The sequence below is a fragment of the Carex rostrata genome, chromosome 19, assembly GCF_964058835.1.
Source record: "Carex rostrata chromosome 19, lpCarRost1.2, whole genome shotgun sequence".
Classification (NCBI taxonomy): Eukaryota; Viridiplantae; Streptophyta; class Magnoliopsida; order Poales; family Cyperaceae; genus Carex; species Carex rostrata.
The window spans coordinates 3,159,440-3,231,528 of record NC_135936.1 but is presented as its reverse complement, the minus strand read 5'-3'; the positions used below and the strand labels follow the sequence as shown (position 1 = coordinate 3,231,528).

Below are 72,089 nucleotides of genomic sequence, written 5' to 3'. Positions count from 1 at the left end.
GGGTACTTTGTTTGGAGTACAATTATCAGCTTCCTAAAAATAAATATTTATTTTATAGAAAATGATGTTTTTTTTTTTGAGTTAAAAGAGAAAATGATGTTTGATAGAAACTTTTATGAAACAACTTGAGAACTTAAAAATTACCTAGGAAAAAGTAGTGCAGCACGCACTTGCAAATCCAGCAAACATAGAATTAGAAAAGAGGAGAGGGATTACATATTCTCGTGAAATAATTGATAAATCTGACAAAATGATCTTGGTTTAAATATAAGAGGGTTAATTTCCTACATACCTTCAAGACATCTCTAATTTCTTATTTACCACTCAAGCCTTTAATATATCTTAGTTGTCCCTTTTTAGCCTATGAAACCATTCTCACCTCCAAATCCCAACCCAACTCACTGATAATTGGAAATGAAAAGCTCGAGGTGCTTCTGTTCAATCTTGGTGGGCTCGTAACAGATGACGTAGAAAAAAAAGAAAAGAAGAAGGACAATTTTGTCTTTTAATTTTTTAATCAAGATTTTTTATAATTCAATTGGAGATAATTTTGAAATGATTAAGTGATGGATAAATAAGAAATTGTTACAAGAGTTAAGGAACAAATAAGATAAATTAAAGACTTGAGAGGTAAATAAGAATTTAGAGATGTCTTGAAAAATATGTAGGAAATTAACTCAAATATAAAATTATTACGTTTTCTCAGGAATTTTTTTTTTTTTTATTATGAGCATGATATATTGTTAAACTGTTAAACATATCATTAAATTAGCAAGAAATCGGAGGCCAACCAGAATAAAAGCCAATAGAGAGGATACGGAAATCTTTTGTTGCGATATTAAATTTATTTAATTTTGCCATAGTCCATGGAGATGCTTGTCACATTGCTTATTTGTTATTGCTCAACTACATGATCTTTCGGATTCTCTGTGTACATAAAAACACCATAATATAGAGAAATCTACTGACTACGGGACCCACTTGGAATTATAAGCTTCTAAGTTGTGGGATCCACCAGATTTTCTTAACCACACGGTTTGGTATATTGACCGACTCAGGAAATCCTACACGATCATTAATGATAGGACCCACCTGTTAAGCAATTTAGCAGTGTTTCTGCCAGCGAGAGCACAGAGAGAAGGAGAAGTAGAGCGCCTAAAAAGAGGCACGAGAGTGCGAAAGAGAGAGAGAGAGAGAAGAGAGAGAGATGGGAGAGATAGTAAAGAAGGGATGGAGCCAGTACATGCTCCAACTCCAGCTTCATCCATTAAGAACAAAGGTAACAATATTTAAGCAGAAAATTCGCTCTCTTTGTTCATTTTCGATCTTTTCATTATTTAATTTCAAATTGATGTTTGATTGTACTAATTTTGCGGTTTAATTTTCCTGATTTGGGGGAGAATTGAATAGATGATTACGGCGGGGATATTAGCTGGGATCAGCGACTCAACTGCGCAGAAACTCTCTGGTATAAAGAAGATTGAGTTGAGGCGCCTTCTCCTCAAAATGGTACTATCCCTTTTCTATCTTCTTGTGTGGTGATTTCTGATCCTTGTACCGGGTTATTGATTTGGGGATGAGATCACGTACCGTTTTTTAATTTGAGTATGCAGTTGTAAACAAGAAATTGCCACAAAAGATCGATGCTGTGAATTAGGATCAGTTATGGTGGATTAGTAAGAAGTTTTGGCCACAGGCAATTGTTTAAGGCAGGCATGATTGCATTTGATATCTTTAAACAAACAAGATAAAATAAAATAAGTAATGCTCACATACTGTGCATCAATTTGCCAATTTAAAAATGAATTATTTCTTTGGGCTAATTGGCCATTCCATGAAGTTTTGAGTGTGAAATGCTTTCTTATGGAAATAAATCTGCTACGATCCTGAGGAATTGTAGGGTCCTATGATTCTAAATCCAACCTTTTATTTTTTGAGTTGTATGAATCTCCATAGAAGTTGTTTTTAATGAACGAATCTCAAAACAAATGAAAGGTTAGATTTAGAATCGTAGCAGATTTATTTCCGTTTTCTTATATATTACTGACCAAATATAAAGACAATTTGATGTAAGGCCGCTATGTTGTGATTTTTATTATTTGGGGGTGCGGGTGTTGGGGGTCCTTTTCGTCACCAATCCTAGTATAATTACAACTTTTGATGTTCTTACAAATATAGAAGTTGCTTAGTTTCCTTTTTCTTAATCTTTTCTTTTCACAAAAACAGCTTTTTGGATTTGCATATGGAGGGCCTTTTGGTCATGTAGTACACAAGGCGCTGGATTCCATTTTCAAAGGAAAGAGAGACAAAAAAACTGTTGCTAAGAAGGTACAGATGAAGGAATATAAGGCTTTTTTTGGGCAATCTAACAATAACAAACAAATTTATTAGTATCAATAATTAATAGAAATAATATATAATGATGTTGATGATACAAATAGCAATAGTAATGATATTTAAGGGAAATAGTATAATAATTATGGTAGCAACAGTAGTAGTAATAATAATAACACTAAATAGTAGTAGTAATAATAAATGTAAGGGAAAATTGGTTATTTGCCACTCCAAAACCTTCAAATTTGAAAAATGCCATTCTGAAATTTGAAATTGTAATAATGTCATTCTAAACTTCATTAATTTTTAATTTTGCCACTCCAAATAATTAATGACTAAAATACCATCCCTTCTTATCCTCTACTTCTTCTCCTGCTTTCTCTTCTTCTTTATATTCTCCTCCCATGGCCATGACCATGACCATGTTGAAAATGGAAAGCTTCTTTTTCAATTTTTGGCTTTATAATTTGAGAGCTTCTTTTTCCCATTTTTCAATTTGAGAGCTTCTTTATAATTTGTGGATACGTACTTGTCTTGATAAATACTGAACACATTATGAGCGTGAATCAAGTCATAGGTTCTTGGGTATGTTGAGAATGCCTCGCACCAATCCTGGTACGTGACTATGAACCCTCTCTCAAAAATGACACCTAGCGTGTTCTTGTCAGAGTGTGCGGGAACCACGTTCATAACCAACACATTGAACTTATCCACAGCTGCGGCAAATCCACCAAGGTTCGCATTCATGTCCACGACGTTGCAGTACCGGCCTTGAGGTAGAGGTGGTATCATCTTTTTTTTAGTGTGATATGCGCTCGATTCACATCTTGTTGTCAATTTTCGACATTGCTTGGCCATGGGAGGAGAACATAAAGAAGAAAAGAAAGTAGGAGAAGAAGAAGAAGAGAAGAAGGGAGGGTATTTTAGTTATCAATTATTTGGAGTGAAAAAAAAAAATTAATGAAGTTTAGAGTGGCATTATTACAATTTCAAATTTCGGGATGACATTTTTCAAATTTGAAGGTTTTGGAGTGGCAAATAACCAATTTCCCCTAAATGTAATAGTATTAAAATAGTTTTCTTTGAGAAAAAATAGTATTGACATAGTTGTAATAGCAAAAATAATAGTAGTATTAACAACAGTAATACTAATAATGGTACTACGAATACTATTAGCAGTTATGCTACTTATCACAGTAACGATTATAGTAGTAGGAATGATAATTATAATTCTAATGATTATGCCGGTAATGACGATTGAAGCAATATTGAAATTGTAGAACTAATAATACTACTTGTACTAATACAATAAGAACAACAATAATGATGCTAATAAAACTAATACTACTAATACAAATAGCAATACTAATAACAATAGTATGAACACAGTATTATTATTATTTAATAGTAATTAAATTAATTTACTAGAGTTTCTATTTTTTTTCCAGGTGTTGCTTGAACAAGTGACCTTATCTCCTTGGAACAACTTGGTATTCTTGTTTTACTATGGATTGGTTGTAGAGAGTAAGTTTAATCAACAACTTCTTGAAGTGTCACACTGTACTAGCATTTAAAACTCATCAGATCTGAGTTGTTTGGTATCAAATAATTTAGTTTTCCTTGCATTTGTTTTCTCTATTGGCATGGTACCTACCGATTATGGCTCAATCAATCCAAACCAATTATTCAAATTTTTTGTAAAACATTGTCAACAAGTCAAGAAAGGAAACAAAAAGAAATGTCATTAAAAGGAAATAAAAAAAGGAAGATACTTTTTGTTATTTGAGTGGAAGTTCCAAAATAAATAGACTACTGTTTTACAGGGAGACCTTGGTCGGAGGTGAAAATGAGAGTCAAGAAACAATATCCCTCTGTTCAGCTTGCTGCATGGATGGTATTAATTACTGAAACTCTCCAAGATTTGATAATTGCACATATACCCTTCCTGCTTTAGCTTTAGTGTTGCAAACCTAATAGATATAGTTGATTTTCATGAAGGTTTTTACTCTTACTCTCTTCTTGGGGATACACCTAAATATCTGATTATATATTTTTATTTTCTAAGTAATTTACTTAAATAGGTCAAGTTGGAACTTTTGCACAATTTCCCTGATTTTTACTTGTAATATTTTTATGCAGTTTTGGCCTATAGTGGGATGGATAAACCATCTATACATGCCTCTCCAGCTACGTGTGATCTTTCAAAGTTTTGTTGCGTGCTGCTGGTACATACATCCCTTTGCTCTATCACATATTAATCTCGAAACTTTAATTTAATAAAACATTGATTTATGAATTAATGTGTTTTTTTTTTATTCTTTTATTTTAATTTCTTATTGCAGGGGAATATTTCTTAATCTAAGAGCAAGAACTATGACTCTCAAGAACCAATAATTGCAGAACTCCATCTTTATTTGTAAAATTTAGATTTTCAATTGTTTCCTTTTTAGGTTTTATTTATTTGAAATAATAGGTACTTTCATTACAAGATTCCTCAAAAAAACTTTCATTACAAGAAAATTGGATTTAAAATCGGTATGCATATCTGAATCCAAAAAAGCTATCAAGTTATTCTTATTTAATGATGTAAAATTAAATCCTGTGTTAAATTAGTAATCTTTTGGTATTTCATATGTCCAGTTATGATCCGTCAGTCACTCTAGGTTAATTTGAAATTTATATTTTTGCTGCATCTCACTACTGCTCCTATTTCATGAAATGTACAAGCTCAGATTTTAAAAGAGTTTCCGTTAACTGCACCTGTAAGATCTCTAAGAAAAATAACCGGGTTTTGCTATGATATTTCCAATTGAAATATATAGAACATGAGCGCAAGTAATTTTGACTATTCACTTCACTACAGGGTTGAATCAGTATTTTTTTTTTTTTGAAAACCATATAGCGGCTATCAGATTTTTACAGAAAAATATAAAAATGATCAATTACATCTACTGGCACGCCTTCCTCTGAATCCCTCACTGTACCAGTACTGTACTCAGCACCAACGCAACCACTGAAGTTCCTCTTGTACCGCTCTGTGAGCTAAACACCTTGGTGGACAGCATCTGTTCTAAAAACAATTGCTGTTTCGTTCCTTCCAGAGCGTCCAGCAAGCAGCAGTAAATAGCACTCCCCGTGTCCTAGAAGGCATCCTTCCTTTACTATTCTGCCAAGGCTAATGTATGCTTGCTGTACCGATTGGTAACATTGGTTTGATTCGTGTGAGTGCATGAGTCAGCATCCAATCTGTGAAGCCACGGCCACCCCATCATCCCAAAACTGTACATAAATTAGTGATTTTCTTAAGGTGAAAATCTGGCAAGCAAAAGGTGGAATAGCTCTTAACAAATAGACGATATTTTTATGACAGGTGTGCTTCGTATGGCCAGCCTTTCTTGGTGGTTAATATGTAGATTCTTTTTATTTTTTAAAGTACACCCTCAAGCTGTTTGTAGTTTTGCAATTATTATTCGTAAGAACTATTATTCCTCAAATTATTTTTATAATGAGACCAAATTATAATATTGTTACTAATGCTGTTATTATTATTTTTTATTATCAATTTTTATGAACAAAAATGTATTACTTGTATGTTGTCTGAGGAGGGTTCAAATGCCTCCATTTTCTTTTCCTCTGTTTTTTGTCTCTATTTTTAAAAACTTTAATAATTCAAAATTTAAAATTTAAAAGTCAAAATAAAACAATTGGATATGATATATATCATTTTATCTATGCACGTGTAAAAAATTATGACATTTCAATTTTGTTGATTTTTAAATGTTCACTTGTACAAACTTTTTGCCGCAATTACTCAAAAATCAATTTTCCTATTCGAAATTGTAGGAAAATTTAGAACTAATCTAGAAATTGTAGCGGAGTTTTTCAAATAAATTGTCGCAATATGAATTAGTATTTTTGAAAATCAACTGATATAGAGCTTCACATTAACAAAATTGTTAATTAATATGACCATTATCCCCTCTTTTGATTGCAAAAAATATATTCATGGCTGATGGAATTAAAATGGAATAAAATTGTCGCAATATGAATTAGTATTTTTGAAAATCAACTGATATAGAGCTTCACATTAACAAAATTGTTAATTAATATGACCATTATCCCCTCTTTTGATTGCAAAAAATATATTCATGGCTGATGGAATTAAAATGGAATAAAATTGTCGCAATATGAATTAGTATTTTTGAAAATCAACTGATATAGAGCTTCACATTAACAAAATTGTTAATTAATATGACCATTATCCCCTCTTTTGATTGCAAAAAATATATTCATGGCTGATGGAATTAAAATGGAATAAAATTGTCGCAATATGAATTAGTATTTTTGAAAATCAACTGATATAGAGCTTCACATTAACAAAATTGTTAATTAATATGACCATTATCCCCTCTTTTGATTGCAAAAAATATATTCATGGCTGATGGAATTAAAATGGAATAAAATTGTCTCAATATGAATTAGTATTTTTGAAAATCAACTGATATAGAGCTTCACATTAACAAAATTGTTAATTAATATGACCATTATCCCCTCTTTTGATTGCAAAAAATATATTCATGGCTGATGGAATTAAAATGGAATAAAATTGTCGCAATATGAATTAGTATTTTTGAAAATCAACTGATATAGAGCTTCACATTAACAAAATTGTAAATTAATATGACCATTGCCCCCTCTTTTGATTGCAAAAATATATTCATGATTGTAATGTATTTACTGTCCAGTGCCCACCATTGCTTTACATCTGATAAACCTTTATTTTCTTCGGCAATAAATCAGCAAAATATTATATTTGTAGTTCCTCTTTTATGTTGATAATTTCTTGTTTTCCATTCAGACTTGCTAGCTTCGTACATATACATATAAAAATAACGAATTGGAATTAACTAGCCATGTCCTTTTATATCATATAGTTAAAAAACCAAATTTAGACTTATTTGCAAGACCATTCAATTACATCTCGCTTGTTTTAATTTGTTTTGAGAAAAGCTCGATATCAGATTTCAGTTGCAGGGTTGTTATTTTCTTTTGAAAAGCTAGATATCGTTTGTTTAATTTTGTTTTCAGCAGATGTGTGTGGTCATAGTGATTTAATTAATATATGTTCCTGATTTTAGAAAATATCTCAAATATTATTTTGGATGTTCAGATCGGACGTTTAGTATTATAGCTAGAAAATATCTCAAGCCGCTAGTCCAGTTTTTTTTTTTTTTTTTTTTGATTACCTCATGCCCGTAGGCCTCACATTACAAAGAAAACACCTTGAACTTACATCGCATCAGCTTACCCTATAACCAAAGATAGAGTAAAAACTTAAATTAAAAACATAGGATATGTAAAACCCATGTATGATTCTCCCAGTCTCCTACCCTTGTTTGCCAAAGAATCAGCCTCCCCATTACTGCCTCTCGGGATGAACTGACAGTCAAAACCCTGATTACACTTCAACCTTTTCCAAATTTCATATGCCCCGAATTTTGTATTAATATTCAAATTTTATATTAAATTTAAAAAAATATCCGAATCGGTTGGTTTTTTCAAAATCTACCCATTCCGGAAATTTTTTTTCCGGAATTAAATTCTAAATCCAGAAATTTTTTTTTCCGGAAACTCGGTTCTAACTCCGGAAATTTTTTTTTTTTTTTTTTTTTTCGGATTTAGGATTTTTTTTAGGAAATTTTTTTTTTCCGAAATTTTTTTTAATTAGGAAATTTTTTTTTCAGTTTTTATTTATAATTTATTTATTTTTTTATTGAAGTATTACAAATATTTAATATATTTTTTAAAAAATAGATGAAATACTATATAATTTGATTTATTCGAAAGACTGCTACAAATAATTCGAATCAACATTTTTCATGCCGGATTTTTTACGGCCGTAAAAAAAAAAAATATAATATAATATATGTATATGTATATGTATATATAATATAATATAGAGGTGGGCTACGGTGAGTTGCAAAGTATATATAATATAATAAAATTCAGTTTAAGTTTTCGTTCAACAGTAGGCATTCAACGATCGGTATTTTCAAAGTTTTCAAAGTCCAAACAGATCGTTGAATACCCTTGTTTGATTATGTTTAATTTTCTAAAATTTATATATTTTTAAGTTTTCGTTCAACGGTAGGCATTCAACGATCTGTTTGGACTTTGAAAATACCGATCGTTGAATGCCTACCGTTGAACGAAAACTTAAACTGAATTTTATTATATTATATATACTTCGCAACTCACCGTAGCCCACCTCTATATTATATATACATATACATATACATATACATATACATATACATATACATATACATATACATATACATATACATATACATATACATATACATATACATATACATATACATATACATATACATATACATATACATATACATATATTATATTATATTATTTTTTTTTACAACCGTAAAAAATCCGGCATGAAAAATATTGATCCGGATTATTTGTAGCAGTCTTTCGAATAAATCAAATTATATAGTATTCCATCTATTTTTTTTTAAATATATTAAATATTTGTAATACTTCAATACAAAAAATAAATAAATTATAAATAAAAACTGAAAAACAAATTTCATAAAAAAAAAATTTCGGAAAAAAAAATTTCCTAAAAAAAAAAAAAAAAAAAAGAAATCCTAAATCCGGAAAAAAAATTTCCAGAGTTAGAACCGAGTTTTCGGAAATTTTTTTTCCGGATTTAGAGTTTAATTCCGGAAATTTTTTTTCCGGAATGGGTAGATTTCGAAAAAACCAACCGATTCGGATATTTTTTTAAATTTAATATAAAATTTGGATATTAATAAAAAATTCGGTCATATGCCTCTTTATGCGCTCTCCAGTCAAACTCCGTTGGTGGTTGTTGGGCTTTGGAGGCATTTACTAAAGTTTGACAGTCAGAGAGGAAGGTGCACTGTTGAATCCCCCGTTGAGAGACATGCTCCAAAGCGTTCAAAGCCCCAGTTGCTAGTCCAGTTTCAACTTTTGAGTAAAGATAAATTCCTTGTACTGTTTAGACTCCTTCAACAATCAACATTGAACATTCAATACAACTTATTCAAAGCATACGCTTGTATACTATTCATACATCGATCACAGTCAAAGTATACCGAGTCAAATCAATATCCCAACCAAAATATTCCAACTAACATCACGACTTGCATATATATAAATACACGTTCCCACTCTCCGTTCTCTCCAACCATCATAACACCAAGAAAATCAAGAGAAGAAAGAGAGATCAAAATCACCATTAAACTAAGCTCCAACAAATTATCAAAGAAAGGTTAATCAATTACGAGCAATATGGCAAGTTTGAGAACCCAAGGCCTTTGTTTACCCTCCACATCTTACTCGCGTCAGCGCCGTTCTATTTCTTGCCGTGCGAACCTCCGTATCAGTACCTCTGATCTCAGTCCAAGGAGAACGGCTGCAATTCAAAATCGAGAGCCCATGATCAAGCTAGAGGATCTAACCCTAAACCAACAACAATACACTGTCATCACCGAAATCATTAAAAGAAGGTCACCTCGTAGCCCAAAAGAGAGCGCATTGTCACTTGAGAAGCTACGGGCCATCGCCGAGGCTGTAGCTGACAGAGCAGAAATGCATGATATAATTGGTACACAGAGAAATAATTGGAACCATCTGTTTCTCCACTCTATCAACTCTTTGTCTCTCTCCGCCTCTCTCATGACCGGTGTATATGCGGCCCTACCATCACATGTACTCGCGTTCAAGCTCTCATCTGTGCTTCTTTTTTCAGCCGCAGCCGGCATGATGGTCATAGTTAACAAGATACAACCATCTCAGTTGGCTGAAGAACAACGTAACGCGACTAGGCTGTGGAAGCAACTTGGGCGCGAGATCGGCCAAATGCTAAGTATAAAATCTCGTTTCACAAAAAGAGATGTAAATTTGGCGATGGATAAGGTGCTTGCGCTTGACAAGGCTTATCCACTGCCTTTGCTCCCCGGCATGCTGGAAAAGTTCCCTGAGAAGGTGGAGCCCACATGTTGGTGGCCTCGAAAGGAAAATGAACAGAAACAAAATTTGCAGAATCAGAACAAAATCGATGGAAATGGTTGGAACAAGGAGTTGGAGGAGGCAATGACAGGTCTACTAAATGTGCTAAGGACTAAAGATGAGTCTAATTACCTCGAGATTGGCAAGTTGGTATTGAGCATCAACAAGTGTTTAGCCACGGCAGGACCCGTAATTGCTGCATCAGCTGCGATCGCAGCCGGGCTAGTGGGTTCTCCAATCGGTGGATCGTGGGCCCCAGTGGTCTCAGTCGTCGGGGGAGCTTTAGTACCGGTTGTGAACACATTGGGACATGGTGCACAGTTGGGGATGATCTTTGAGTTGCTTAGGAACTGTGCCGGGTTTTACCGGCGGTTACAAGAGGAGATCGAGCACAACTTGAGTGAGCCGGATGTTAACTCGCGGGAAAATGGAGAAATCTTTGCAACGAAGGTAGCATTGCAACTCGGGAGAAACATGTCTGATCTCAAGGAATTTGCAGCATTTGCTAGTCCCTCCTGTAAAGCCCAGGATTTTAAGGAGTTTGCCGGGAAACTGTTTTAACCTAATTTGTTTTAGTTACTTTTCTTGACCATTAGTAGATCCATTGTAAAGGAAAAAATGACAATTAATTGTAACAACTTGAATTGACCCTCAGTTGATCTTAGATTCTTAGTATGAGAAGTTATGTGTCTTGAAACCAATCATTTTACATTTAAATCTGTATAATTTGGTGTTGTGCACTGATTTTTTATAGTCAAAATCTAAGCCTCCAATTATGAAAATTTAACCATATTACAGTTGTAAAAACCCCTTTTCAATTTTGTTGAAAATATATTCAATTAAAAAAAGCTTTGTTGAAATAGCAACAAAATGGTTCCGAAAATCTTGCTAGTATTAATTAACACGGGTCATTTACTTTTTGAGCAAGAACATACATCGCAAATCTACAATTCAACAATTCCGAGATAATGGTCTTGGTATAACAATTGAATCAATTCAAATACTTTGAATAGTCCATGATTACAGCATAAAAAAAATTTAACGAATAGAATTCATAATTTTGAAAAGAGTGAACGACTTAATTTTTTGAGAAAGAATAAAAGTCATTTTTTTAATAGAACATGACGATTTTTTATTATTTTGAATTTTGAATCGACAATTCATTATAAAAAGTAGTGATTTTATATTGTTTTAATTACTAGCTCAAATATTAGTTCTCGGAAACAACTTAATTGAAAAAAAAATATATGATATTTGCATATATTGTAGAGTCGCGTACTGGCCTCATTCATACATTCTTGAAAATTTCCAAATGAAACACAATTAGCATATAACCACCATACATATTATGCAACTGTATCTTCTCATTAAGAATCAACTAGCTGTCATTTTCCCTAGTGAAATTTAACAAAGGATGAACAGATTATCACTTTATATCTACGAAAGACTAAGATATATTGCTAATAAATTAAACATCATATAAACAAACTAATTAAACCATGGAGATGCGAACACCGCAAAATCATTCAATCTGACACATTTCTTCCGAGTTGCAGTCGGAAGCAGAATTAGAAAATTTAAATAGAAGTGACTAGAACATAATTTTTTAAAAATATATGTAATGTAACAGATGCGATTTGAACTCATGTTTTCCAGAACTATAATGAGCTACAAATAATCATTTTTATATTTTATAAGGAGACGAAGTATATAAAAACTAAAGAAGAAAAAAAATTCAATTATAATATATATAATTAAAAAAATTAAAATTAATAGCGTGGTTAAGCATCTTTTGGAATACACTAAGATCTGCTCTAATGGTGGTGCGAAGGCATCTTCATTTTCTTGCAAATCAACACGCGGCTCCCTCAAATTGCACTCAATCTCCTCTTAAATTTTTTGGTAAGGCCAGCGACAATCCTTAATATCTCAAATATCATTCCCAATTGCGCTCCGAGCTCGACTGTGTTCAAAACCGCCACTAATTAATGCACCTTCAACCATCAATGCCAATGGAGCCCATGAATCGACAATTGAAGAAACCATAAACCCGGTCGCAATAGTTGCTAAATCGACAATAAGACATAGACCTAGGTATGTGGATGATATCCTAAAAACCATGTATCCAATTTATATCGTGTTCGATAATTAGGTGGATATGAGTAGTTTATTTTTTATTAGTTTATCGGATATGTGTATGGATAGGATAAAAAAAAAATTCGTTAAACTTATTAAGGGACTAAGGATATTGGATAAGAGTTATTTTCTATGTATTTTCCTTTAACCAAATTAATAAACAGGGGCAGATCTAAAGCCATCCAAAAGGTGGCTAAGCCGCTGTTAATTAACGAATAGAACTTACAAAATACTCCGTTAATCTTCGTGCGGAAGCGGATCTTGCGAGCGTAGCAGTATCACTGGTTCTGCAAGAAATCACAAACCGAAGCCGGTCGGAAGCCTTGCGTTTTCCACGACCTAAAACCTTCTTATATTAACAGAGTGTTTTTCTCTCTTTCTTAACAGTCTCTATTTTCGGATTTTTTTTTTTATTAGAGATCCAGAGAGAAAATGATATGCATGGTTTATATAAAACCAATGGACCTATTCATAAAGGGTCTGCACCTCTTCATAAAGGGTTGGCATCTATTCATAACGGGTCGGATATTGGATTTGGGTTTCCCATAACGGACGTATTATTTAATAAATCCAACAGCCGCCTCTATGATTTTAAAATTTTAGTTATGTGTATTAAGATTTAATTAAAATTTATATTTTGAGAACATTTTATATAGAGCTGGCCCCCTCATAAATATCACATATTTGCTTGTAGTTAGTTGTTAGAGCTTATTTTGTACTGATGGGGAGAACTTGGATTCAATTCCCACCAATCACAATTTGTACATTTTAAGTTTTAACTCTCTTTATCAAGATTTTTTTGTTCTGCCCCTGTTTAATAAATATGGAATTCTATATAACGATCCGGGTGAGTGCATGAGTCTGCATCCAATCTGTGAAGCCACCCCATCCCAGAACTGTACAGAAATTAGTAATTTTCTTAAGGGGAAAATCTGGCAAGTGAAATTAGGGAGAATAGCTCTTAACTAATAGACGATATTTTTATGGTGTGCTTCGTATAGCCAACCTTTCTTAGTTGCGGCCATGCATGATTAATATGTCGATATTTTTTTTAAAGTGGACCCTCAAATTGTTTGTAGTTTTGCAATTATTATTCGTAAGGACTATCATTCCTCGAATTACTTTTATAATGAGACCAAATTATAATATTTGTTACTAATATTGTTATCATTCTAAATTGTATGCTAAGGTAAAATATTGTCTTCGAGTAAAAACTAAATTTATTTCACCGTACACTTTCTTTTATTATCATTTTTTTATGAACTAAAATGTATTACTTGTATAATGTCGTTTTGCAAATATTAAATTTTTTTTGAAGAATTTTCATTGCACACTCTATCAAATTTAGTGCGGTTCTTTCAATATAATGATGAACTGTTAAATAATTTATGATTGCTAGATTTGTGATGCAGTTATGAAAGTATATATAACAACACCTAATACTACTATTTTCGAGTACAATCCAGTTTTACAAGGAATAACAGTAGAAAATTTTCATTACTACTTAGAGATTACTGAACTCGCCGCCTTATCTAATGTTAATTCAGAAATTACTTAGATGAAGAAAAAAAAATTTAGATTAAATTGGGGATTAAAATAAAAAATGGGAGCTCAACCACTTACTTTTTTTAAGTTACTATTAGAAAGTTACCGTTAGAGATTTTGTATATAAATACACATTATAACCTACCTGTAAAAAAAAAATTAATATACGGCAAATGCTATTTTATCATAAATCACCACAAGAACAGCTGGGTTTTCACGAGGTTAGTTTTCTGGCAATCGCGAGGCTAATTCCTCTCAAAAAACTATTCGCGAGAATAGCTCCTTGCAAAAAGTATCTGCGAGGTTAGCTTCTCGGGAAAAATATGCTTGCCACGTGGCGATGTTTGCAATCTGGAATTGTGTTATACTTTTACCATTGATTAGTCCACGGCAATAATCTGTATTGACATGCATTGTGCTGTACTGATACCATTAAATAGTCCACAGTAATAGTCTGATTATTATCATGGTTAGTTGTACTGATACCATTGAATAATCCACAGTAATAGTCTGATTATTCTCGTTGTTATTCAGTCCACAGTAATAGTCTAATTATTATCGTGGTTACTCAGTTGGACTACTATTAAGACATATTTAAATAGTTCAACATGTGTGATTCAACAGCAAATTAAAAGGCAATAGTTCAACAGCAAATTAAAGGCAATAGTTCAACAACAAAAGTAGTATCCAATTGTAGCCCCATCAGTACCAATCTATGTTACTCCGATACTTCAAACTAGGCCCCGTATCCGTATCGGGAGCATATCGGATACGAATATGGGTACGATACGGGCCTGATACGTACTGGATACGCCAGCTGGCGTATCGGATGATGTGGCGTATCTCTAACTATCTGATACAGCACCGATACGAAACTGAAACGGGTTGATACGGACTGATACAGCCCAAACTCCATCTTGCACCACACATAGACACGGTCTTGTGCACCGCGCAAGGTAAAATTATTTTTGAGCAGCAAACAAGAATCGAACCCAAGATCTACAGAATAAGTGACATGTGACATTCCCGCTGCACCATCTTACTTTTGTTGTATTAACCTACTAAATTTGATATTTATATTATACTTGAGTTTATTTTTTATATTTAATTATATATACAAGTGTTATATCATCAAAATAATTAAAATAAAATATATTTAGTGGCCGTATCGTATCCATGATTTTTGAAAATTCACGTATCGCTGTATCTGTATCGTATCCGATACGATACCCGTCTCCGTATCCATGCAACATAGGTACCAATTGTTTTGGCAGTTACCATAATACCAACTGTTGTTATTAAAGAACTCATTGTTGGCATTATCGGTATTCTAGGCCGGATCAACATGATCGGCCGGATGAGACGTGCTTGCATCCTCCTAAAATATGTAGAAATAAATAAGCGTGGTTTAGGGACGTTGTCATCTATCTAAATATTTGTTACTAATGAACGACTGAGTCATAACATTTAGCATGTACATTGTCATTAATAAACACATTGTAATTAGTGAAAACATAGTACATACCGATAAAGAATTCCGTGGAATGCCCGTTGTCTTACATAATTGATTGATCTCGGTTGCTACTCTATTCATTATCTCTTTATTCATGCTAGCCAACTTCTTGTCGATGTCCATGTTAGAAGCCAAAGTAACAGCTCTAACAATTTCATCAACCTCTTCGCTGCTGTACATTTTTTCCGTATCTCTAGTATTGCTAGAACTATTTGGCCCAACATATATGGTTGATCTACTACGAAGTGTTGACTTTCTTTGCTTCATAGATGTGTTGCCTAATCTATAAGGTTTATGATGAGAGGTTGGTCTGCTGACTTGTTGAAATAGAAGGTCATCGGGTACACTAACATATTCTGAATTTAAAGTTGAGCTGCTGCCCGAGATAGTTTTTCTGTATTTAAAGTTGAAAAATGATAATTACGACATAAGGGTTATCAAACCCTATGCAATCTTTACTTGCTTTGATAGTTTCTAATGAATCTTAAATTTAAAAGAAATTACCAAAACATTGGAGGATTTCTCATCATGAAACTCTATGTTATCAATGTCATTACATGTAATTGGCCGAGTTGTTTGCGCTGGATCATCGCTTGATTAATCATGGACTTGTAAGGTGGATTCCAATTCTTTAAATTTTTTCTCATCAGGGACTTGTGTTTCGGACCAAAATTTAGAGATAACACCTCTTACAAGGCATACAACATCAATGACATAAGATTTCACACACATGAATATGCCTTGCGCAAAACAACTCATAGCAGCGGGGTATGCATCGTTGCAGAGGATAGAGAGTACTACAGAGTTATAAAAGATATAGTTGAGCTAATTTACGAAGGATTCGACAAGATTGTGCTTTTTGAATGTTATTGGTTTGATCCAATAAGTGGAGTAAGGGTTGACAAGAAACATCACCTTGTTGAGGTCAAATACATAGGTCCTAAGTGAGTGGATGGTGGCGATAAAGATAGGATGCAAACCAAACTGGGATCATCAAACGGTTAGAACTGACTCAGACCTCGACATTTTTCAGGAACAGTGGCCGGGTTGTGATTACGAAGTTACGGGTGGAGAGGAGTTAGATATACATACTGTTTTGGTAGATCAAGACAATATAGAAGCAGTGGACCAGGGAGAACTCGCAAAATTAACCTCACGTGTCCAATCCACAGTAAGAGATGATGAGTCTGGGTATGAAACCAAAGTAGAAAATGAACTTAATAATGATGAAGGAACCGATCAATTAGAGGAAGCTGATGAACCATACATATGGTATGTGTATTCATCATTTAATTTCAACATCATTTAATTACATATGCTAATTCGATTTGAGTTTATTAATTTCAAGTGCAATAATTCTCATTAAATAACATTTCCTTTTATCGATACAAATGTGTAGTTGAGATTGGTACATTTAGCACTTATTAGGATCTATATATGTACCAGTTGACTAAAAATCATAATATTGATCATAAAAGTATTGGTCTACTGGCTTGGATCTTAGTAGTTAGTAAGGGATCTTAAGTGTCGATACTAGAAGCAAGCCGTCTTATTCTATTACCAGAAAAAATTGGTAGAAGCAGAAACATTTTACATCAAATTAAGAGTTTCAGGTTGAATGAGCAAGCGTAAAGGTAAATGATTCATTATTTGCTGGGAGTTCTTGTGTCTAGAATGTCCTAACAGTAGACTATATGTTGGACACTAAAATAAAAAACCATAAAGACTTATTTTCTTGCATTATATACTTCGTGGCATACTACGTGAAACCAAAATTAAATGCTAACATATCATTTTTGTTATAATCTGATCCTATAGGTGATGACAATAAAGTTTACAAACATCTGGACTTCGAGCGCAAATGAATATTGTCATACTAGTATTGTATTTTTATTTCGGTAAACATATAGCTTAATTATGGACTTAATTCCTTTCCAGTTTTTTTTTTATTTCTAGCTACTCCTTTAGTTCCATATTTTGTTTAAAAAAACATTTGTGCTTGTTAAAATGCATTAAGCATAATGTGATTGTATTTGGTACAATTTGTGACACTAATTGCTATGCAATTGAAGAACTCAATTAATATTTATGCTTGAATTAATTAAGCCTGAAATTATTCATTATAAATTATTTCATTTATATTTAACTATTTATCAATCATTAAAATTTTAGTTTGTAATATATTATTTTTTCAAGAAACTGTGGTAATTAATTTGTTAGATTTCATTTTAATTAGCAATATTTTTAATTGGGTAAAGTGGAAAATAAGATCTGCAGCTAGCCATCTTATTCCCGTGCACATATGCATGAACATGAAGGACATAACAGTGCCAACATAGATCGCTGGTCCCACATAGTATTCGCGAGGCTATTTTAACCTTATCGCGAGGATATTTCAAAGCCTATTGCGAGGTTACTCTTATCGTGAGGCTATTTGAAGACTTGCGAATTCATTATTGTTATCCTCGCGAAAACCAGGCTGTTCTGTATGGTTCATCAGCTTCCTCTAATTGATCGGTTCCTTCATCATTATTAAGTTCATTTTCTACTTCGGTTTCATATCCGGTTTCATTCACAAGTGACTTTCTCTATTCCTACTTTATTTTTCAATAAAATTCAACAAAAAAATGATATTTGCATAAATCTTTAATTTGCATGCATATACATTATGGAAAATTTTCCAAATGATAGTAACAAATTAACATTTAACACTACAAATATTATGCAACTTTATGTTCTCAATAAAAGTCAAGTAGCTTGCATTTCTCTAATGATATTAAATAATGGATGTATAGATCATTATCAATTTCTATCTACAAAAGACTAAGATATACTAGAAAGATTATATAAATACACTAAACTAATGAGAAGATAAACTTGGAAAATTGATCAGTGGTGTGCAAATTAACCCAAGAAATTGGGAAGACTGGGTGTTTTTGGATCTAAGAACACTCAACAGGCCATCTTGAAATTGTTTTGGAAATGAGACAGCACACAAACCAACCTGATAAGACCTATGCTGGCACATCAGGGACAAAATGCAACGAATGCTGCCTCACACACATTTGTTCGACTCAGCAATCCTTCAATAGTTTTAAACAAGGTTCTAAATAGCGATTATAGCGGCATAGCGGGGAGACCAAAAAAAAAAGCTATTGCGAATAGCGTAGCTATAGCGGAAGCTATCACACATAGCGATTTTCCCTTTTCAAACTTTATATTCTATATTTCTACTAATTATCAACATAATCAATATTAGAGAATGGATGTAACAACTAAATGACAACTAATCTAAGTCTATACTTTTTATCAATTACGCAAATAAGAAGGAAAAAAAATCTAAAAAGTAACATTATTTAATAGTTTATACTTCATGGTATTACATATTATAATAGACAAAGAGCAATTAATTTTATAAGGTAAATGAAGTCAATATACATATTTAAACATTTTATAATTATAATAATAATCAAAATCAGCTTTCAATTGAAACGAACGATAATAATTTTACAAATGAATACTATAAAAAGAGTAATCAAAATGAAGAATTAGTATTTGAATATTTCTCGATATAGAATGATATAATAAATCACAAATAAAAATAGAAGCATATAGTTTGGTTTAGTATACTTATCGTAGAAAACCATGTAGCATTAGAAATAAGAATAGAAGTACAGAAGTCCATATAAATTGCAAAAAAAAATCATGTAGCATAGCGGTAGCTATAGCAGGTCTCATATAGCGGTAATAGCGGTCAGCTATTATAGCTATAGCGGTCGTAGCTGAGTTAGCGCAATTTTATCTCATAGCTTAGCGTTTATGGTCTGGAAAAGCTATAGCGTAGCTATAGCGCGGCTATAGCTAGCTATTTAGAAGCCTGGTTTTAAAGCATATAAATAAAGAGAACGGTGGAATATGGGCAAAGGATCAGGCTTTGGATGCATTATTGGAGATTGGGCGTGTTACATGACAGATTTACAACCTTTTTCACATTCACCACACAACGCCATGACACTCTGCACACGGTGGTGACTGGGAGGAATAGTTGAAATCTTAATATATGAATTGTTAGTATCAGCTATGGAAAAAGTGAACAAAAACATAGAAGAGATGGTGAAATTGCAGATAGGGCTAACAAATGAAAAGAACCGACCTGTATGAAAATGGACATCACCGGCATTTTTTATGTTAAATCCGCATACCAGGCATTTAAACACAAACCCACGAACGATATAGCACTTGGTGGGGGATTGTGAGATTACGGTACAACTACATTTATAGGTATCGAATGCTTACCGGGTAAGAGGACTCGGTACCAGCGCAATCAAAATGATCCCCGCTAGTAATTACACAATAAAAGAGAAATCATTTACACTAATTATATGGTTCATACTTTGGAGAGAGAGATGTACTATAATTTTCAGAAATGAAGAAAACATGGTACATACTGAAGAAGGTACAGGACCAATGGAATTACACATGGAGGATACCGAGACATTAGTTACAAATTGATGATATAAGGGAGTAGTCTACTGAGCATGGAGTTTTGTTACTTTTAAATTATGTTTTCTTGTATCTTTTTTTTTCTTTTCTAGTTTATTTGAGAACTCAGGTTTAATTCTATTGAGCTTAATAGTTTTTATATTTTAACTTTAGTTTTCAGTTATGAGAACTTATGATCAATATATAGAATAGGGACTGGATCTCTCTTTTCTCTCAAAAAAAAAAAAACTAAACTAATGACTAATCCAGCCTTGGAATAACTTGCTAGCAATTTTTTTTATATTCTCAGTTTTGCATGATGGAGATGCAATGAGTTGCAATGTCATCCTCATTGCAAAGATCTCTCCATTTTATCACAACTCCACTTGTGGCTTCCTCAAATTGCACTTGATGTGCTCTTGAATCTTTCAGTAAAGTCTATGACAATTCCTAAATATCTCAAATATCATTCTTAATTGTGGACCTTGCTCGCGTGTGTTCAAAATTGAAAAATCACTCCAATGGTAAGAAAAAAAAGGCGTTAAAAACCCTCTTAATAACTCACTAATGAACCTCAGACAACTTATGCCACTGGAGCCCATGAACCACTGATCGGATAATCTACAAACTTGGTCGCAACAACAGCTAAATCATCAATTACAGGACCTAACATAGCTTGACCCTTGTTGACCCTCAAAACCAATTTACCTAATTCTACATAGTTTGACTCATCTTTCATCTTTAGCACATTTCTCAGTCATTTCATTGCCTCTTCTAACTCCACTCATTTCCTTCACATTTATCTTGATTTACATGAATTTGTTTATGTTTATTTTACTTTTTCAGCCACAAACATGTGTAGGGCGGACCAACTGGAGCCAAGGGGACCAATTTTGCCCCTCATTGTAATTTGAGTTAAACTTAGGGTTAAAATTATAATAAATTTCTTAAATGAGATTGATAACTAGAATTAGAGGTCAGAGTATTATTTTTTTTGTTTAGTACCTAATGAGCTATTTAAATATGATTCGATATATTTTACTCACCCTCCAATGAAAATCCTGAATCTACCCATGAAACATGCACCCTGCACCATATCATTTAGTTAATCATGTACAATTCCAGCAAATTTGGTGGTAACAATCTTTCCCCAAAGACAACCGCACTGATTGACCGTATGGAATGCCATTGTTCCGAAATTTTTATTCATAAGAAATAAAATAAATAAATATTAAAAATAAGAAAGATTAATGGAGAATTCTAAAAATAAGAAGACAGTGTTACGATTTGAAGTCCCTGCAAGACTCCAAATAATCACGCATCTCATGCCAAAAAAAGAAAAAAGAAGAAAAAATGGGACTCCAAATTAGAACAAAATCAGGAAAAAAAAAATCCAAAAGTGAAACTCCAAATAAGACAAACAACCGAAAAAAAATAAAAATAAATAAAATTCTAAATTGGGACTCCAAATCATATCCTGATCTATACTCATCTCAACAAATCCTACCAAAACTTCAAGTATTAAATGCATTATGCTAAAAATATGCAGTTTAAGTCAACATAGTCTATAAACCCTAACATAGGCCTTTATTTAAACCATTTCAAAATAAAAAAAAGGAGTGTTTTGAGGAGCAGTCAGAGTAATTTCAAAATAAAAGGAGAATTTTGAGGGCAGCCCTGTTGTTGTTTTGAGGAGCAGCCAAGGTAAAGAAATAATGAGCGTTTTGGAGTTAGATAGAGATATCAACGGGACTTACAAAAAATAATTCGGGTCGTTGGTAGAATTTGGAGTTCCACTTTAGGAAAAAAAATTATCTTTTCCAATTGCTTGTCTTATTTGGAGTCTCACTTTTGGAATTTTTTTTCCCATATTTGTTTTTATTTACAGTTCCTCTTATATTTTTATTTTCAGGGACTCGAAATCGTAATGTTGCCTTCTTATTTTTAAAATTCTCCAGTAACCTTTCTTATTTTTAATATTTTATTTATTTTATTTTTTTATGAATAAAAATTTCCGGTAATTGTTTGACCGTACTTTTGGGAAATGATAAAAACTCAAAACGACTGTGATGCTTGGTTGGTTGTGGATCCGTATGTATCCTCCCGGGTAACTGACTCAACACAATTGAAACGGACGATCCAGATTTAGTCTCAGTCGGTCCTTGCTCGGGATGACATAGGGATGTATTATTTGTGCCAAGTTAAATAGAACAATTTCGGACCGTCTGATTCAATTGTACTCAGTCCGTTAACCTGAGGGATGTGAATTCGTTGGTTGTTTGTGTTCATGTGTTTAGTACGAAGGCTTACCATCTTCAAAAGAATGGCCTCATGTGCAGTTTTAAATTTAAGAAAAAAGTCAAAGTTATTTAATTTATAATATTTAATAAAAAAATCGAATTTTAACTTATAAATCTATCCACTGAAAATATTATAAGAGGAATTACATGCTTGTTTTCTCGAGAAAAAGTCTTGTATTGTTTAGACTCTTTCAACATTGAACATTCAATGCAACTTATTCAAATCACAGGCTTATATTTTATTCATACATTGATCACAGTCAAAATATACCGAGTCAAATCAAGATCCCAACCAAAAGATTCCAACTAATTAACAGTCTAACATCACGACTTTGCATATAAATACCCGTTCCCACTCTCCATCCTCTCCAACCCATCACCACCAAGAAAATTAAGAGAAGAAAGAGAGATCAAAATCACCATTAAACTAAGCTCCAACTAATTAACAAGGAAAGGTCAAGAAATTATGAGCAATATGGCAAGTTTGAGAACCCAAGGCCTCTGTTTACCCTCCACATCTTACTCGAGTCAGCGCCGTTCTATTTCTTGCCGTGCGAACCTCCGTATCAGTACCTCTGATCTCAGTCCAAGAAGAACGGCTGCAATTCAAAATCGAGAGCCCATGATCAAGCTAGAGGATCTAACCCTAAACCAACAACAATACACTGTCATCACCGAAATCACCAAAAGAAGGTCACCTCGTAGCCCGAAAGAGAGCGCATTGTCACTTGAGAAGCTCCGGGCCATAGCCGAGGCCGTAGCTGACAGAGCAGAGATGCATGATATAATTGGTACACAGAGAAATAATTGGAACCATCTGTTTCTCCACTCTATCAACTCTTTGTCTCTCTCCGCCTCTCTCATGACAGGTGTATCTGCGGCCCTACCATCACACCTACTCGCGTTCAAGCTCTCATCTGTGCTTCTTTTTTCAGCTGCAGCCGGCATGATGGTCATAGTTAACAAGATACAACCATCTCAGTTGGCTGAAGAACAACGTAACGCGACTAGGCTGTGGAAACAACTCGGGCGCGAGATCGGCCAAATGCTAAGTACAAAATCTCGTTTCTCAAAACGAGATGTAAATTCGGCGATGGATAAGGTGCTTGCGCTTGACAAGGCTTACCCACTGCCTTTGCTCCCCGGCATGCTGGAGAAGTTCCCTGAGAAGGTGGAGCCCACATGTTGGTGGCCTCGAAAGGAAAATGAACGGAAACAAAACATGCAAAATCAAATCGATGGAAATGGATGGAACAAGGAATTGGAGGAGGCAATGACAGGTCTACTAAATGTGCTAAGGACTAAAGATGAAGCTAATTACCTCGAGATTGGCAATGTGGTTTTAAGAATCAACAAGTGTTTAGCCATGGCAGGACCCGTAATTGCTGCCACAGCTGCAATCACAACCGGGCTAGTGGGTTCTCCAATCGGTGGATCGTGGGCCCCGGTGGTCTCAGTCGTGGGGGGAGCTTTAGTACCGGTTGTGAACACATTGGGACATGGTGCACAGTTGGGGATGATCTTTGAGTTGCTTAGGAACTGTGCCGGGTTTTACCGGCGGTTGCAAGTGGAGATCGAGCACAACTTGAGTGAGCCGGATGTTAACTCGCGGGAAAATGGAGAGGTCTTTGCAACGAAGGTAGCATTGCAACTCGGCAGAAACATGTCTGATCTCAAGGAATTTGCAGCATTAGCTAGTCCCTCATGTAAAGCGCAGGATTTTAAGGAGTTTGCCGGGAAATTGTTTTAAATTTATTTACTTTTTGCTTTTCTTGACCATTAGTATATCCATTGTAAAGGAAAAAACACTACTACAGAATAAGTGATTATACACCGACATAAACAAGCGAGCTACACGGATTTCCTGCTGCGTAGGCTGTCACGGTTTAGAAATCCTTGTATATATACACACGGATATTTACCGCGTACAATTACTGAATAGCTACACGGATTATTACATACACAGCCGTTTACAAATACTTGACACTGGCGCTCTCCATAACCGAGCTTCACGAATTATTACATAAAAACCCGTGTACAATTAGATTTCTACACGGTTATTTATCTAAATATCCGTGTAGCTCTCTTATTTTTTAATTTTGTTTAATATCGAAATATCTTTCTACACGGATGTATAAATAAATATCCGTGTAGCTCTCTTATTTTTTAATATTTTTTTAATATATAATTTTATGTATTAATTTTCTTCTTTATTTTTTTATTGTGGAAACACCTTGCTACACGGATGTATAATTAAATATCCGTGTACCTCTCTTATTTTTTAATATTTTTTAATATTGAATGACCTTTGTACACGGATGTATAATTAAATATCCGTGTAGCTCTCTTATTTTTTAATATATTTTTTAATATATTATTTTATGTATTAATTTTCTTCTTTATTTTTTTAATGTGGAAACACCTTTCTACACGGATGTATAATTAAATATCCGTGTACCTCTCTTATTTTTTAATATTGAATGACCTTTCTACACGGATGTATAATTAAATATCCGTGTAGCTCTCTTATTTTTTAATATTTTTTAAATATATTATTTTATGTATTAATTTTCTTCTTTATTTTTTTAATGTGGAAACACCTTTCTACACTGATGTATAATTAAATATCCGTGTACCCCTCTTATTTTTAATATTTTTTTAATATTGAATGATCTTTCTACACGGATGTATAATTAAATATCCGTGTAGCTCTCTTATTTTTTAATATTTTTTTAATATATAATTTTATGTATTAATTTTCTTCTTTATTTTTTTAATTTGGAAAAACGTTTCTACACGAATAAATTTTAAAATGTCCGTGTATAATTGAACTACTTTTTTTTTAAAATTTTTTGCTTTTTTTTGGCTAGCCTCCAGTTTTGCCAGCTATTTAAAATCAGATCAATTCCAGAACAGAGAATTTCCAAAATAAGAATGCCAAAACCGGTAAATTTTCGAAATTTCCAAATTATATCAAAAATTAATACAAAATTCATGTACACTGAATTATACAAAGATCATACAAATCCATATTCTGGTTTACAAAATTGTTTTATAAAAAAATCTGCCCACATACATCTAAAGTGATCTAACTGCTCCTTGGAGTAACTCTTTGAATCTGGTGAATACTACAAAAAATTCGAAACATGCAAGTTACAAAAATACGGCAACTACATCTCTGTTTTGCTTTATAGAAATAAATTATTGCAATTATAACAATGCAACTAATAAAACAAGTTTAGAGGAAATCAATATTAATTGTATGGACAAGTCAAGGCAAAACATATGAATTACATACCGGATATGCTGGCCATTTGAATTGTATGCTCTCAACAAAGTGAAACATAAAAATCATCGTGTAATAACCGCACTCCCAACCGCCAATCTGTTGCAGGCACTGATATTTACATTCAGCAGCCTATGTCAGAATGACAATAAATTTTTGAACCCAAAAATATGAAATTATAAAATTATAGTGTGCTCACCTCCTTCCAGAGCCCATTCATTTTATTTCTGCTCTTACCCGTGCTCTGCACTCCACCCTCTTTAAGATATTGCCGAAAAGCCCTTACAAAATTGAGTGACTGTAATTAGCAATTCCACAATTATAAAAAAAAAATCAAACCAAGTGATATTTAGATAACTTACTTAATTATAACAGTCATGACTCTTTTGGACTGCTGAGTGGTGATGGATTTGTCGGGTCGCCTTGAATCCATGACATAAATCGTATTTTCAAGTGGCACAATCACCAACAAACACCAGTGGGAGCTGTGGGGGGAGAAGAATTGTAGTACTTTAGCATAAAATTAGTGACATATATATTTCAGCATGTAATGGTGACACAACTGTTTGCTATGGTTCATTGTGTAATTGTTTAACTGAAAATATAAACAATTAAGGGTTACAAGTAACCTACTTTTGGTGGTATGGCAGGAGAAGAAATTTCTTTTGATCCCCACGAGCATGATGCATCGCTTTACGTAAGTAGTCGACACAATCATCCTCATACCATTCCAACATGTTTCCATTAATTCTGCCGGGGTCCAAAAGTGCACACAAGTTCACCTTACCTTTCGATGCGGTCTCACGGCATTTCTGGACTAGGAACCTGAAAAATCATCATTTTACATTAGAGTATATATTTGAGTGCTATACACATGATATAAATAATTGATTGGTCACTAACATGAGGAAAACGGTGATGACTCCCACATCGAGCCATTTATCGCTTGACGAGGCGCCCTGTAGAAAGTCGTTGAATTCTGTGAAAGGCAGCACGACCTCCCTGCCATCGTGTAGAAACATACCGGGGGGGACACTGAAGGTAACAGCCGTCATGTCCTTGGGTGCCTTGATCAAGTGGGCGTGGAGAGTCTGCAACTGACCAGGCAAACGGCTAACCTCTTCTGCTGTGAGCCCCGTACGGTCTAGTGGCGCATCCACTGGCGCATCTACTGGCGCATCCACTGGCGCATCAGGCACTTCTGGCGCAACAGACACCAAGTATAATTCCATGTCCCGTACCGGTGACAACGCTTCATCCTCATTGATTGTTTCACCTCTTCGTATCTGTATCAAATTTTGTATATGTCTTTTTCAAGTATTTGAAAAGAATGATTTGAATAAGATATCCCATTAATTTGGAGTTTACGTACATTGTCCAAAATAATTTGATTTTTCGGCCATTGGACTGTCGAATAGCGGGCATCATCAAGTACCACCATTTCATCGACAGGGACAGGAAGAGGTATTCTCACAGCCCAATCCTGCGTGATCTTCTCAATCGCTACGCGGAGATAGTTGGGCCTCAACTGATCACCGGCTGCAGGAGGATATACAATGCCCTTAGCAATGGTCAGAGGAGTAGTACCGAAATACATGACGAGGTCGCATGCTGTGGCCTCCTGCAATAATTATCAGCAATTAGTTGTCTTTAGAATGAAATAATATTGTCTAGCGAATTAACCGCGAGAATCAACAATACCTTTCGATTATGAACAAGTAGTGGTTACCTTTAGATTGTCCAAGCCGCCTATCACTTCGGTCCCGGATGCTTGACTGCTTCGCCGAATTTCCGGAGAAATGGGAGGTCGGTCCTCGGATGGCTGCCTAATTTGGTGCATTTGGTTCACCATCCTTGATTCCAGCTCAGCCAGCTTCTGGTTGTACTCCATTGAAAGCTCATCGCGTACCTCCTGGCGCACCTTCGCCAACCTTGATTCCATCTCGTCTTTGTTGACCTTGGCACGAGGTCTTCTCCGGGGTTTTGCTCCATCGAATTCCTCCTTCCAGCCCGTGTAGACCCCTCTGCCCCTAACTTGACCGGTGTGTTCTGGATTCGGGAGCGCCAAGGACAAGGAATCTTCTTGTCTTGCGACAGTCCGGGCACCAGATTTGACCTCCTCCTCCACCTCCAACTGTTAATTAAAAAATTGGTTATAACAAAACACAAAGTAATGTACACAGAGTTATGATTTTGTTTGAATGACACAGTTATAACAAAAGGCTCTTACCATTTTATGAGCAACGGGCTCCACGTCTTTTGGGAGTACTATCCGCCCCTCAACGGTTACCTCAGATCTTCCCATGAGCCAATCTTGGCCCCTAGGATTTTTTATCTTAACCACGGGTGAGTCAGACTGTTGGTTTTTCAAAATAATTTTTGCCCATTCTTTCGACTTACCCTCGTAACCACCTGACCCTAATTTGTGCGGGTACTTGTTCATTTTGGCGATCTTCCTGCCCTTCTCACTTTTTTTCTTCGAACATCAAAGTAAATCCATTACTTAAGGAAGATGAGTACATATTGAGAAAGAACAAAAACTAAGAGCATCTCCAATCCAGCAATTGAAATTAATTGCTAAATTAGCAATTATGAAATTAATTCCAACAATTGCTAAATAAGCAATAGCCGTACAACCCAGCAATTACAGAAACAATTGACGCATCAGCATAAGCAATCCATAAGCAATCACTGTTGGAGATGCTGTAATGAGTTACCTAAATTTACATACCTTGAATTCTTCTGTTTTCTTCAAAGCTTGGAACTCCTCCCACACCTCTTGTGTCAGCCAAGGATACACTGGCAACGGATCTTTCCCTTGATCCATGTAAACTGTTTTCAACCTGCTCTTGAATTGCTTCCAAGTTTCATTCATTATCTTCAAAGACACTCCCTTTATCTTGTCTTTTGGGTCGTCCACGATGTTCCACTGGTCCTGATTGACAACGAAACTATTGCATGTAAGTTCATCTACTCCAAAAAAAAATAAATAGAATTGTTAGGTACTTTACCTTCACAATGTTCCACCATTGGTCCTTGTCCTTCTTTTGATCAAACTGATCCCAGCGCTCGACCAGGATAGATGCATGTTTCTTCACCGTGGAGGCGCAAAAATTTGAGTACTTTGCCCGATTATCACCCGTCGCATAGCCGTTCTTGTGGAATTCGATTGGCAATATTTCCTTCTGCTCAGTGATCTTCTTGCACATTGTCGGACCTCTTTTCCTTTTTTCAGGCCGAGCCTGCGAGACCTCTTCTTCCATGACAGCTACATTCTCTCCTTCTACATTATCCATCACAGCTACATTCTCTACATTATCCTCACCTGAATGTGTCATCGTTCTTTCTACAATCTACCGAGCGAGCGAGAGGAGCTTAGAGGTTCACCAACTACAGGAGGACAGAGCGAAACACCAACAGTGGCAGCACCAAGAGAGAGGAACCACGGAAAGAGAGAGGAGGAGACGCGTGGGTTTAGTGTTAAGAGGAGACGAAGGGATTTTGAAAAGAAAGTGACCAGGCCGACCCAGCGCGCATTTTATTTCGCGCAAAACATTTATACACGGATATTTAATTAAACATCCGTGAAGGAAGACATTTCTAGACGGTTATTTCATTAATAATCCGTGTATAAATTCTATGAGTTCGCGGAAACAAATTCGCGCCTTGGGAAGTTCGAAATGTAAAGACATATTTTTATGTTTTTTTATATTTTTAAACTTAATTTGCATCTAAAATATTTATAAATAATAAAATTTCAGAGTTTGAAGCGACGTCGTTCCGACTTCCATTAGATAATTATTTAAAAAGCACATTTTCAGTTTAAATAGCAAATCTTTTAACTTTCTACACGGATGTTTAAGTAAAAAACCGTTTAGAAATGATAGAGAATGTCTCCACGGATATTTCATTAAACGTCCGTGTGCAAATATTTATTAATTTAAAATTCTTAGAAGACGAAACGGCTCTTCAAAATTCTATTGGTAGCACTACATTCCCCAATTTTCTCACCATGCATAAACCAACACGTATATCTCTTCTGAAATCCCCGACAAATCAAATGAGCTATAATTTCTTCCAAGTCCCCAAATCTTTTAAAATTGCTACAATCTCTACAAGGACACAAGATGTCGTTATCCTTTGTCTTCACTCTATAACTCTCGGCACATTTTATGAACTCATCAACGCGAGCCAAATATTCTGCACTATCACGTCGCAATTCGTACATCCAACTTCGATCCATCTGTAAATTAAATTAAAAGAATGATTCCAATTAGTCATGGTGGTCGAGCAACATATATTGTTACAAATTCTTGGCTTACAAACGGGCCGGTTTACAATCGTAACCCACTCCTCAAATATTATGCCTCATATGTGAACACATTAATTAGCGGGATTTAATTAGTGTTTACGAAAAATTCGACAGCATTTCCCCTTAACTCCCCAAGTATGCGTAAACCACATACTCGTAGGAGCAATAAGGAGAAATGCCGACGAATTTTTCTCAAACACTAATTAAATCCCGCTAATTAATGCGTTCACATCCTAAATGAGACACAATATTCAAAGAGCAGTCCCAAACGGGGGACTATCCAAAATTAATCCCTATTAGATTAATTTCGAACAGGCATGGACCTAAGAGCATCAATAGGGCGGTTATTGGACCACAATACACTAATTATTTACATTACCTAAACAGATCAAGCATGCATGCATTAATAAATAATTGACCTAAATAATTAAGCAATAATAAGTTTCATCGACAGCGAGAGAAAAGAGGAAGACTAACCTAGCAGGATAGAGAGGAGAAATGCAAATTAACTTCAAAGATCTCAGCTCCGGTCTGCGCAGAAATCAGACCAATTCAATACAGAGAGAGAGAGAAAGAGAGAGAGAGAGAGAGAGAGAGTATTAATTGATCAAAACGGCGCTGGAAGCCTGCTCGAAAAAGCTTGTTGTAACCCTAAACCTTTCTACACGGACATTTAGCTATAAATGTGGGTAGAAAGTCGAGAGAGCTACACGGACTTTTATATAAACAGCCGTGTAGAATTGTTTTTTACACTATTAATTAAAACAGAAAACCTTTTTTTATTCTACCTTTCTACACGGCTCTTTATTAAACGTCCGTGTAGCATTGTATTTTTTTTTTTTTTATGTTTTTCGGATAGCAAAACAAACAACTTCCAAAACAGAGGAAGACATTTAAAATCCACAATTCCAAAACATACATAGCAATTTAAACAAAAAATTCAATAACACTAATTTATACAAAAATTACAAATTCCTATTGAGCATTAATTACAAAAGTTAAATCCATATAAACTAAAAAATTCTATTAAGGACTGCAAGCACTGAAATATGAAGGACACTCAGAATCGGATAGAGAGTCGGATGAAGTGTCGGACGAGATCGTCCGACACTTCATCGACTCCCCATCCGGCTCTGGTCCTTCATCCGACTCTTCATCCGGCTTTGAAATTATCCTCCAAAAATACTTTAGCGCACAAATCAGACTGGCTCATCATCTGGTTTGAAGGTCCTTCTCCAACACTTCATCCGACTCTTCAGGGCGGGTGAAAATACATATTTTAATAAAGAAATAGCTAGCTAAAACCAAAAAGTTGGATGGACCTTCAAAAAAAAGGAAAAGAGATGGACGAAGAACCTTCAGAGTCGGATTAAGAGTCGTCCGACTCTTCATCCGCTCTGAAGGTCCTTCATCTCACCTCTTCCCCTTTTTTTGAAAATCTTCATCCGACTATTTATTCGATCAGCTCTTTCTTTATTAAAATATGATTTTCATCCGCCTCCGAAAGTCCGAAGTGATCAGATCAGAGAGAGAGAGTTGATCGAATCGGCGCTGGAAGGAGAAGGCCTTTTATATAACCAACTTGGTGATGGAAAAGGCGCGCCCTTTAATAACCAAAACGGCAAAACCCTAAAATAACCATTCTACACGGCTTTTTTTATTAAACATCCGTGTAGCTCTCTAATAGCTTTCCACACTATTAATTAAACAAAAAAACATGTATAATTGAAACCTTTCTACACGGCTTTTTATGAAACGGCCGTGTAGCTCTCACAAGCTTTCTACACTTTAATTTAAACAAACATCCGTGTACAATGCCGAACTTTCTTCACGGTTCTTTAATTAAATATCCGTGTAACTCTCTCAAGGCTTTCTACACTGTTATTTAAATAATAATCCGTGTACATTTCCTAATAAACGTCCGTGTAGCTCTCTCACGGCTTTCTACACTGATTCTTTAGTAAACATCCGTGTAGAGATCCCACACATATTTTGGGCTTCCAAAAAATTAGAATTTCTCCACGGTTTTTAGGTAAAATTATCGAATCCGTGTACAATGTGCAGTGTACAATGACCATTTCTGTAGTAGTGAAAATAGCAATTATTTTAATATAATGAATTGACACTCATTTGATCTTAGCATGAGAAGTTAGTGTCAGGTAGCTAAACTTATGGCATGTACGTAACCTGTATGTTTTGGTGCAGTGTCACTTATTTTTGATAACCAATCCTGAGCCTCCAATTAAGAAAATTAAACTGTTAAAGGTGAAAAAAAAATATTTTTTAATTTTGTTGAAATATTACATTAAAAAAAAATCTTTGTTCAAATAGCAACAAAATGGTTACGAAAAAACTTGCTGGTATTAATAAACGTGGCTCTGTAGTCAAAACATATATATATACCTCCATTCTTATATTAAGCACGCAAATATTCTGATCTATCAACAACTATGGTTAACAAATGAAATTTTGGATTGAATATTAGCTTTCCACTCAAATAGTCTTGTCTTATTTTGATTCTATATATATTTTCAATATTTTTTCTACGTGTAGAAGTTTAAATTTATTTAGATACATACTCGCCATATGCAAATTGTCTCAACTTTCTAATTGATCCTCATTTCTTTTCATTTCTTAAATGTTATTAATATTTAAGTAATTTTTAAATTGATCGTGTCTTCATTTCTTTCCAAAAAAATTTTATCATTTAAGAAATACTATTTATCATTTAATATATTATTTTATATGAAAATATATCAAAAACATAAAAAAAAAAATGTATGTCATTTCATAAAATATGTTATTTAAAGAACGTAATTATGTGTAGATGTTATTTAATATGTCATGTTAGTCAAAAATAATTTAATGAAAATATGTCATTTGATATAATTTGTCTTTAGTGTTCTCTTATAATATGTCTCCATTACAACGGCACGATACTAGTATATATATAGGAGTAATACTCACATCTCAATTTAGATCTTGTTATGTTTTGACTCAAATTACTATTTGATCGAATTGGACTATATATTGTTAATTGTTGCTTAAGACTATTATATTATATTCGCGAGAAATTAGTATAATTAGAAAATCAATTTTAATTGTAGAACTGAGTTCTAACTCTTCTATTATGTATCACAAATGCATATATATATGGACACGCTCTCGCACAAGAATAGAAAAAAAAAGGGGAAATTAGATTCATGCCACCCTAAATTGGAGAATTTAGAAAAATGTCACTCCAAAGTTTTGATTTTGTTAAATGCCACTTCAAATCTCACTTATTAAAATCCATGCCACCAATACAATATGAATGTATAATTTTAATTTAACAATTTACATAATAATTGAAGTTACCAAAATAACCTTGATCCAAAACCCTCCTCTCCACTTCGCTATGAAACAGATGACTCTGCTATGAAACTGTGAGTCCTCCCCTCCTCTCTGCTAATGGAGGATCTTTGCTTCTGTCAATTGATTAAACAAACCTTTGCACTTTGCTTCTGTCAACACTCTGCACTTTGCATGCCTTCATTCAAAACTCTGTATTTATGTTTTGACCAGTAGTAAAATAGTTGCCTTGACCAATAGTCAAATAAATGCTATAAAATAGAGGAGATGGCACTTTTCGACTGCGACTGCGACTGGGGTGGTTGCGCTTGGGTGGCTCGACGGAAGAGAGGAGATGTATTTGCTCGACTGAAGAGAAGGGAGGCAACACTGAACTTAGTAGGGAATGTATTTGCTCAACGGTGAGGGTTCTATGAGTATTGTTTAAAGAAAATGGATCAGATCAGAATCATTAAAATGAAAGGGTGAGGGTATTTTTGGAATACACGAAAATACTATTCAAAATATAACATATTCTATTTAATTTTTAAATACAAATGTACAATAATTTGTCTACGGTGGCATGGATCTTAATAAGTGAGATTTGGAGTGGCATTTAACAAAATCAAAAGTTTGGGGTGACATTTTTCTAAATTCTCCATTTTGGAGTGGCATGAATCTACTTTCCCCAAAAAAAAATATACCGAGTGGAGTCATGGAAAATATTACAGTATTTTAATCAAACGAGGCTTTAGAATAAATATATAGAAAATTTATAAATCAACCCAAATTAACAAATGCATGTCAAATAATTTATATTAAATTATTAAAATAAATTAAATCAATTTCAAAGCAAGTTATGAAATAACTACATGAAAGCACAAATATATACGGGGCTCGTACTCTTATTTTTCAGTTTAGTTTTGGTGAATTTATTTGGTGAGGGGAAAGAAACCAAGTGTATATATAAAAGATAGACAAAGGTGAAGTCAGATTTTAAAATTACGAGAGTTAATCATATAAAAGTTTTGTGTCGAAAATAAATTTTAATTTTATAATATTTAAAATAATTTACTCTAAATTATATATAAATTAAAAAATTAAAAAATAGAGTTAAATTCACTCCATTCATTAACTCTGCCCCTGAAGATAGGTCGTTCCAATTGATTGGACTATAATACTTACCTGGTTTTCAAGTCAAATTTCCTGGGTACTAGTTTGTTTGAATAGACTTGTTAAATTCAATTCTTAGCAATGGCTTGGTCCATTGCTGGGAAGTGGGAACTCGTCAAATGTCAATAATGTCAATAATGTTATGAATAAAATATTAATGTGATGTCCATAACTCTCAATATTCATTCTCCACTATCCCCACTATTTCATGCACTACAATTGGAATTGATGGCCACTCTTATTGAAATTTATTTCTCCATTTATTTAGATGAAATTTTTCATTTACAATTTGTAACCTATAAATAGAGGCTTTGTAATCTTGTATTGTACACATATGAGAAATATATGAATAAAGAGATTGTCATCTTTTTCCTCTCTATTTTGTTTATTCTTCTTATGCTTGTTTATATTTATTTTATAACACGTTATCAGCACGAGAGCTCTACTAGTTGAAGATTCGAGGTAATTTTAATAACTTTTATTTCAATTTCATTTATATAAATAATACTTCCTAGTAATTGCTAAATGAAATAAGTTATCAATTTATTTATATTTATTTTGAGATGTTTAGTATGATTCATAGAATTTTATATGAAGTGCATTTTTTAATTTAATCTTCCCGAAGAAGATTTAAAAGAAAAATCTTCTTGAAGAAGATTTATATGATGTATAAATATTGTATAGTGGTCCATATTTTTTTTCTTCAATAATTGAATCTTCTTGAAGAGGATTTCAAGAGATATTACGAAAATTCTCAATTTTATAAAATGCACCGAGCAATTGGCCCAAAGCCATTGTAGCCATTTTATCAACTTGAAGAAGATTTCAAAAGATATTAAGAAGATCTTCCTGAAGAAGATATAAAGAAAAATTATATGATACGCAAATTTATCATGATGTTTATATATTTTTTTTCAATAATTTAATCTTCTTGAAGAAGTTAAAAGATATTCTAATTTGATTTGTTATCTCTTTATGGTTGAAGAGATTATAATGAGTTGTTGGACAAAATAATTCAATTTGTCCTGCTTCATTTCTTGAAGTAAATGTAGCAATATATAATAATAAATTTGAAAAAAAAAAAACTTGTGGACGTGGACGTACAAGAATGAGTTTATTATCATGGTGATTATTACAAAAACACATATTTTCACATGAAGTGGAAAGATAATGAAAAAAAATTAAATAATGTGCAAAAATTAATGTGATGTTCATATTTTTTTTAATAATTTAATCTTCTTGAAGAAGATTTATGTGGCTCACAAAAATTAATATGATAATATTTCAATATATCTTCTTGAAGAAGATTTCAATAAGATTTATATGATGTGGAATTTTTTGATGTACTCTTCCCGAAGAAGATTCAAGAAATATTTCGAGTTTATACATTATCTTTTACATTATATTATGTTAATGAAATGGCCCGAAGCCATATGAATATAAATTATATTAATGAAATTGGCCTGAAGCTATTTCATCAATTTTATCAATTGACCTGAAGTTCAATTATAATAAATTATTGAAGCCACATGTCTTGTTCTGGTTGAACAAAATAATAGTTACACATGAAGTGGAAAATAATATGATGGACAAACTATTAGATATGGACGTGATAATGAAGAAAAAGTGCATCATTCCACTAGAAATGGAAAAATAAATGAACAAAAAGAATTACCACTAGAAGTGGACAAATAATTAGAAAGTGAAGAGAATGACAAATAAGAAAATTCATGCTATTATTAGTCATGTACATGTCGTACACCAATGTACTTGTAGTATGTCAAAACATTATATTTAACTATTATGGACAAACTCAATTTAGTCAAATAATTTAACATTATTTGAATGATGAAAAAGAGAGATATATATATAGGTGACATTTATGAAAAATTGAGCCCTCACTGTTTGAAAAAAAAATAGTATATCAAATTTATACAAAATTATTTGAAAAGAGATGATTTACTTTCATAAATCATTTAATTTTCTATTAATACAATGTCCTAAAAGAAGTTTGTTCGTTTCTATTAATACAATACCTTAAAGAAGCTTATCTATTTCATTAGAGGTATTACATTATAAGGTGGAATTTTAATTTTTATCTTTTATGTTGTTACGGAAAATTGTTAGATAAAAAAATGAATAGTTGTTCATTCTTTATTTTGAAAAATGAATTAATACTTATTTATTATTTATATTGATTGTAGTGCATAAAAAAAATGTAAATGTAAGATAAAATTTGCTTATTTATGTTTATTTTTTTAATACTACTTATTTATTCTTTTTATTATTGATTATTATTTAAATGGTGTTTATTTATTTTTATAAAAAAAATTGATTGAAAGCTCCAGAAGAGTTATTTTGTTGTTACATGGAGGAATATAAATTTATATTGATGATGATGTATTATATTATTGTAAGTCTCAAATAAATTTGTTAAGTTTTAAGAATATCCGCCGAAATGAATATCATATTGAGACAACTAATGAAAAAAAAATATTGAATATATGAAAAACAATGCATATTGAAAATAAATTGCATATGTTTTTTCTCTGACTTGTACTACACATATATTAGTGCAATTGAAACACATGTTATTGTAAATCAGAAGTTTACATACAAGAATATGTTTATAGTTTGGCATGACCGGTTGGACCATTCCGGATCAATAGTGATGCGAAAAATAATAGATAATTATTATGAACATTCATCAAAGAACTAGAAGATTCTTTAATCTGATGAACTTTTTTTTGTTGGTTTTATTTCTAGAACGTATACAATATGATATTTGTAAAACAATATATCCAACATGTGAACCATTTGAGTATTTTATGATTTTAATTGATGCATCAATAAGATGGTCACATGTATGTTTATTATCAAATCGTAACCTGGCGTTTGCGAAATTACTTGCTCAATAGATTTGATTAAAGAGCATAATCTAATTATGAAAATACGTCTAGACAATATCAAAATTAATGTTAAACATTCTGTAGATGTTCGTATATAAAAAGAAGATATGCTATTTTACATACAACAAAACTAATTCGCATCATGCCAACTAGCTATTATAAAGCTTCCCCCTATAATTAGTTTCTGGTCACAAACCTAATATTTTCCATATAAGAATTTTTGAATGTGCGGTATATGTTATAATTGCTCCACCACAACGCACTAAAATGGGATATCAAAGAAAGTTGGGAATTTATACTGAATTTGAATCTCCATATATAATATAGTATCTAGAACCATTGATGGGAGATTTATTCATGGCTAATTTTGCCGGTTGTGATTTAGATGAATAAAAAATTCCCAACCTTAGGGGGAGAAAACTATCTGCTGGAAAAAAAATATTAGTATGAATTATTATTGTCTTATTTTGATCCTCGTACTAAAGAATGTGAACTAAATGTTCAAAAGATAATTAATTTGAAAAGGTTAGTGAATCAATTGCCAGACACATTCACAGACTCAAAGAAAGTGACCAATTCACATGTACCAGCTGCTAATGCTCCAATTAAAGTCGGTGTCCCTGTTGGACAAACTAATTATAACACGCATGAAGTGTGAAAAAGCAATCGGTTCCAAAGATTAAAAATATAAAAGTCCTCAATAAATAAAAGGAGCAAAGAATGAAAATGGTCAAGTCGAGGATATGATAATTTTAGATAAAACTCCAGAAGAGAATAAAATTATAAGTAATATTGGAGTTCCAGCAGAAACTCAAGTATCTAAAATTCATGAAAATAATGAGATCTTGATAAATTATATCATGAATGAAATAAGATGGAACCGAGATGAAATTGATATCAATAATATTTTTGTATATAATATAGCGCTAAACACAATAAATATTGAGGATCATGACTAGAAGTCTATTAAAGAATGTCGACAAAAGAATGATTGGCCAAAATAGAAAGGTGCAATTGAGGTAGAGGTAAACTCTCTTGAAAAATGAGAAGTTTTTGGACCTGTAGTCTTTGTACCTCAAGGTATAAAACTAGTATGATATAAATGAATATTTATGAGAAAATAAAATGAGAAAGGTGAAATTTTGAGATATACTCATATGTGGTGGATGCAACAACTTTTTTGATATATAATTAGTCTGGCAGTCCATGAAGGACTTAATTTGCACCTAATGGATATTGTTACAGCCTATGGCTCGCTTGATAATGATATTTATATGAAAATCTCTGAAAGATTTAAGATCCCTGAAGCATGTAATTTAGGTTCTCGAGAACATTATTCAGTTAAATTGAATAAATTTTTATATCGATTAAAGCAATATGGACGCATATGCTATAATCGTTTAAGTGAATATTTATTGAAACATGGATATAAGAATGATATGACCTGTCCATGTATTTTCATGAAAAGATATAGAAATAATTTTATATTAATTGCAGTTTATGTTGACGATCTAAGTATTATTGGAACTCCTGAAAAGCTTCCAAAAGAATAAAATTTAAAGGAAGAATTTGAAATGAAAGATCTTGGAAGAAAAAAGTTTTGCATTGGATTGCAAATTGAACATTTAAAAATGATATTTTTATGCATCAAGAAAATTATATTGCAAGAGTGCTGAAATAATTTTATATGGATAAATAACATTCATTAAGCAATCTGATGGTTGTAAGATCATTAGATGTGAATAAAGATCATTTAGACCTCGAGAAAATGATGAAAAACTATTTGGTCCTGAAGTACCATATCTTAGTGCAACATGAGCACTTATCTTGATGAGCATACAATACATGATATATTATTTATAGTAAATTTATTAACAAGATATAGTTCTTCTCTCACGCGAAGATATTGACATATAATTAAACATATATTTCACTACCTATGAGAAAATTTAGCAATACACAAAAGCAAGTCAAGTATGGTTTGGTTAAGATCTGTGATTTAATACATTTGTCAGACATGTAGATTGTCTTTTAGATAAATGATCCCGAAGATCATATATGAATATAATATTATATGTATTGCTCAATGAAAGAAATGATACATTAAAGGAGATATAACAAAACATATTTCACCAAAATTATTTTTCACATATGATTTCCAAAAGAATAATGTTATTAATGTTCAGCAAATCCGTTCAAGTGAAAAATCTAGCAGATTTATTCACTAAGGCACTCCCTATTGCAATATTCAAAAAGCTAGTTAGTAATATTGGAGTTCGCCGACTTAAAGATCTTGATTGATGCTGTCATGAGGGGGAGTTAATATGCACTATATTTTCCTTAACCATGGTTTTTTCCACTGGATTTTCCTGGTAAGGCTGTAGTTGCGTATTTAGAATAATATTGTACTCTTTTTCCTTCACTAGGTTTTTATCCCATATGGTTTTTCCTAGTAAGGTTTTAATGAGGCATATTCTTATGTAATGGAAATCCAAGGGGGAGTGTTATGAATAAAATATTAATGTGGATGTCCATAACTCCCAATATTCATTCTCCACTATCCCCACTACTCCATGCACTACAATTGGAATTGATGACCACTACTATTGAAATTTATTTCTCCATTTATTTAGATGGAATTTTTCATTTACAATTTGTAGCCTATAAATAGAGGCTTTGTAATCTTGTATTGTACACATATAAGAAATATATGAATAAAGAGATTGTCATCTTTTTCCTCTCTATTTTGTTTATTCTTCTTATGCTTGTTTATATTTATTTTATAACAAATAATTCTTACTTTCTTATTTCTAATTCAGTTGGATCCCCTGCGGCAAGTTCGAAATCTTTAACCCTGTAACAAGTCATCGTCTTTGAGATCTCTATATACATGTTTGTTTTTGTCTGTGACTCGTTTTTGTTCTCACTTAGAATCCACGGCACAGCAGCATGCCTTGCGTTTTCTTGTACTTCTTTTACGAGCCAAAGTTTTCTTAATTGAATATGCATTTATAAATATTTTTTTAAAAAGTTATTTGTACTCTCATATAGTTAATTCTCGTGGAGCATATATATTTTGTAAAGAATGGAAGTCAAACAATTTAACCATTTAATATTTACAAAGAATTTTTTTATCTGAATTTCGAATTAATTATCCTGTAATTTTTCGACGGGAAATGGTTCACACGTATGTATTTTGCATGTCTATTACAATAATTTAAATATCTAATAGTAAACCAACATGACCTAATTAAGATACGAAAACTTACCTAAAATTATAAAGTATCTCACTGCCACACTAGTGATATACTGTGGAAGAGAAATCTATGATTCGGACGTTGTCATTGGGCCCCATTCAGTGCCAACTACAAAGGACAAATATGTATTTTTTTTGGTATTACAAGTTCAAGTGACAAATATGATATATAGCTCCAAGTGCATCATGCAAATTCACACACAAGCTCGTGATCCATAAACGGAAGTAACTAGCTAGTCTGTTGGGGTTCAATCGTTTTACTTCAATGTCTGGTTAACTATTCTTATTTTTAACTTGTGAACTTCGACATGTTACAAATGCTAATATTACTTCATATATTGTTATAATATAGTACTGTTCAGTGTTTGATTGCTTCGATGTCAAGTATTGGTTCTATTAAAATTCAACACCTGTGCATATCTTACTTACCATGACAGAATGCAGACTTATTTGTATTGCAATTTGCAAATAAAGCCTATGGAAAGAGATAAATTCTAGAAAACGGTCCACGAGGAGCCGACAACCATAGAAGCAGAGGCCTGGCTCAAAATGTGTAAATTTGTAAATATTGTGTTTCAGTATTTGATTTCTGGTTCAAACTTCAAAGTGTTGGTGTATGTACATATTACTTTACAGTTTTAAAACTTGGCTAGGTCTTTTTGACATCTTTTGTGAACCCCGAGCTTTTTTTTTTTTTTTTTTTTTAGCTATATTGGCAATCTCTGCCAACTTTCACAAAGAGACTAAGATTGTACAAATTATTTGTATATTTATCATCAAAATTAAACTTTACAGTTTTCTCAACAACAAAACAAAATAGAACAACTTTACAGAGACAAGTTCTTCATAGGAGCTAATTTAAAGTGCTGTAACTATTTACACCTGCGGACAAAGAAAGAATAAACGCAAGGTCATCCGGTATATGCAATTGACTAATTAAGATCCAACACAAAAAATGATCAGTTAATTTCAATTAATTATTGATCCCACAAACTAATAGTATATAATCAGTTGAACTGTTGAAGCAACAATAAGTTCCTTCTAATTTAACAAAAAAAAAAAAAAACTTGACAGCGCCTCTAAAGAAATTTAGAGCCGTACTACTACTAACTCCGTACCTTGCTAAAAACGCCTATGGTATCAATAATTAAAGCCTGGACACAATGTATTAAAGCCTGGACACAAGAGGAAACAGTAGGGGATATTAGAGCCTGGACACAATGTATCTAATTGTACCCAGATAAGCTGTACAATAGGTGCCACGGGGGTATAAATTAAATAACGAGTGGCGGTCAAATGCACTGACCAGCTCTAACATAGGTTTTCTCTTGTATTTCGTTAGTTGGTATCATCTTTTAGGGTCCTGTAAATAATTTTCTTATCAATGAAAAAACGTAAAATGGCACGTTGCCATTTTACCCTCAAAAAAAAAAAAAAAAAAAACGCCTATGGTATCATCTTGCTGCACTACCACAGATGTAAATCAAACACAGCATTACCGCCTTATAACATGTATTCTGAAACGGTGAAACATGCACCTTGCACCTCATCCTTAAGTTAATCATGTACAATTCCAGTAAATTTGATGGTACCAATCTTTCTCCAAAAACGACCATTGACCGTATGGAATGCCATTGTTTGACCGTACTTTTGAGAAATGATAAAAACTCAAACTACTGTGATGGTTGGTTGTTCATGTGTTTAGTACGAATTGGCTTACCATCTTAAAAAAAAATGGGCTCCTATGCAGTTTTAAATTAAAAAAAAAAACAGTAAGTCAAAGTTATTTAAACTTTTAATATTTAATAAAAAATCGAGTTTCGAACTTATAAATCTATCCACTGAAAATACTATACGAGGAATCTCAGTTCGCCCTTGATACATGCCTTGTTTCCTCGAGAAAAACTCTTTGATTCCTCATGTGCAGTTTTAAATTTAAGAAAAAAGTCAAAGTTATTTAATTTATAATATTTAATAAAAAAAATCGAATTTCGAACTTATAAATCTATCCACTGAAAATATTATAAGAGGAATCACAGTTCGTCCTTGATACATATGCATGCTTGTTTCCTCGAGAAAAAGTCTTTTATTGTTTAGACTCTTTCAACATTGAACATTCAATGCAACTTATTCAAATCATACGCTTATATTTTATTCATACATTGATCACAGTCAAAATATACCGAGTCAAATCAAGATCCCAACCAAAAGATTCCAACTAATTAACAGTCTAACATCACGACTTTGCATATAAATACCCATTCCCACTCTCCATCCTCTCCAACCCATCACCACCAAGAAAATTAAGAGAAGAAAGAGAGATCAAAATCACCATTAAACTAAGCTCCAACTAATTCACAAGGAAAGGTCAAGAAATTATGAGCAATATGGCAAGTTTGAGAACCCAAGGCCTCTGTTTACCCTCCACATCTTACTCGAGTCAGCGCCGTTCTATTTCTTGCCGTGCGAACCTCCGTATCAGTACCTCTGATCTCAGTCCAAGAAGAACGGCTGCAATTCAAAATCGAGAGCCCATGATCAAGCTAGAGGATCTAACCCTAAACCAACAACAATACACTGTCATCACCGAAATCACCAAAAGAAGGTCACCTCGTAGCCCGAAAGAGAGCGCATTGTCACTTGAGAAGCTCCGGGCCATAGCCGAGGCCGTAGCTGACAGAGCAGAGATGCATGATATAATTGGTAGACAAAGAAATAACTGGAACCATCTGTTTCTCCACTCTATCAACTCTTTGTCTCTCTCGGCCTCTCTCATGACCGGTGTATATGCGGCCCTACCATCACACCTCATCGCGTTCAAGCTCTCATCTGTGCTTCTTTTTTCTGCCGCAGCCGGCATGATGGTCATAGTTAACAAGATACAACCATCTCAGTTGGCTGAAGAACAACGTAACGCGACTAGGCTGTGGAAACAACTCGGGCGCGAGATCGGCCAAATGCTAAGTACAAAATCTCGTTTCTCAAAACGAGATGTAAATTCGGCGATGGATAAGGTGCTTGCGCTTGACAAGGCTTACCCACTGCCTTTGCTCCCCGGCATGCTGGAGAAGTTCCCTGAGAAGGTGGAGCCCACATGTTGGTGGCCTCGAAAGGAAAATGAACGGCAACAAAACATGCAAAATCAAATCGATGGAAATGGATGGAACAAGGAGTTGGAGGAGGCAATGACAGGTCTACTAAATGTGCTAAGGACTAAAGATGAAGCTAATTACCTCGAGATTGGCAATTTGGTTTTAAGAATCAACAAGTGTTTAGCCATGGCAGGACCCGTAATTGCTGCCACAGCTGCCATCACAACCGGGCTAGTGGGTTCTCCAATCGGTGGATCGTGGGCCCCGGTGGTCTCAGTCGTCGGGGGAGCTTTAGTACCGGTTGTGAACACATTGGGACATGGTGCACAGTTGGGGATGATCTTTGAGTTGCTTAGGAACTGTGCTGGGTTTTACCGGCGGTTGCAAGAGGAGATCGAGCACAACTTGAGTGAGCCGGATGTTAACTCACGGGAAAATGGAGAAATTTTTGCAACGAAGGTAGCATTGCAACTCGGGAGAAACATGTCTGATCTCAAGGAATTTGCAGCATTTGCTAGTCCCTCCTGTAAAGCCCAGGATTTTAAGGAGTTTGCCGGGAAATTGTTTTAAATTTATTTACTCTTTGCTTTTCTTGACCATTAGTATATCCATTGTAAAGGAAAAATGACAATTAATTGTAACAACTTGAATTGACCCTCAGTTGATCTTAGATTCTTAGTATGAGAAGTTATGTGTCTTGAAACCAATCATTTTACATTTAAATCTGTATAATTTGGTGTTGTGCACTGATTTTTTATAGTCAAAATCTAAGCCTCCAATTAAGAAAATTTAACCATTACAGTTGTAAAAACCCCTTTTCAATTTTGTTGAAAATATTCAATATAAAAAAAGCTTTGTTGAAATAGCAACTAAATGGTTCCGAAAATCTTGCTAGTATTAATTAACACGGGTCATGGTATAACAATTGAACAATTCCGAGATAATGGTCTTGGTATAACAATTGAATCAATTCAAATACTTTGAATAGTCCATGATTACAGCATAAAAAAATTTAACGAATAGAATTCATAATTTTGAAAAGAGTGAACGACTTAATTTTTTGAGAAAGAATAAAAGTCATTTTTTTAATAGAACATGACGATTTTTTATTATTTTGAATTTTGAATCGACAATTCATTATAAAAAGTAGTGATTTTATATTGTTTTAATTACTAGCTCAAATATTAGTTCTCGGAAACAACTTAATTGAAAAAAAAAAATATGATATTTGCATATATTGTAGAGTCGCGTACTGGCCTCATTCATACATTCTTGAAAATTTCCAAATGAAACACAATTTAACAAAGCTGTCATTCATACATTATAACCACCATACATATTATGCAACTGTATCTTCTCATTAAGAATCAACTAGCTGTCATTTTCCCTAGTGAAATTTAACAAAGGATGAACAGATTATCACTTTATATCTACGAAAGACTAAGATATATTGCTAATAAATTAAAGATCATATAAACAAACTAATTAAACCATGGAGATGCGAACACCGCAAAATCAGTCAATCTGACACATTTCTTCCGAGTTGCAGTCGGAAGCAGAATTAGAAAATTTAAATAGAAGTGACTAGAACATAATTTTTTAAAAATATATATAATGTAACAGATGCGATTTGAACTCATGTTTTTCAGAACTATATTGAGCTACAAATAATCATTTTTATATTTTATAAGGGGACGAAGTATATAAAAACTTAAGAAGAAAAAAAAATTCAATTATGATATATATAATTAAAAAAACTAAAATTAATAGCGTGGTTAAGCATCTTTTGGAATACACTAAGATCTGCTCTGATGGTGGTGCGAAGGTATCTTCATTTTGTTGCAAATCAACACGCGGCTCCCTCAAATTGCACTCAATCTCCTCTTGAATTTTTTGGTAAGGCCCGCGACAATTTCTTAATATCTTAAATATCATTCCCAATTGCGCTCCGAGCTCGACTGTGTTCAAAACCGCCACTAATTAATGCACCTTCAACCATCAATGCCAATGGAGCCCATGAATCACCAATTGGAGAAACCATAAAAACCGGTCGCAATAGTTGCTAAATCGACAATAAGACATAGACCTAGGTATGTGGATGATATCCTAAAAACCATGTATCCAATTCATATCGTGTTCGATAAGGTGGATATGAGTAGTTTATTTTTTATTAGTTTATCGGATATGTGTATGGATAGGATAAAAAAAAATTCCTTAAACTTATTAAGGGACTAAGGATATTGGATAAGAGCTTGTTCAAAAAACAAAAAAATATTGGACAAGAGTTATTTTCTATGTATTTTCCTTTAACTAAATTAATAAACAGGGGCAGATCTAAAGCCATTCAAAAGGTGGCTAAGTCGCCTCTATGATTTTAAAATTTTAGTTATGTGTATTAAGATTTAATTAAAATTTATATTTTGAGAACATTTTATATAAAGCTGGCCCCCTCATAAATATTACATATTTACTTGTAATCTAGTGGTTAGAGCTTATTTTGTACTGATGGGGAGAACTTGGATTCAATTCCCACCAATCACAATTTGTACATTTTAAGTTTTAACTCTCTTTATCAAGATTTTTTTGTTCTGCCCCTGTTTAATAAATATGGAATTCTATATAACGATTCGGGTGAGTGCATGAGTCTGCATCCAATCTGTGAAGCCACCCCATCCCAGAACTGTACAGAAATTAGTAATTTTCTTAAGGGGAAAATCTGGCAAGTGAAATTAGGGGGAATAGCTCTTAACTAATAGACGATATTTTTATGGTGTGCTTCGTATAGCCAACCTTTCTTGGTTGCGGCCATGCATGATTAATATGTAGATATTTTTTTTAAAGTGGACCCTCAAATTGTTTGTAGTTTTGCAATTATTATTCGTAAGGACTATCATTCCTCGAATTACTTTTATAATGAGACCAAATTATAATATTTGTTACTAATATTGTTATTATTCTAAATTGTATGCTAAGGTAAAATATTGTCTTCGAGTAAAAACTAAATTTATTTCACCGTACACTTTCTTTTATTATCATTTTTTTATGAACTAAAATGTATTACTTGTATAATGTCGTTTTGGAAATATTAAATTTTTTTTGAAGAATTTTCATTGCACACTCTATCAAATTTAGTGCGGTTCTTTCAATATAATGATGAACTGTTAAATAATTTATGATTGCTAGATTTGTGATGCAGTTATGAAAGTATATATAACAACACCTAATACTACTATTTTCGAGTACAATCGAGTTTTACAGGGAATAACAGTAGAAAATTTTCATTACTACTTAGAGATTACTGAACTCGCCGCCTTATCTAATGTTAATTCAGAAATTACTTAGATGAAGAAAAAATGTGGAGAAATAAAATTTAGATTAAATTGGGGATTAAAATAAAAAATGGGAGCTCAACCACTTACTTTTTTTAAGTTACTATTAGAAAGTTACCGTTAGAGATTTTGTATATAAATACACATTATAACCTACCTGTAAAAAAAAATTAATATACGACAAATGCTATTTTATCATAAATCACCACAAGAACAGCTGGGTTTTCACGAGATTAGTTTTCTGACAATCGCGAGGCTAATTCCTCTCAAAAAACTATTCGCGAGAATAGCTCCTTGCAAAAAGTACCCTCTTAAAAACAGCCGTCGCTAATGGTACGTATCCTCGCTAATAGTTTTAGCGAGGTTAAGGGGAAAAGTATCTGCGAGGTTAGCTTCTCGGGAAAAATATGCTTGCCACGTGGCGATGTTTGCAATCTGGAATTGTGTTATACTTTTACCATTGATTAGTCCACGGCAATAATTTGTATTGACATGCATTGTGCTGTACTGATACCATTAAATAGTCCACAGTAATAGTCTGATTATTATCGTGGTTAGTTGTACTGATATCATTGAATAGTCCACAGTAATAGTCTGATTATTCTCGTTGTTATTCAGTCCACAGTAATAGTCTGATTATTATCGTGGTTAGTTGGACTACTATTAAGACATATTTAAATAGTTCAACACGTGTGATTCAACAACAAATTAAAAGGCAATAGTTCAACAGCAAATTAAAGGCTTCAACAGCAAATTAAAGGCAATAGTTCAACAACAAAAGTAGTATCCAATTGTAGCCCCATCAGTACCAATCTATGTTACTCCGATACTTCAAACTAGGCCCCGTATCCGTATCGGGTGCATATCGGATACGAATATGGGTACGATACAGGCCTGATACGTACTGGATACGCCAGCTGGCGTATCGGATGATGTGGCATATCTCTAACTATCTGATACAGCACCGATACGAAACTGAAACGGGTTGATACGGCTTTGATACGGACTGATACCGCCCAAACTCCATCCTGCACCACACATAGACACGGTCTTGTGCACCGCGCAAGGTAAAATTTTTTTTTAGCAGCAAACAAGAATCGAACCCAAGATCTACAGAATAAGTGACATGTGACATTCCCGCTGCACCATCTTACTTTTGTTGTATTAACCTACTAAATTTGATATTTATATTATACTTGAGTTTATTTTTTATATTTAATTATATATACAAGTGTTATATCATCAAAATAATTAAAATAAAATATATTTAGTGGCCGTATCGTATCCATGATTTTTGAAAATTCACGTATCGCCGTATCCGTATCATATCCGATACGATACCCGTATCGGTATCCATGCAACATAGGTACCAATTGTTTTGGTTGTTACCATAATACCAATTGTTGTTATTAAAGAACTCATTGTTGGCATTATCGGCATTCTAGGCCGGATCAACATGATCGGCCGGATGAGACGTGCTTGCATCCTCCTAAAATATGTAGAAATAAATAAACGTGGTTTAGGGACGTTGTCATCTATCTAAATATTTGTTACTAATGAACGACTGAGTCATAACATTTAGCATGTACATTGTCATTAATAAACACATTGTAATTAGGGAAAACATAGTACATACCGATAAAGAATTCCGTGGAATGCCCGTTGTCTTACAGAATTAATTGATCTCAGTTGCTACTCTATTCATTATCTCTTTATTCATGCTAGCCAACTTCTTTTTGATGTCCATGTTAGAAGCCAAAGTAGCAGCTCTAACAATTTCATCAACATCTTCGCTGCTGTACATTTTTTTCTTATCTCTAGTATTGCTAGAACTATCTGGTCCAACATATATGGTTGATCTACTACAAAGTGTTGACTTTCTTTGCTTCATAGATGTGTTGCCTAATCTATAAGGTTTATGATGAGAGGTTGGTCCACTGACTTGTTGAAATAGAAGATCATCGGGTACACTAACATATTCCGAATTATTTCGTAGCCCGAGATATTTTTTCTGTATTTAAAGTTGAAAAAGGATAATTATGACATAAGGGTTATTGTTCACACAAAAGTATGCACAAAGTTTCAGTACAGCAAGCTGTACCTTTTAACCTTGATTACACTTTCGACTCAGATTGCAAGTGTACAATCCTAATCGCGTAGTATTATCAGGTATCGATCCACAGGGACGGTTGAAACTTAACTGGACTTTACTTAAATTAAATAAACTCTAGAAGTTGCAAATGTGATTTTGGTGTTTTAAAAAGATTAATAATAATATTCAAAATAATAAATCTTTTTGGGTTTTTGTTTAATAAGAATAAAAAGGCGTTTCCAAGGTTCAGATTTCATTTCTGTTCAGCCCCGAGGCATACAGCCCGTACGGATTCCCGTACGGCCCGTAGGGGACCCCGAGTTGATGTTGCAGCTACTGTTTTCTGCGTTGATACTAATGTTTAGGGTTTCCATCGACCAGATCTAGATACCTAACCTCAACTTTCGCATTTTGGCCTAGTACCCGATTACCGGACTCAAATACTTCCCTCTTAGATGTGTTAAACCTCAACTTTCGCATTTTGGCCTAATTTATCCAAGTTACTTGTTGGTTTACTAAAAGTATCCAAGGACTTTCGCCTCAAGGAAAGTTTCACCTTTTGGGTACTCCTTGGTTTCACCCTACTTCATATACTTTATTCGGTTGGATTAAATGTCATAGACTTGGCTCCTAACACTTAGATGTGCGCATTCATCTAACGGGATGACTAATCAATTCAAGCAAGCACAAATAAAGCAATCAAAATACTACACAACAAGGTAAAAACAAAGCATTCAACACAAAATCCAAGTAGCATGCAAACAAAACCAAACTAGAAACTACATCTTAGCCCTAAAAACTAAAAGAAAAGAAAGCAAATAAAACAAGTAAAGATAATGATAAGGGAGCTCATGGCAAAACTCGAGGAACAAAGAAGATCCGTCGCAAAACTCTCGTTTTTCTCCTCTCTACTTGTTCTCCAAGCCAAGCCCTCGCTCCCCCTAGGGAAGGTTGTCCAGGTTCAACCACGAAATCCCCTTTTTATGGTGTGTAATATCTCATTTAATACCTCAGATTACGCCCCCAGAGGCTTCCTTTTCGGCCTCCTTAAATTATGCTCATTTCAGATTCCAGCTGGATTTTCCGAATTAGCGTCCTACGGGCCGTAGGGGACCCCGTACGGGCCGTATGCCTGTGCTTTGTCTTGGAGACTTTGTGCCTCTGTTGTGGAACCTTCTGTGTGGTTGGGCAGATCTTGTACGGGCCGTACAAAATGTCATACGGGCCGTATGAAAAGTAGTCAGATCCAGTTTTTCGCCCTTTTTTCTGCAAAATACCAAACAAAGCATAACAGTACCACATTTCATCGAAATATAAGTAAAAAGTCCACATTTATAGGCTTTAAAGCATAGGTTTCAGTGTAAATCAGGGCCGTAATTTAGATATAATATGGAGATATCGGTTATGAAACCATATGCAATCTTTACTTGCTTTGATAGTTTCAAATGAATCTTAAATTTAAAAGAAATTACCAAAACATTGGAGGATTTCTCATCATGAAACTCTATGTTATCAATGTCATTACATGTAATTGGCCGAGTTGTTTGAGCTGGATCATCGCTTGATTCATCATGGACTTGTAAGGTGGATTCCAATTCCTTAAATTTTTTCTCATCACGGACTTGTGTTTCGGACCAAAATTTAGAGATAACACCTCTTACAAGGCATACAACATCAATGGCATAAGATTTCACACACATGAATATGTCTTGCGCAAAGCAACTCATAGCAGCGGGGTATGCATCGTTGCAGAGGATAGAGAGTACTACGGAGTTATAAAAGATATAGTTGAGCTAATTTACGAAGGATTCGACAAGATTGTGCTCTTTGAATGTTATTGGTTTGATCCAATAAGTGGAGTAAGGGTTGACAAGAAACATGACCTTGTTGAGGTCAAATACATAGGTCCTAAGTGAGTGGATGGTGGCGATAAAGATAGGATGCAAACCAAACTGGGATCATCAAATGGTTAGAACTGACTCAGACCTCGACATTTTTCAGGAACAGTGGCCGGGTTGTGATTACAAAGTTACGGGTGGAGAGGAGTTAGATATACATACTGTTTTGGTAGATCAAGGCATTATAGAAGCAGTGGACCAGGGAGAACTCGCAAAATTAACCTCACGTGTCCAATCCACAGTAAAATATGATGAGACCGGGTATGAAACCGAAGTAGAAAATGAACTTAATAATGATGAAGGAACCGATCAATTAGAGGAAGCTGATGAACTATACAGATGGTATGTGTATTCATCATTTAATTTCAAGTGCAATAATTCTCACTAAATAACATTTCCTTTTATCGATACAAATGTGTAGTTGAGATTGGTACATTTAGCACTTATTAGGATCTATATATGTACCAGTTGACTAAAAATCATAATATTGATCATAAAAGTATTGGTCTACTGGCTTGGATCTTAGTAGTTAGTAAGGGATCTCAAGAGTCGATACTAGAAGCAAGCCGTTTTATTCTATTACCAGAAAAAATTGGTAGAAGCAAAAATATTTTACATCAAATTAAGAGTTTCAGGTTTTATGAGCAAGCGTAAAGGTAAATGATTCATTATTTGCTGAGAGTTCTTGTGTCTAGAAAGTCCTAATAGTAGACTATATGTTGGACACTAAAAAAAAAACCATAAAGACCTATTTTCTTGCATTATATACTTCGTGGCATACTACGTGAAACCAAAATTAAATGCTAACATATCATTTTTGTTATAATCTGATCCTATAGGTGATGACAATAAAGTTTACAAACATCTGGACTTCGAGCGTAAATGAATATTGTCATACTAGTATTGTATTTTTATTTCGGTAAACATATAGCTTAATTATGGACTTAATTCCTTTCCAGTTTTTTTTTTATTTCTAGCTACTCCTTTAATTCCATATTTTGCTTAAAACTATATTTGTGCTTGTTAAAATGCATTAAGCATAATGTGATTGTATTTGGTACAATTTGTGACACTAATTGCTATGCAATTGTAGAACTCAATTAATATTTATGCTTGAATTAATTAAGCCTGAAATTATTCATTATAAATTATTTCATTTATATTTAACTATTTATCAATCATTAAAATTTTAGTTTGTAATATATTATTTTTCAAGAAACTGTGGTAATTAATTTGTTAGATTTCAGTTTAATTAGCAATATTTTTAATTGGGTAAAATGGAAAATAAGATCTGCAGCTAGCCATCTTATTCCCGTGCACATATGCATGAACATGAAGGACATAACAGTGCCAACATAGATCGCTGGTCCCACATAGTATTCGCGAGGCTATTTAACCTTATCGCAAGGATATTTCAAAGCCTATTGTGAGGTTACTCTTATCGTGAGGCTATTTGAAGACTCTCGCGAATTCATTATTGTTATTGTTCGCACAAAAGCGTGCACACAAAGTTTCAGGTACAGCTAGCTGTACCCTTTTAAACCGTGATTGAGCTTTCGTATTAGGTTGCAAGTGCACAACCTTTGTCCAATGGTACAATCATGTATCGATCCTCAGGGACGGTACAATTCGAGTCTAGATCACTACTTATTCTAGTTAGGTACTAGAAGTGAAGAGTTTGGTTTGAATTCGTTTCAATTTTCTAAATTCAATAACAGAGGATAACAGAAAATAAATGTTGGTTCAAATTGATTTAAAATGAAGTTCCCAGGGTTTCAGATTTCATCCTCAACCTTGCCTCTCTGGACCTTCACGCGACTCGCATGCAACCCTTGTGACGCGACCCGCGTGGTCCTCGAGTGAATGCAGCATTGAACCCGTTTCTGAGTTATTTACTTGTGTAAGGATCTATTAACCGTACCTAAAGTTCTTGGACCTCAACTCTCGTTTATTGGCTTAGTGAACCTAGTAAGGAATTGCAATTTCACCTTCTTAGATCTACAACCTCAAACTTTCGTTTACAAGTGTTCAATCTAAGTCATTTGATCGGTTTGCTAAAGGTATCCACTATCTCTCAATAGATGGAAATCTCACCTCTCGGCTCAATTGATCTATCTTTTCAGATCTTAGATCTACCTCAAGTACTTGATTCAATTGCAAGAAAGATCAAGGTCAAGATATTAGAAGAGATGCAAGAAACATTCAACAATAGACATCAAGATTCAATCAAACAATCACAATCTAGCAATGGAAGAATAATACTCAATCAAATGAACACAAGAACAACTCAAATTCAAATTCAATGCATTACAATCAAGGTTTTAGATTACATCAACCCTAGAAACAAGATAGATCTACTCAAGCATCATGAGAGAAGAGATAAAAGGAGAAGTCATGATAAAACCGAATGAAGCAATCTAGCAAGAATCTTCACTCCTTCCCTTTCTTGCACCACACTCCAAGGATCTTGAGGTTTTGAATCTTCCAATTTGGAACTCCCCCCTCTGGTGGCAGGGGTGGTCTATTTATAGACTTTTCAAAACGAGTACTTCAATTCTGGGCCTTTATTGGGCCTTTGCTGTCTGCTCTGGAGACTCGCGATGCGAGTCGCGTCACCACTGATGTGACCCGCGTTGGAGCATGAGGGATGCGACTCGCATGAGATGGCATTGCGACCTGTTGGTGCGACTCGGAGGACTGGATGCGCCTCGCGTCAACCATGATGCGGGTCGCATCAAAATCTCTGAACTTCAGAAATTCTCCTGATTTCACCAATTTTCTGCAAAGTAAGAATGAAAGCGCAGCAGTACCAAATTTTACATGTATTCATTATAATAGACGTTATTTGATGGCTTAAAATACATGTTTTGGTACTGAAATTGGTCAAAACAATAGCTCAGATATAGCAATATCACTTATCCTCGCAAAAACCAGGCTGTTCTGTATGGTTCATCAGCTTCCTTCATCATTATTAAGTTCATTTTCTACTTCGGTTTCATATCCGGTTTCATCCACAAGTGGCTTTCTCTATTCCTACTTTATTTTTCAATAAAATTCAACAAAAAAAAATGATATTTGCATAAATCTTTAATTTGCATGCATATACATTATGGAAAATTTTCCAAATGATAGTAACAAATTAACATTTAACACCACAAATATTATGCAACTTTATGTTCTCAATAAAAGTCAAGTAGCTTGCATTTCTCTAATGATATTAAATAATTGATGTATAGATCATTATCAATTTCTATCTACAAAAGACTAAGATATACTAGAAAGATTATATAAATACACTAAACTAATGAGAAGATAAACTTGGAAAATTGATCAGTGGTGTGCAAATTAACCCAAGAAATTGGGAAGACTGGGTGTTTTTGGATCTAAGAACACTCAACAGGCCATCTTGAAATTGTTTTAGAAATGAGACAGCACACAAACCAACCTGATAAGACCTATGCTGGCACATCAGGGACAAAATGCAACGAATGCTGTCTCACACACATTTGTTCGACTCAGCAATCCTTCAATAGTTTTAAAGCATATAAATAAAGAGAACGGTGGAATATGGGCAAAGGATCAGGCTTTGGATGCATTATTGGAGATTGGGCGTGTTACATGACAGATTTACAACCTTTTTCACATTCACCACACAACTCCATGACACTCTGCACACGGTGGTGACTGGGAGGAATAGTTGAAATCTTAATATATGAAGTGTTAGTATCAGCTATGGAAAAAGTGAACAAAAACATAGAAGAGATGGTGAAATTGCAGATAGGGCTAACAAATGAAAAGAATCGACCTGTATGAAAATGGACATCAACCGGCATTTTTTATGTTAAATCCGCATACCAGGCATTTAAACACAAACCCACGAACGATATAGCACTTGGTGGGGGATTGTTAGATTACGGTACAACTACATTTATAGGTATCGAATGCTTACTGGGTAAGAGGACTCAGTAGCAGCGCAATCAAAATGATCCTCGCTAGTAATTACACAATAAAAGAGAAATCATTTACACTAATTATATGGTTCATACTTTGGAGAGAGAGATGTACCATAATTTTCAGAAATGAAGAAAACATGGTACATACTAAAGAAGGTACAGAACCAATGAAATTACACATGGAGGATACCGAGACATTAGTTACAAATTGATGATACGAGGGAGTAGTCTACTGAGCACGGAGTCTTGTTACTTTTAAATTATGTTTTCTTGTATCTTTTTTTTTCTTGTTTATTTGTGAACTCAGGTTTAATTCTATTGAGCTTAATAGTTTTTATATTTTAATTTTAGTTCTCAGTTATGAGAACTTATGATCAATATATAAAATAGGGTCTGGATGTCTCTTTTCTCTCAAAAAAAAAAACTAAACTAATGACTAATCCAGCCTTGGAATAACTTGCTAGTAATTTTTTTATATTCTCAGTTTTGCATGATGGAGATGCAATGAGTTGCAATGTCATCATCATTGCAAAGATCTCTCCATTTTATCACAACTCCACTTGTGGCTTCCTCAAATTGCACTTGATGTGCTCTTGAATCTTTTAGTAAAGTCTAGGACAATTTCTAAATATCTCAAATATCATTCTTAATTGTGCACATTGCTCACGTGTGTTCAAAATTGAAAAATCACTCCAATGGTAAGAAAAAAAAGGCGTTAAAAACCCTCCTAATAACCTACTAATGAACCTCGGACAACTTATGCCACTGGAGCCCATGAACCACTGATCAGAGAATCTACAAACTTGATCACTACAACAGCTAAATCATCAATTACAGGACCTAACACAGCTTGACCCTTGTTAACCCTCAAAACCAATTTGCCCAATTCTACATAGTTTGACTCATCTTTCATCTTTAGCACATTTCTCAGGCACTTCATTGCCTCTTCTAACTCCACTTATTTTCTTCACATTTATCTTGATTTACATGAATTTGTTTATGTTTATTTTACTTTTTCAGCCACAAACATGTGTAGGGCGGACCATCTGGAGCCAAGGTGACCAATTTTGCCCCTCATTGTAATTTGAGTTAAACTTAGGGTTAAAATTATAATAAATTTCTTAAATCAGATTGATAACTAGAATTAGATGTCAGAGTATTATTTTTTTTGTCTAGTACCTAATTAGCTATTTAAATATGATTCGATATATTTTACTCCCCCTCCAATGAAAATCTTGAATCTACCCCTAAAACATGCACCCTGCACCATATCCTTTAGTTAATCATGTACAATTCCAGCAAATTTGGTGGTAACAATCTTTCCCCAAAGACGACCGCACTGATTGACCGTATGGAATGCCATTGTTCCGAAATTTTTATTCATAAGAAATAAAATAAATAAATATTAAAAATAAGAAAGATTAATGGAGAATTCTAAAAATAAGAAGACAGTGTTACGATTTGAAGTCCCTGCGGGACTCCAAATAATCACGCATCTCATGCCAAAAAAAGAAAAAAATGGGACTCCAAATTAGAACAAAATCCGAAAAAAAATTCAAAAGTGGAACTCCAAATAAGACAAACAACTGAAAAAAAAAATAAAAACAATAAAATTCTAAAGTGGGACTCCAAATCATATCCTGATCTATACCCATCTCAACAAATCCTACCAAAACTTCAAGTATTAAATGCATTATGCTAAAAATATGCAATTTAAATCAACATAGTCCCTAAACCCTAACATAGGCCTTTATTTAAACCATTTCTAAATAAAAATAGTGTTTTGAGGAGCAGCCAGAGTAATTTCAAAATAAAAGGAGCATTTTGAGGACAACCATGTTGTTGTTTTGAGGAGCAACCAGAGTAAAGAAATAAGGAGCGTTTTGGAGGAAGATAGAGATAGCAACGGGACTTACAAAAAATAATTCGGGTCTTTGGTAGGATTTGGAGTTCCACTTTAGAAAAAAAATATTTATCTTTTGCAATTGCTTGTCTTATTTGGAGTCTCAGTTTTGGAATATTTTTTTTCCCAGATTTGTTCTTATTTATAGTCCCACTTATATTTTATTATTATTTCTAATTGAGATGCGTGATTATTTGAAGTTCCAGGGACTCCAAATCGTAACGCTGCCTTCTTATTTTTAAAATTCTCCAGTAACCTTTCTTATTTTTAATATTTTATTTATTTTATGAATAAAAATTTCGGGTAATTGTTTGACCGTACTTTTATGAAATGATAAAAACTCAAAACGACTGTGATGCTTGGTTGGTTGTGGATCCGTACGTATCCTCCCTAATTTTTTTCATAAACCATAATTAATAAAACGAATTTTACGGAACCAATATGATTGGTTTTTTTTTTCAAAAACCATAAGGACGTGGGGTTCCCACAGTCTCAAAATTGTCTTTTCTCCAGACCGTGGGGTACCCACGGTCTAAATTTTTTTATTTTTTGTATTAAAATATTAGAAATGTTGAATATATTTATTTGAAAATAGATGAAATACAATATAATTTGATTTATTAGAAATATTGCAATAAATAACCCGGATCAATATTTTTCAGGTCGAGTTTTTCGCGGCTGTAAGAAAAATTAATATATTTCTTTATGTGTTATTGGAAAAAAAATAAAAATGCTTAGATTCTGAGTTATTGATCCCGGCTCAAAAGTCACTTCTAGGTAATCCAGAAAATATTGTGATCCTTCTAGGACATTTAATTTATAGAAAATTATATCTATTTTGAGAATTCTTTTTGAATAACAATCATTAAATAACTTCAAAGTTTTTATTTTTTTCAAAAATAGATACAACTTTTCATAAATTAAATGTACTAAAAGGATCACAATATTTTTTGGATTACCTAGAAGTGACTTTTGAACCGGGATCAATAACTCAGAATCTAAGCATTTTTATTTTTTTCTAATAACACATAAAGAAATATATTAATTTTTCCTACAGCCGCGAAAAACCCAACCTGAAAAATATTGATCCGGGTTATTTATTGCAGTATTTCTAATAAATCAAATTATATTGTATTTCATCCATTTTCAAAGAAATATATTCAACATTTCTAATATTTTAATACAAATAAAAAAAAATTGAGACCGTGGGAACCCCACAGTCCTTATAATTTTTGAAAAAAAAAAATCAATCATATTGATTCCGTAAAATTCGTTTTATTAATTATGGTTTATGAAAAAAAATCTATCCTCCCGGGTAACTGACTCAACACAATTGAAACGGACGATCCAGATTTAATCTCAGTCGGTCCTTGCTCGGGATGACATAGGGATGTATTATTTGTGCCAAGTTAAATAGAACAATTTCGGACCGTCTGATTCAATTGTACTCAGTCCGTTAACCTGAGGGATGTGAATTCGTTGGTTGTTTATGTGTTCATGTGTTTAGTACGAAGGCTTACCATCTTCAAAAAAATGGCCTCATGTGCAGTTTTAAATTTAAGAAAAAAGTCAAAGTTATTTAATTTATAATATTTAATAAAAAAAATCGAATTTCGAACTTATAAATCTATCCACTGAAAATATTATAAGAGGAATCTCAGTTCGTCCTTGATACATATGCATGCTTGTTTCCTCGAGAAAAAGTCTTTTATTGTTTAGACTCTTTCAACATTGAACATTCAATGCAACTTATTCAAATCATACGCTTATATTTTATTCATACATTGATCACAGTCAAAATATACCGAGTCAAATCAAGATCCCAACCAAAAGATTCCAACTAATTAACAGTCTAACATCACGACTTTGCATATAAATACACGTTCCAACTCACCGTCCTCTCCAACCCATCACCACCAAGAAAATTAAGAGAAGAAAGAGAGATTAAAATCACCATTAAACTAAGCACCATCAAATTAACAAAGAAGGTCAAGAAATTATGAGCAATATGGCAAGTTTGAGAACCCAAGGCCTGTGTTTACCCTCCACATCTTACTCGAGTCAGCGCCGTTCTATTTCTTGCCGTGCGAACCTCCGTATCAGTACCTCTGATCTCAGTCCAAGGAGAACGGCTGCAATTCAAAATCGAGAGCCCATGATCAAACTAGAGGATCTAACCCTAAACCAACAACAATACACTGTCATCACCGAAATCACCAAAAGAAGGTCACCTCGTAGCCCGAAAGAGAGTGCATTGTCACTTGAGAAGCTCCGGGCCATAGCCGAGGCCGTAGCTGACAGAGCAGAGATGCATGATATAATTGGTACACAGAGAAATAATTGGAACCATCTGTTTCTCCACTCTATCAACTCTTTGTCTCTCTCCGCCTCTCTCATGACCGGTGTATCTGCGGCCCTACCATCACCCCTACTCGCGTTCAAGCTCTCATCTGTGCTTCTTTTTTCAGCCGCAGCCGGCATGATGGTCATAGTTAACAAGATACAACCATCTCAGTTGGCTGAAGAACAACGTAACGCGACTAGGCTGTGGAAACAACTCGGGCGCGAGATCGGCCAAATGCTAAGTACAAAATCTCGTTTCTCAAAACGAGATGTAAATTCGGCGATGGATAAGGTGCTTGCGCTTGACAAGGCTTACCCACTGCCTTTGCTCCCCGGCATGCTGGAGAAGTTCCCTGAGAAGGTGGAGCCCACATGTTGGTGGCCTCGAAAGGAAAATGAACGGAAACAAAACATGCAAAATCAAATCGATGGAAATGGATGGAACAAGGAATTGGAGGAGGCAATGACAGGTCTACTAAATGTGCTAAGGACTAAAGATGAAGCTAATTACCTCGAGATTGGCAATGTGGTTTTAAGAATCAACAAGTGTTTAGCCATGGCAGGACCCGTAATTGCTGCCACAGCTGCAATCACAACCGGGCTAGTGGGTTCTCCAATCGGTGGATCGTGGGCCCCGGTGGTCTCAGTCGTCGGGGGAGCTTTAGTACCGGTTGTGAACACATTGGGACATGGTGCACAGTTGGGGATGATCTTTGAGTTGCTTAGGAACTGTGCCGGGTTTTACCGGCAGTTGCAAGAGGAGATCGAGCACAACTTGAGTGAGCCGGATGTTAACTCGCGGGAAAATGGAGAGGTCTTTGCAACGAAGGTAGCATTGCAACTCGGCAGAAACATGTCTGATCTCAAGGAATTTGCAGCATTAGCTAGTCCCTCGTGCAAAGCCCAGGATTTTAAGGAGTTTGCCGGGAAACTGTTTTAATTTTTTTTTTTTTTTGCTTTTCTTGACTATATGTATATCCATTGTAAAGGAAAAATGACAATTATTTTAATATAATGAATTGATCTTAGTATGAGAAGTTAGTGTCAGGTAGCTAAACTTATGACATGCAACCTGTATGTTTTGGTGCAGTGTCACTTATTTTTGATAACCAATCCTGAGTCTCCAATTAAGAAAATTAAACCGTTAAAGTTGAAAAAAAATATATCTTATTCAATTTGATTGAAATATTACATTAAAAAAAATCTTTGTTCAAATAGCAACAAAATGGTTCCGGAAAAACTTGCTCGTATTAACAAACGTGGATCAGTAGCCAACACACACACACACATATAGATCGGCTACGGTGAGTTTCGAAGTAAAGCGATTATTTTATTTCATGCTCATATTTTACAATTTTAAAGTTCAAAATGTCGATCCGAACCGCTCAACATGATCTCCATATTGAAATGTGTTTGGAGACCAAATTTTATATTTTTTGGAATTCTTTTAATATTTATTAAGCCACTTTGAAAATCGCCGATCCAATGATCCAGAAATTTTTACTGTTTACTGTTCATCCGGATTTTTAGATTTTCAAAGTGGCTTAATAAATAGTAAAAAAATTCAAAAAAAATGTAAAATTTAGTTTCCAAGCACATTTCAATATGGAAGATCGCATCTAACGGTTTGGATCGATGTTTTGAACTTTGAAAATGAAGATATTGCGTGAAGTAGAAACGCGTTTTATTTCGCAACTCACCATAGCCATACGGTCCAAATTTGAAATTTCAAAATTTAAAACGTCGATCCGAACCGTTCATCTTGTTCTCCATATTAATATGTGCTTGGAGACCAAATTTTACATTTTTCTAAATTTGTTTACTATTTATTAAGCCACTTTGAAAATTGTTGATCCAACGGTGGCTGCTGATTTTACTGTTTTGTTAAGCCAATGTTGGATCAACAATTTTCAAAGTGGCTTAATAAATAGTAAACAAATTTAGAAAAATGTAAAATTTGGTCTCCAAGCACATATTAATATGGAGAACAAGATGAACGGTTTGGATCGATGTTTTAGATTTTGAAATTTCAAATTTGGACCGTATGCATATTGGGCCATATGCATACGAATGCACATTAGTCACTCTCTCTCTCTATATATACCTCTATTCTTACATTAAGCACGTAAATGTTCTGATCTGTCAACGACTCTGATTAATAAATGAAATTTCAGATTGAATATTAACTCTTCAATCAAATAATCTGTCTTATTTTCATTCTATGCATCTTTTAAATATTTTTCTATGTGTAAAGTCTAAATTTATTTAGAAATGTAATCGCCATATGCAAATTGTGTCAATTTTCTAATTGGTTCTCATTTCTTTTCATTTCTTAAATATTAATTAAGTATTTTTTAAATTAATTGATTATGTTTCATTTCTTGTCAATTTTATATATCATTTAAGAACTACTATTTGTCATTTAATATGTTATTTTGTATGAAAATATATCAAAAAAAAAAATTTAATGTATGTCATTTTATAAAATATGTTATTTAAAGAATGTTATTATGTGTAGATGTTATTTAATATATCATTTAGTCAAAAATAATTTTCTAAAAATAGGACATTTTATATAAAAAAAAATTTGTTCTCTTATAATATATCCATTACAACGCATAGCACGATGCTAGTGTATATATATAAGAGTAATAAATCCACATCTCAATTCTGATCTTGTTATGTTTTGACTCAAATTACTACTTGATCGAATTGGACTATACATTTTTAATTGTTGCTTATGTTAAGACTATCATATTATATACGAGAGAAATTAGCAAGTCTAATTATATAATCAATTTTAATTGTAGAACTGAGTTCTAACTCTTCTATTATGTATCACAAATGCATAATATGCAGACACGCTCGCACAAGAATAGAAAAAAAAAAATGTACCGAGCGTTGTCATGGGAAATATAACAGTATTTTAATCAAATGAGGCTTTAGAAGAAATATATAGAAAATTTATATATCAACCCAAATTAACAAATGCATGTCAAATAATTTAAATTAAATCAATTTCAAAGCAAGTTATGAAATAACTACATGAAAGCACAAATATATATACGGGGTTCGTACTCTTATTTTTCAGTTTAGTTTTACTGAATTCATTTGGTGAGGAGAAAGAAAGTAAGTGTATATATAAAAGATTGGCAAAGACGAAATCATATTTTAAAATTATGAGAATCAATTATATAAAAATTTTATGTTGAAAATAAAATTTAGTTTTATAATATTCAAAGTATTTTACTCTAAATTATATATAAAATAAAAAATAAAAAATAAAAAAAATGGAGTTAAATTCACTCCATTCATTAACTCTGCCCCTGAAGATAGGCCGTTCCAATTGATTGGACTATAATACTTTGAGAGTGAGTCTATGGTACTATGCATATCACGGGTTGTTACCGTGCTACGGCTCTATATTCGAGTTTTCAAATCCTAACGCTCGATCCGAACCGTTCATCTTGTTATCCATATTAATATGTGTTTGGAGACCAAATTTTACATTTTTTGAAATTTGTTTACTATTTTTTTAGATATTTAGAAAATCACTTGATCTGAAAATTCTGGACCATCCAAAAACAGTGATTTTCAATAAATCTAAAAAAATAGTAAAAAAATTTCAAAAAATGTAAAATTTGGCCTCCAAATACATATTAATATGGAGAACAAGATGAACGGTTCGGATCGACCGTTAGGATTTGAAAACTCGAATATAGAGCCGTAACACGGTGCCAAATCATAATATGCATAGTACCATAGACTCACTCATACTTTGACCTGGTTTTCAAGTCAAGTTTCCTGGGTACTAGTTTGTTTGAATAGACTTGTTAAATTTAATTCTTAGCAATGGCTTGGTCGATTGGTGGGAACTCGTCAAATGTCAATAATGTCAATAATGTCAATAATTATTATTTTCTTATTTCTAATTGAGTTGAATCCCCTACGGCAAGTTCGAAATCTTTAACCCTGTAACAAGTCATCGTGATGGAGATCTCTATATACATCTTTGTTTTTGTCTGTGACTCGTTTCTGTTCTCACTTAGAATCCACGACACAGCAGCATGCCTTGCGTTTTCTTGTACTTCTTTTACGAGCCAAAGTTGTCTTAATTGAATATGCATTTATAGAGTAAAACTAATATACACTTAAGTGTACCGTACTTTTAAGTTTAGGCCGTTCGATTTCTTTGAAAGTCGTGCAGATTCTTTAAAAGTCGTGATAGCACGACTTTTAAAGAAATCGAACGGCCTAAACTTAAGAGTACGGTACACTTAAGTGTATATTAGTTTTACCCTGCATTTATATATATTTTTTTAAAAAGTTATTTGTACTCTCATATAGTTAATTCTCGTGGAGCATATATATTTTGTAAAGAATGGAAGTCAAACAATTTAACCATTTAATATTTATAAAGAATTTTTTTATCTGAATTTCGAATTAATTATCCTGTAATTTTTCGACGGAAAATGGTTCACACGTATGTATTTTGCATGTCTATTACAATAATCTAAATATCTAATAATAAACCAACATGACTTAATTAAGATAGGAAAACTTGCCTAAAATTATAAAGTATCTCACTGCCACACTAGTGATATACTGTGGAAGAGAAATCTATGATTCGGACGTTGTTATTGGGCCCCATTCAGTGCCAACTACAAAGGACAAATATGTATTTTTTTTGGTATTACAAGTTCAAGTGACAAGTATGATATATAGCTCCAAGTGCATCATGCAAATTCACACACAAGCTCGTGATCCATAAACGGAAGTAACTAGCTAGTCTGTTGCGGTTCAATCGTTTTACTTCAATGTCTGGTTAACTATTCTTATTTTTAACTTGTGAACTTCGACATGTTACAAATGCTAATATTACTTCATATATTGTTATAATATAGTACTGTCCAGTTGTTTGATTGCTTCGATGTCAAGTATTGGTTCTATTAAAATTCAACACCTGTGCATATCTTACTTGCCATGACAGAATGCAGACTTATTTGTATTGCAATTTGCAAATAAAGCCTATGGAAAGAGATAAATTCCAGAAAACGGTCCACGAGGAGCCGACAACCATAGAAGCAGAGGCCTGGCTCAAAATGTGTAAATTTGTAAATATTGTGTTTCAGTATTTGATTGCTGGTTCAAACTTCAAAGTGTTGGTGTATGTACATGTTACTTTACAGTTTTAAAACTTGGCTAGGTCTTTTTGACATCTTTTGTAAACCCCGAGCTTTTTTTTTTTTTTTTGTCGAGTTTATACTGCTCACTTTGTATTTTACTTCACTTAATTATTAGCTATATTGTGCCATTGGCAATCTCTGCCAACTTTCACAAAGAGACTAAGATTGCACAAATTATTTGTATATTTATCATCAAAATTAAACTTCACAGTTTTCTCAACAACAAAACAAAATAGAACAACTTTACAGAGACAAGTTCTTCATAGGAGCTAATTTAAAGTGCTATAACTATTTACACCTGCGGACAAAGAAAGAATAAACGCAAGGTCATCCGGTATATGCAATTGACTAATTAAGATCCAACACAAAAAAGAGTTAGGCTGGGGTGCTATGGATAGCATAGAGGCCTCTATGCTACGGCTCAATATTCGAGTTTTCAAAATCCAAACGGTCGATCCGAACCGTTCATCTTATTCTCCATATTAAAATATGCTTGGAGACCAAATTTTACATTTTTCTGAATTTCTTTACTATTTATTAAGTATTTTACAAAATTGTTGATCCAACGGTGGCTGCACAAAACAGTAAAACCGTTGGATTAGCGATTTTCAAAGTGGCTTAATAAATAGTAAAAAAATTCAGAAAATTATAAAATTTGGTCTCCAAGCAGATATTAATATGGAGAATAAGATGAACAGTTCGGATCGACCATTTAGATTTTGAAAACTCGAATATTGAGCCGTAGCACGGGAGGCCACTATGCTATCCATAGCACCCCAGCCTAACTCCACAAAAAATGATCAGTTACTTTCAATTAATTATTGATCCCACAAACTAATAGTATATAATCAGTTGAACTGTTGAAGCAACAATAAGTTCCTTCTAATTTAACAAAAAAAAAAAACTTGACAGCGCCTCTAAAGAAATTTAGAGCCGTACTACTACTAACTCCGTACCTTGCTAAAAATGCCTATGGTATCATCTTGCTGCACTACCACAGATGTAAATCAAACACAGCATTACCGCCTTATAACATGTATTCTGAAACGGTGAAACATGCACCTTGCACCTCATCCTTAAGTTAATTAATAATGTACAATTCCAGTAAATTTGGTGGTACCAATCTTACCCCAAAAACGACCATTGACCGTATGGAATGCCATTGTTTGACCGTACTTTTGGGAAATGATAAAAACACAAACTACTGTGATGGTTGGTTGTTCATGTCTTTAGTAAGAATTGGATTACCATCTTCAAAAAAAATGGGCTCCTATGCAGTTTTAAATTAAAAAATAAAAAGTAAGTCAAAGTTATTTAAACTTTTAATATTTAATATTTAATAAAAAATCGAGTTTCGAACTTATAAATCTATCCACTGAAAATATTATACGAGGAATCTCAGTTCGCCCTTGATACATGCCTTGTTTCCTCGAGAAAAAGTCTTTTATTGTTTAGACTCTTTCAACATTGAACATTCAATGCAACTTATTCAAATCATACGCTTATATTTTATTCATACATTGATCACAGTCAACATATAACGAGTCAAATCAAGATCCCAACCAAAAGATTCCAACTAATTAACAGTCTAACATCACGACTTTGCATATAAATACCCATTCCCACTCTCCATCCTCTCCAACCCATCACCACCAAGAAAATTAAGAGAAGAAAGAGAGATCAAAATCACCATTAAACTAAGCTCCAACTAATTCACAAGGAAAGGTCAAGAAATTATGAGCAATATGGCAAGTTTGAGAACCCAAGGCCTCTGTTTACCCTCCACATCTTACTCGAGTCAGCGCCGTTCTATTTCTTGCCGTGCGAACCTCCGTATCAGTACCTCTGATCTCAGTCCAAGGAGAACGGCTGCAATTCAAAATCGAGAGCCCATGATCAAGCTAGAGGATCTAACCCTAAACCAACAACAATACACTGTCATCACCGAAATCACCAAAAGAAGGTCACCTCGTAGCCCGAAAGAGAGCGCATTGTCACTTGAGAAGCTCCGGGCCATAGCCGAGACCGTAGCTGACAGAGCAGAGATGCATGATATAATTGGTAGACAGAGAAATAACTGGAACCATTTGTTTCTCCACTCTATCAACTCTTTGTCTCTCTCCGCCTCTCTCATGACCGGTGTATCTGCAGCCCTACCATCACACCTACTCGCGTTCAAGCTCTCATCTGTGCTTCTTTTTTCAGCCGCAGCCGGCATGATGGTCATAGTTAACAAGATACAACCATCTCAGTTGGCTGAAGAACAACGTAACGCGACTAGGCTGTGGAAACAACTCGGGCGCGAGATCGGCCAAATGCTAAGTACAAAATCTCGTTTCTCAAAACGAGATGTAAATTCGGCGATGGATAAGGTGCTTGCGCTTGACAAGGCTTACCCACTGCCTTTGCTCCCCGGCATGCTGGAGAAGTTCCCTGAGAAGGTGGAACCCACATGTTGGTGGCCTCGAAAGGAAAATGAACGGAAACAAAATTTGCAAAATCAAATCGATGGAAATGGATGGAGCAAGGAGTTGGAGGAGGCAATGACAGGTCTACTAAATGTGCTAAGGACTAAAGATGAAGCTAATTACCTCGAGATTGGCAATTTGGTTTTAAGAATCAACAAGTGTTTAGCCATGGCAGGACCCGTAATTGCTGCCACAGCTGCAATCACAACCGGGCTAGTGGGTTCTCCAATCGGTGGATCGTGGGCCCCGGTGGTCTCAGTCATCGGGGGAGCTTTAGTACCGGTTGTGAACACATTGGGACATGGTGCACAGTTGGGGATGATCTTTGAGTTGCTTAGGAACTGTGCCGGGTTTTACTTGCGGTTGCAAGAGGAGATCGAGCACAACTTGAGTGAGCCGGATGTTAACTCGAGGGAAAATGGAGAAATCTTTGCAACGAAGGTAGCATTGCAACTCGGGAGAAACATGTCTGATCTCAAGGAATTTGCAGCATTTGCTTGTCCCTCCTGCAAAGCCCAGGATTTTAAGGAGTTTGCCGGGAAACTGTTTTAACCTAATTTGTTTTATTTACTTTTCTTGACCATTAGTAGATCCATTGTAAAGGAAAAATGACAATTAATTGTAACAACTTGAATTGACCCTCAGTTGATCTTAGATTCTTAGTATGAGAAGTTATGTGTCTTGAAACCAATCATTTTGCATTTAAATCTGTATAATTTGGTGTTGTGCACTGATTTTTTATAGTCAAAATCTAAGCCTCCAATTAAGAAAATTTAACCATTACAGTTGTAAAAACCCCTTTTCAATTTTGTTGAAAATATTCAATATAAAAAAGCTTTGTTGAAATAGCAACAAAATGATGGTTCCGAAAATCTTGCTAGTATTAATTAACACGGGTCATTTACTTTTTGAGCAAGAACATACATCGCAAATCTACAATTCAACAATTCCGAGATAATGGTCTTGGTATAACAATTGAATCAATTCAAATACTTTGAATAGTCCATGATTACAGCATAAAAAAATTTAACGAATAGAATTCATAATTTTGAAAAGAGTGAACGACTTAATTTTTTGAGAAAGAATAAAAGTCATTTTTTTTTAATAGAACATGACGATTTTTTATTTTTTTGAATTTTGAATCTACAATTCATTATAAAAAGTAGTGATTTTATATTGTTTTAATTACTATCTCAAAAATTAGTTCTCGGAAACAACTTAATTGAAAAAAAAAATTATATGATATTTGAGAAAAATTGTAGAGTCATTCGTACTGGCCTCATTTATACATTCTTGAAAATTTCCAAATGAAACACAATTAGCATATAACCACCACACATATTATGCAACTGTATCTTCTCATTAAGAATCAACTAGCTGTCATTTTCCCTAGTGAAATTTAACAAAGGATGAACAGATTATCAGTTTATATCTACGAAAGACTAAGAGATATAGCTAAATTAAAGATCATATAAACAAACTAATTAAAGTAACTAATGGTTAATCAGTGGTTTAGAATAAGTAATTGCTAGCAAACTTCTTATAGCATCTTCAACTTTAAACCATGGAGATGCGAACACCGCAAAATCATTCAATCTGACACATTTCTTCCGAGTTGCAGTCGGAAGCAGAATTAGAAAATTTAAATAGAAGTGACTAGAACATAAATTTAAAAAAATATATATAATGTAACAGGTGGGATTTGAATTCATGTTTTTCAGAACTATAATGAGCTACAAATAATCATTTTTATATTTTATAAGGGGATGAAGTATATAAAAACTTGAGTAAAAAAATTCAATTATAATATATAATTAAAAAAATTAAAATTAATAGCGTGGTTAAGCATCTTTTGGAATACACTAAGATCTGCTCTGATGGTGGTGCGAAGGCATCTTCATTTTCTTGCAAATCAACACGCGGCTCCCTCAAATTGCACTCAATCTCCTCTTGAATTTTTTGGTAAGGCCTGCGACAATTCCTTATAATATCTTAAATATCATTCCCAATTGCGCTCCGAGCTCGACTGTGTTCAAAACCGCCACTAATTATTAATGCACCTTCAACCATCAATGCCAATGGAGCCCATGAATCGACAATTGAAGAAACCATAAACCCGGTCGCAATAGTTGCTAAATCGACAATAAGACATAGACCAAGGTATGTGGATGATATCCTAAAAACCATGTATCCAATTTATATCGTGTTCGATAATTAGGTGGATATGAGTAGTTTATTTTTTATTAGTTTATCGGATACGTGTATGGATAGGATAAAAAAAAATTCCTTAAACTTATTAAGGGACTAAGGATATTGGATAAGAGTTATTTTCTATGTATTTTCCTTTAACCAAATTAATAAACAGGGGCAAATCTAAAGCCATTCAAAAGGTGGCTAAGCTGCTGTTAATTAACGGATATAACTTACAAAATACTCCGTTAATCTTCGTGCGGAAGCGAATCTTGCGAGTGTAGCAGTATCACTGGTTCTGCAAGAAATCACAAACCGAAGCCGGTCGGAAGCCTTGCGTTTTCCACGACCTAAAACCTTCTTATATTAACAGAGTGTTTTTCTCTCTTTCTTAACAGTCTCTATTTTCGGATTTTTTTTTTTTATTAGAGAGCCAGAGAGAAAATGATATGTATGGTTTATATAAAACCAGTGCACCTATTCATAAAGGGTCTGCACCTCTTCATAAAGGGTTGGCATCTATTCATAACGGGTCGGATATTGGATTTGGGTTTCCCATAACGGGCGTATTATTTAATAAATCCAACAGCCGCCTCTATGATTTTAAAATTTTAGTTATGTTTATTAAGATTTAATTAAAATTTATATTTTGAGAACATTTTATATAGAGCTGGCCCCCTCATAAATATCACATATTTGCTTGTAGTCTAGTTGTTAGAGCTTATTTTGTACTGATGGGGAGAACTTGGATTCAATTCCCACCAATCACAATTTGTACATTTTAAGTTTTAACTCTCTTTATCAAGATTTTTTTGTTCTACCCCTGTTTAATAAATATGGAATTCTATATAACGATTCGGGTGAGTGCATGAGTCTGCATCCAATCTGTGAAGCCACCCCATCCCAGAACTGTACATAAATTAGTAATTTTCTTAAGGGGAAAATCTGGCAAGTGAAATTAGGGGGAATAGCTCTTAACTAATAGACGATATTTTTATGGTGTGCTTTGTATAGCCAACCTTTCTTAGTTGCGGCCATGCATGATTAATATGTCGATATTTTTTTTAAAGTGGACCCTCAAATTGTTTGTAGTTTTGCAATTATTATTCGTAAGGACTATCATTCCTCGAATTACTTTTATAATGAGACCAAATTATAATATTTGTTACTAATATTGTTATTATTCTAAATTGTATGCTAAGGTAAAATATTGTATTCGAGTGAAAACTAAATTTATTTCACCGTACACTTTCTTTTATTATCATTTTTTTATGAACTAAAATGTATTACTTGTATAATGTCGTTTTGCAAATATTAAATTTTTTTTGAAGAATTTTCATTGCACACTCTATCAAATTTAGTGCGGTTCTTTCAATATAATGATGAACTGGTAAATAATTTATGATTGCTAGATTTGTGATGCAGTTATGAAAGTATATATAACAACACCTAATACTACTATTTTCGAGTACAATCGAGTTTTACAGGGAATAATAGTAGAAAATTTTCATTACTACTTAGAGATTACTGAACTCGCCGCCTTATCTAATGTTAATTCAGAAATTACTTAGACGAAGGAAAAAAATGTGGAGAAATAAAATTTAGATTAAATTGGGGATTAAAATAAAAAGTGGGAGCTCAACCACTTACTTTTTTCAAGTTACTATTAGAAAGTTACCGTTAGAGATTTTGTATATAAATACGAGTGAGTCTATGGTACTATGCATATCACGGGTTGTTACCGTGCTACGGCTCTATATTCGAGTTTTCAATTCTAACGGTCGATCCGAACCGTTCATCTTGTTCTCCATATTAATATGTGTTTGGAGACCAAATTTTACATTTTTTGAAATTTTTTTACTATTTTTTTAGATATTTAGAAAATCACTTGATCTGAAAATTCTGGACCATCCAAAAACAGTGATTTCCAATAAATCTAAAAAAACAGTAAAAAAATTTCAAAAAATGTAAAATTTGGTCTCCAAACACATATTAATATGGAGAACAATATGAATGGTTCGGATCGACCGTTAGGATTTGAAAACTCAAATATAGAGCCGTAGCACGGTGCCAAATCGTAATATGCATAGTACGATAGACTCACTCTATAAATACACATTATAACCTACCTGTAAAAAAAATTAATATACGGCAAATGCTATTTTATCATAAATCACCACAAGAACAGCTGGGTTTTCACGAGGTTAGTTTTTTGACAATCGCGAGGCTAATTCCTCTCAAAAAACTATTCGCGAGAATAGCTCCTTGCAAAAAGTATCATCTTAAAAACAGCCGTCGCTAATGGTACGTATCCTCGCTAATAGTTTTAGCGAGGTTAAGGGGAAAAGTATCTGCAAGGTTTGCTTCTCGGAAAAAATATGCTTGCCACGTGGCGATGTTTGCAATCTGGAATTGTGTTATACTTTTACCATTGATTAGTCCACGGCAATAATCTGTATTGACATGCATTGTGCTGTACTGATACCATTAAATAGTCCACAGTAATAGTCTGATTATTATCGTGGTTAGTTGTACTGATACCATTGAATAGTCCATAGTAATAGTCTGATTATTCTCGTTGTTATTCAGTCCACAGTAATAGTCTGATTATTATCGTGGTTACTCAGTTGGACTACTATTAAGACATATTTAAATAGTTCAACATGTGTGATTCAACAGCAAATTAAAAGGCAATAGTTCAACAGCAAATTAAAGGCAATAGTTCAACAACAAAAGTAGTATCCAATTGTAGCCCCATCAGTACCAATCTATGTTACTCCGATACCTTAAACTAGGCCCCGTATCCGTATCGGGTGCATATCGGATACGAATATGGGTACGATACGGGCCTGATACGTACTGGATACGCCAGCTGGCGTATCGGATGATGTAGCGTATCTCTAACTATTTGATACAGCACCGATACGAAACTGAAACGGGTTGATACAGCTTTGATACGGACTAATACCGCCCAAACTCCATCCTGCACCACACATAGACA

General features: G+C 33.8%; 2 protein-coding genes and 4 pseudogenes across 6 annotated transcripts; all 6 read left to right on the top strand.

Moving 5' to 3' along the window:
* The first annotated feature begins 1,110 nt into the window (after nucleotides 1-1,110).
* LOC144571577 (peroxisomal membrane protein PMP22-like) lies at nucleotides 1,111-4,967 on the top strand. 2 transcript variants are annotated; one of them, XM_078320915.1, is made up of 7 exons: nucleotides 1,113-1,279; nucleotides 1,411-1,509; nucleotides 2,227-2,328; nucleotides 3,783-3,858; nucleotides 4,158-4,228; nucleotides 4,474-4,559; nucleotides 4,677-4,967. In XM_078320915.1, exons 1-7 carry the CDS (start codon nucleotides 1,208-1,210, stop codon nucleotides 4,726-4,728), a joined length of 558 nt encoding a protein of 185 aa, XP_078177041.1. In that variant the 5' UTR covers nucleotides 1,113-1,207; the 3' UTR covers nucleotides 4,729-4,967. The 2 variants fall into 2 exon arrangements, with proteins under 2 accessions (XP_078177042.1, XP_078177041.1); XM_078320916.1 differs by lacking the exon at nucleotides 4,158-4,228 and having other exon boundaries at nucleotides 1,111-1,279.
* Nucleotides 4,968-9,579: 4,612 nt separating this feature from the next.
* On the top strand, nucleotides 9,580-11,042 carry LOC144571576 (putative F-box protein At4g22030 pseudogene; annotated as a pseudogene).
* An 11,695-nt stretch (nucleotides 11,043-22,737) lies between these two features.
* LOC144571575 (putative F-box protein At4g22030 pseudogene) lies at nucleotides 22,738-24,170 on the top strand (annotated as a pseudogene). Its single transcript, XR_013517533.1, has one exon. The product of XR_013517533.1 is annotated as a putative F-box protein At4g22030 pseudogene (transcript).
* Nucleotides 24,171-42,931: 18,761 nt separating this feature from the next.
* On the top strand, nucleotides 42,932-44,445 carry LOC144571654 (putative F-box protein At4g22030 pseudogene; annotated as a pseudogene). The gene has a single exon (XR_013517549.1). The product of XR_013517549.1 is annotated as a putative F-box protein At4g22030 pseudogene (transcript).
* A 14,512-nt stretch (nucleotides 44,446-58,957) lies between these two features.
* On the top strand, nucleotides 58,958-60,283 carry LOC144571706 (putative F-box protein At4g22030). Its single transcript, XM_078321067.1, has one exon. The coding sequence runs from the start codon at nucleotides 59,057-59,059 to the stop codon at nucleotides 60,182-60,184; it is 1,128 nt and encodes a 375-aa protein (XP_078177193.1). The 5' UTR covers nucleotides 58,958-59,056; the 3' UTR covers nucleotides 60,185-60,283.
* Nucleotides 60,284-66,070: 5,787 nt separating this feature from the next.
* On the top strand, nucleotides 66,071-67,538 carry LOC144571262 (putative F-box protein At4g22030 pseudogene; annotated as a pseudogene). Its single transcript, XR_013517457.1, has one exon. The product of XR_013517457.1 is annotated as a putative F-box protein At4g22030 pseudogene (transcript).
* The last annotated feature ends 4,551 nt before the right edge of the window (nucleotides 67,539-72,089 follow it).

What these genes read in the sequence shown, in the direction of transcription:
- LOC144571577 (XM_078320915.1), top strand. Translation starts at nt 1,208, where the DNA reads ATGGGAGAGATAGTAAAGAAGGGATGGAGCCAGTACATGCTCCAACTC. An exon ending in TTCATCCATTAAGAACAAAG is followed by an intron (nt 1,280 to 1,410) that starts GTAACAATATTT and finishes AGAATTGAATAG; the next exon opens with ATGATTACGGCGGGGATATT. An exon ending in CTATGGATTGGTTGTAGAGA is followed by an intron (nt 3,859 to 4,157) that starts GTAAGTTTAATC and finishes ACTGTTTTACAG; the next exon opens with GGAGACCTTGGTCGGAGGTG.
- LOC144571706 (XM_078321067.1), top strand. Translation starts at nt 59,057, where the DNA reads ATGATCAAACTAGAGGATCTAACCCTAAACCAACAACAATACACTGTC.